This window comes from Lepus europaeus, unplaced genomic scaffold (assembly GCF_033115175.1).
Source record: "Lepus europaeus isolate LE1 unplaced genomic scaffold, mLepTim1.pri SCAFFOLD_3_1, whole genome shotgun sequence".
In the NCBI taxonomy this organism is placed as follows: domain Eukaryota; kingdom Metazoa; phylum Chordata; class Mammalia; order Lagomorpha; family Leporidae; genus Lepus; species Lepus europaeus.
In genome coordinates, this window is record NW_026909276.1 from 479,758 (window position 1) to 551,846 (window position 72,089).

At 41.8% G+C, this 72,089-nt stretch overlaps 1 protein-coding gene and 1 pseudogene across 1 annotated transcript; one reads left to right on the forward strand and one right to left on the reverse strand.

Moving 5' to 3' along the window:
• Positions 1 to 3,459: 3,459 nt before the first annotated feature.
• On the reverse strand, positions 3,460 to 55,096 carry LOC133755116 (zinc finger protein 271-like). The gene is given in 6 exon segments (XM_062185392.1): positions 3,460 to 7,488; positions 7,490 to 9,027; positions 9,030 to 9,845; positions 13,245 to 13,337; positions 13,582 to 13,708; positions 54,858 to 55,096. Coding segments are annotated over 5 exon segments (2,646 nt in total). The 5' UTR covers positions 13,706 to 13,708; positions 54,858 to 55,096; the 3' UTR covers positions 3,460 to 7,413.
• Positions 39,288 to 41,183, forward strand: LOC133755277 (vacuolar protein sorting-associated protein VTA1 homolog; annotated as a pseudogene).
• Positions 55,097 to 72,089: the final 16,993 nt, after the last annotated feature.

A 72,089-nucleotide genomic window follows, 5' to 3' on the forward strand; every position in this document is an offset into this window, starting at 1 on the left:
TAGAAACACCAGAAATCAATCCAAACACTGACAGCCAACTTATATTTGATCAAAGATCCAAAACTAATCCCTGGAATAAGGACAGCCTATTCAATAAATGGTGCTGAGAAAATTGGATTTCCACGTGCAGAAGCTTGAAGCAAGACCCATACCTTTCACTTTACACAAAAATCCACTCAACATGGATTAAAGACTTAAATCTATGACCTGAAACCATGAACTTATTAGAGAGCATTGGAGAAACCCTGCAAGATATAGCTACAGGCAAAGACTTCTTGGAAAAGACCCCAGGAATACAGGCAGTCAAAGCCAAAATTAACATCAGAGAAATGCAAATCAAAACCACAATGAGGTTTCACCTTACCCCGGTGAGAATGGCTCACATTCAGAAATCTACCAACAACAGATGGTGGAGAGGATGTGGGGGAAAAGGGACCCTAACCCACTGTGATGGGAATGCAAACTGGTTAAGCCACTATGGAATTCAGTCTGGAGATTGCTCAGAAACCTGAACATAACCCTACCATACAACCCAGCCATCCCACTCCTTGGAATTTACCCAAAGGAAATTTATTTGGCAAATAAAAAAGCCATCTGCACATTAATGTTTATTGCAGCTCAATTCGCAATAGCTAAGACCTGGAACCAACCCAAATGCCCATCAACAGTTGGCTGGATAAAGAAATTATGGGACATGTACGCCATAGAATACTATACAGCAGTAAGAAAAAATGAAACCCAGTCATTTGCAACAAGATGGAGCAATCTGGAAAACATCATGCTGAGTGAATTAAGCCAGTCCCAAAGAGACAAATATCATTTGTTTTCCCTGATCAGCGACAACTGAGCACCAAAGGGGAATCCTGTTGAAGTGAAATGGACACTATAAGAATCAATGACCTGATCAGCTCTTGTCCTGTCTCTAGGTGTACAATGTAATACTTTATCCTTTTTAGTATTTGTTGTTGTTGTTGTTCTAGTACTGGTGGTTGAACTCTGTAATTAACACACAATTGTTCTTAGGTGTTTTAATTTTAAATTTAAGAGTGGAAAAAGAGAGGGAGGAGATGTACAATTTGGGATATGTTCAATTGGACTTGCCCCAAATGGTGGAGTTAGAAATGTGCCAGGGGATTCCAATACAATCCTATCAAGGTGGCATGTACCAATGCCATCTCACTAGTCCAAGTGATCAGTTTCAGTTCACAATTGATGGCTCTGATAGGTCGAAGAGTCAAAGGGATCACACAAACAAGACAATTGTCTGCTAATACTAACTGATAGAATCAAAAAGGGAAAAAACGATCCAACATGGGAAGCAGGATACACAGCACACTCAGAATGGCAGATGTCCTAAGCAACACTCTGGCCTCAGAATCAGCCCTTAAGGCATTCAGATCTGGCTGAAGAGCCCATGAGAGTATTGTAGGCATGGAAAGCCAAGATACCATGGAAAAGAAAAAAAAAGAAGAAGAAGACCTAAATGAAAGATCTCTGTGAATAAGATCCCAGTGGAAAGAACGGGGCCATCAAAGAAGGAGGTACCTTTCTCTGAAGGGAGGAGAGAACTTCCACTTTGACTATGACCCTATCGGAATAAGGTCAAAGTCAGCCCACTCTGAAGACTTCCATAGCCCTGGCAACTCATGACTAGAGCCTAGGGAGATTACTGACGCCATGTACAGGAGTGTCAAATTGTTAAATCAGCCACAGGAGTCACTGTGTACTTACATCCCATGTGGGATCTGTCCTAAATGTGTTGTCCAATGTGAAGTGATGCTATAACTAGTACTGAAACAGTATTTTTACACTTTGTGTTTCTGCGTGGGTACAAACTGATGAGATCTTTACTAATTATATACAAAATCGATCTTCTGTATATAAAGATAATTGGAAATGAAAAAAAAAACCTGGTGTTAAATTGGAAATGGCATAGAAAATTAATTAATTTTTAAAAAAATATCATGTAGGATCTCTGTCTTTAATGTGCTGTACACTCTTATTTAATGCTATAACTAGTGCTCCAACAGTATTTTTTTTTTCACTTTGTGTTGCTATATGGGGGCAAACTGTTGAAATTGTTACCTAATATATACTAAACTGATCTTCTGTATATAAAGAGAATTGAAAATGAATCATGATGTGATTGGAAGGTGAGAGGGAATGGGAAAGGTGAGGGTTGTGGGTGGGAGGGAAGTTTTGGGAGGGGGAAGCCATTGTAACCCATGAGCCGTACTTTGGAAATTTATATTCATTAAATAAAAGTTTAATAAAAAAAGTGAAAAAAAGAAAGTGCAAATTTCTACAAAGTTAAAAATATTATTTAAACATTAAAAAAAAAAAGACCTGGTGCATTGAATCAAATCCCATAGTTTGGAACAGTTTTAAGTGTCAGAACTGGGAAGAAAGGATAGTACCCACAAGGGAGACCAGGAGGAAGCACCTGGCTCCTGGCTTTGGATCATTGCAGCACACTGGCTGCAGCCCACCAGCCATAGTGGCCATTTGGGAGATGAACCAATGGAAGGAAGACCTTTCTCTCTGTCTCTCTCACTGCCTAACTCTGCCTGTCAAAAAAAATCAACAAATGACAAAACTGATGAGGATGTGGAAAAAAGTTACCCTGGTCCACTGTTGGTGTGAATGTAAACTGGTGCAAGCCACTGTGAAAGACCGTATGGAGATATCTTACAAATCTGATTACAGACCTACCATATGATCCAGCCATCCCACTCTTTGGAATTTACCCAAACCAAAAGAAATTAGCATATGCAAGAGTTGTCTATAACCCCATGTTCACTGCAGCACAATTCACAATAGCTGAGGTCTGGGAACAATCCAGATATCAATCAATTGTTGACTGGATAAGAAAATTATGGTATATACACACTATGGCGTACTACTCAGCTATAAAAAAAAAGAAAAAGAAACCCTGTCTTTTGCAACAAGATAGATGAAACTGGAAATCATTATACTTAGTGAAATAAACTAGTCCCCAAAAGACAGATATCATATGTTTTCCCTGATCTGAGGTAGCTAATAGAGTACCTAAAATGTAATGTATTGGAGTTAGATACACTTTTTCAGATTTGTTGATTGTTTAGAGCACTTGTCTTTTCCATTGAGGAACAGTGATTTTTTTTTAATTTATTTTTTTCCTTCATACTATTTGCTGACTTGTTGAACTCTTACTTAGTGTAGGGTTAACTATACAATCATTTTGTAAAAGTTAAGTGGGAATGTGAGAGGGAAGAGGAGAAAGGGTTGGAGTGTGTGTGGGAGGGAGGGTATCGAGGGAAGTGTCACTTACATTCATTAGTCTGTATATATGAAATATATCAAACTTATATTACTTAAAATTTTAAAAGGAAGTAAATATTTAAAATTCAAAAAATTTATACCAATAACAAGGAGAATTTTAAAGGTGTTTATATATATAATATATGTGTGTGTGTGTTTATGACATTACAATGTAAATGCACATATATATAATTTGTAATATAAATGTACACAGAGCAACATTTTGAAATTTGTATAATGTATTTATCATCAGAAAAGAATACTCAGATTTCTGTAATGATCCAGTTTCTGAAAATTACAAGAATGAAGAGTAAGCCATCAAGTTGTAGCTCATAAAGTCTGTTTCTCTGTTTCTCCAAGTCTACCAGCCTCTAAAATTAAATAAACATACATAATTCTGGGATAAAAATAACATTAAGATCCCACTATTTTCCCACATAATTTTCAGGAAATATACTAGTATCTAGAAACACAGTGGCAAATTTATCTATGAATAAAATATATGTATGTTATATATGTTACATATATTCATATATATACTACATTGAGGAGAAAGAATTATTACCCTTGGCTAAAATGGCCCTGAGACACTGTGTACCTGACAGTTTCCAGAAGGCAACTTACAGAATGTTGGGGGTGATGATGATCTTACAATAAAAATTAAATCACCATGGCCACAGATTCATAGGGTTAGGATTGGTCTAGACTAAAGTATTTGTGCAAAAGAGTGACTCCAGTGAATTTAAAAATTAACAAATTTTCATAATTAAAGGTTAATTTCAAGTTCCATGAATGTCTATAAAGCTAAGAATGAAATCTCCTGCTAATGAGTGATGGAACTGGCCCTAAATTGTTCTCATATACTGTGAAAGTAAAATTTGGACATCTGCCAGAATTTGATAGCCTTACAATGATAAAATAAATCATGGTAGCCTGAAGTGCCCTGCACTAGAATTGGCACAAATTAGGTTATTATTTATTGAGGTGGTAATAATAAATTTGAATCAACATGAAAAATAGAGAAATGTATTCATTTCAATATATGTTTTATATTGATAGTTGTGTGTACAAATGGTAAATTTAGTAGAAGCAGGAATAAGGTTACAAGGAGATGTAACAGATATTAATAAAAGTAGCCCTCAATACACATTTAAATACAGAAAATCTGTGCTTTCTTAAATCAAAGAAAGTTTATGCCATTAAATTCAGTAATTTTAAAACCAAGATAAAATTGTCTTGATCTAATGAATGGAAATTTTAAAGAGAATGACAATTTTGATTCTCGAAATATAAAGAAGCTATAAAAAAGTGTCCTTGAAAGTGTAAAAGAATGTAATGTTCTAAAATTATTTGATAGGCCATAAAGATGGAGATTGCTAAGACAACTTGAACATTATTTAGTGCATTCATGACATGAAAATATAAGTGCCCAAAAGAATCATCATACATTGGCAGTGCTAAGATTGCTTTCCATGTGGATATTGACATACTCAGATGAAATTAATAAAATGAAAGACAAAATATAGAAAATTGATGCACATGGAAGTTAAAACTTTGTCTTGCCCTTAGTAACAATGTCATTTTAATGTGAGCCATAATTAAAAACAAATATGTGGATGAATATTTGGTGAAAAAACAGTCTGGAATAAACTGGAAAAATTACAGTATGATATAGACTTGTAGTTTGGAAAATTTCCACAATCAGAAAATAATTTAAAGTTCCAGGAGCATCTAGAAACATTAAGAATGTATCCTATGCTGATGACCATGATGGTGCTGGCACGGCAATGTACTCAAATCCTATACACATGACAGTTGCTGGGACAACTTCCAGCATTTAGAGTGAGTAGATGACCACACAATTATAAATCAAACCATGGGGCCCATCATTTCCCTGTGTTAGGAATGTTACAAATCAGGTTACTCATTACACATGCAGGTGACAGTAGTAAATGACAAAATAAATATGCACTCCATGGAAGGCATTTAATTTTGATTATATGGTATATAAATTAGTAATTTGGCAGAAACAGAGTCATAATCATATAGAGATGGGCTAATAATTGGATGGTGGAGTAGGGAGGGAGCTTACTGCTCTAGCCCAGGAGAAAATAGTTTTTAAAAAGTGGAAATAGAGTAGTCTCAGGGAAGAGTTAGGTAAAAAATGACAGAGGGAATTCTACTGATATTAGAGGGACGCAGTGAACCCACATGGATGGCATGGTGCCCACGGATCACGACTCCAACAGCTGAGAGCCTATGCACCAGAACTGGAAAGTGAGGTGAGACAAGACCACAGTAGCCTGAGCCACCGGCAAAAATGTGGCAGGAAACTAGAGGAAATGAGGCTTAAGTATCCAAGGGAAAGTGTGCCAGCCAAACTAGAGGAGAGAGAGAAAAAAGGGACAGTACAGACATGTTTCTCTCTCTCCAATCACCTCACAAAGACATGCAAGCTGATAGAGCAGGAGCCATTTTGGACATACATAACATCTGTGCCAGCTTGTGTCTGCATCAGGCAAGCAGCCGAGTGGAGACTCCTAACTCCTAACTCTGGATGGATGCAATGGCTGGAGCTGCCACAATCCAAAGCCAGGAGTCAGGAGCTTCTTCTGCATCTCCCACATGGGTGCAGGGTCATCTTCTACTGCTTTCCCAGGCTATAGCAGAGAGCTGGATCAGAAGAGGAGCAACCGGGACTAGAACCAGTGCCCACATGGTATGCCAGCATTTCAGGTCAGGGCTTTAACTTACTGTGCCACAGCGCTGGTCCCAACCTTTCTTCCTTATGGGAGTACCTATTGTATGGGATGCAATTTCCAGCAAATGGCTCTGTCACATGGTTATGTTGATTTTGGAAAAAGTCCTTCACATTCATTATATTCTTAAGTTCTATCCCTTGTTTGAACTACATGTGTTATGAGGTATTCCTTCTGACAAAAGGCTTTCCCACATGTATTACAAGATTTCCACCATGTGATAAATTCTCGATGTTATATTGTGTGATATTGGCATAGTTTTCCAACACTCATTCCATTCATATGGTTTCTCCCCCATGTGAATTCTGATGTTTTATGGGGTGTTACTTATGGATAAAGGCTTTTCCATATGCATTATATACAAAGTGTTTTCCCACATATGAATTAGATGATGTGCAATGAGGGCTGAAATATGGGAAAAAGCTTTCCAAGTCATTATGTCCAAAAGGTTTCTTTTCATGTGAATTTTCTGACGCATTCTGAGATGTGACTTATTGACAAGGGCTTTTCTACAGTCATTGCATTCATGAAGTTTCTCTCCGATGTGAATTCTCTGGTGTGATATGAGCTATGACTTACAACATATGATTTATAAAGGCTTTTCCACACTCATTAGATTTATACGGTTTCTGCCCTGTGTGAATTCTGTTTTGATATAACTTATAGAAAAAGGCTTTTACACAGTCATTACATTTATAAGGTTATTTCCCTGTGTGAATCCTCTGATGCATTTGGAGTTGGAAGTTAAAATCAAGTTTTTCCACAGTCATTACATTCATGAAGTTTCAACACTGTGTGCATTCTCTGGTGCATTATGAGGTTTGACTTTTGTCCAAAGGCTTTTCCAGTCATTATATTCATAAGGTTTCTGCCCTGTGTGAATTCCCTGATGCATGATGAGGGTTGACTTATGGCTAAATGCTTTCCACAGTTATTACAATCATGAGTTTTCTACCCTGTGTGAATTCTCTGCTGTGATATGAGTTTTGTCTTTTGTCAAAACGCTTTTCCAAAGTCATTACATTCATGAGGTTTCCTCCCTGTGTGAATTCTCTGATGTTTCTAAAGGATTGACTTTTATCCAGAGGCTTTCCCTTGGTCATTACTTTCATGGGTTTTCTCCCCTGTGTGAATTCTCCAGTGTGATATGAGGTGTGACTTTCATACAAAGGCTTTTCCACAGTCATTACATTCATGAGGTTTCTGCTCTGTGTGATTTCGCTGATGTATCATGAGGCCTAACTTATGGCCAAAGGCTTTTCCACAATCATTATTTATGAGGTTTCTCCCCTGTGTGAATTCTCTAGTGTAATATGAGGTATGACTTGTGTCCAAAGGCTTTTCCACAGTCATTTCATTTATGAGGTTTCTGCCCTGTGTGAATTCTCTGGTGTATGATGAGGTGTGACTTGTGTCCAAAGGCTTTGCCAGTTATTACATTCATGAGATTTCTGCCCCATGTGAATTCTCTGGTGTACGATGAGGTGTGACTTTTGTCCAAAGGCTTTTCCACAGTCATTACATTTATGAGGTTTCTCCCCTGTGTGAATTTGCTGATGGTATATGAGGTGTGACTTTTGTCCAAAGGCTTTTCCACAGTCATTACATTCATGAGGTTTCTCCCCTGTGTGAATTCGCTGGTGTATGATGAGGCCTGACTTTTGTCCAAATGCTTTTCCACAGTCATTACATTTATGAGGTTTCTGTCCTGTGTGAATTTGCTGGTGTCTGATGAGGTCTGACTTTTGTCCAAATGCTTTTCCACAGTCATTACATTCATGAGGTTTCTCCCCTGTGTGAATTCGCTGGTGTATGATGAGGCCTGACTTTTGTCCAAAGGCTTTTCCACAGTCATTACATTCATAAGGTTTCTCCCCTGTGTGAATTCGCTGGTGTATGATGAGGTCTGACTTTCGTCCAAAGGCTTTTCCACAGTCATTACATTCATGAGGTTTCTCCCCTGTGTGAATTCGTTGGTGTATGATGAGGTCTGACTTTTGTCCAAATGTTTTTCCACAGTCATTACATTTATGAGGTTTCTCCCCTGTGTGAATTCGCTGATGTTTCATGAGGTATGACTTGCATCCAAAGGCTTTTCCACAGTCATTACATTCATGAGGTTTCTCCCCTGTGTGAATTTGCTGGTGTATGATGAGGTGTGACTTGCATCCAAAGGCTTTTCCACAGTCATTACATTCATGAGGTTTCTCCCCTGTGTGAATTCTCTGGTGTATGATGAGGCGTGACTTTTGTCCAAAGGCTTTTCCACAGTCATTACATTTATGAGGTTTCTCCCCTGTGTGAATTTGCTGATGGTATATGAGGTGTGACTTTTGTCCAAAGGCTTTTCCACAGTCATTACATTCATGAGGTTTCTGCCCTGTGTGAATTCTCTGGTGTATGATGAGGTGTGACTTTTGTCCAAAGGCTTTTCCACAGTCATTACATTTATGAGGTTTCTCCCCTGTGTGAATTTGCTGATGGTATATGAGGTGTGACTTTTGTCCAAAGGCTTTTCCACAGTCATTACATTCATGAGGTTTCTCCCCTGTGTGAATTCTCTGGTGTATGATGAGGCGTGACTTTTGTCCAAAGGCTTTTCCACAGTCATTACATTTATGAGGTTTCTCCCCTGTGTGAATTCGCTGATGTTTCATGAGGTTTGACTTGCATCCCAAGGCTTTTCCACAGTCATTACATTCATGAGGTTTCTCCCCTGTGTGAATTTGCTGGTGTCTGATGAGGTGTGACTTGCATCCAAAGGCTTTTCCACAGTCATTACATTCATGAGGTTTCTCCCCTGTGTGAATTCGCTGGTGTATGATGAGGTCTGACTTTCGTCCAAAGGCTTTTCCACAGTCATTACATTCATGAGGTTTCTCCCCTGTGTGAATTCTCTGGTGTATGATGAGGGCTGACATCCACAGAAAGCCTCTTCCACAATGAAGGCATTTATAAAGTTTCTCCCTGTGTGAATTCGCTGATGGTTTATGAGGTATGACTTTTGTGTAAAGGCTTTTCCACAATCACTACATTCATGTGATTTCTCTCCTGTGTGAATTTGTTGACATTTCCTGAGGACTGACTTTTGTCCAAAGTCTTTTCCAGAGTCATTACATTCATAAGGTGAATTAATACTGAGTGATTTTCCACAAGGGTTACATGTGTAAAGTTTTTCCCTTGTATTTAGTCTGTGATTTATTGTAAGATGTGACTGGTGAATGACAGGTTCAACATACTTAATGTACTTATAAAATTTCTTTCTTGTGTGAGTTTGTTGATGCATATTGAGGCTAGAATTTTCATGGATAGCTTTTTCTATTTGAGTTGTTTTTCCAAAAGTGACAGTTGATTTATTACAGTTTTCTGCCATATGAACCCTCTCAGATTTACAGAACATCTTTCTTGTGAAGACTTTTGCTTGTCCAGTGGGTCCAAATGGCTGCTTCATGATGTGAATATTGTCATACTGACTAAGAGGCTCACAGAAGTGAAGAGATTTTCCAGGTATCTTAGTGTTATCAAATTTCTCTCCAGCCTGTAGTTGATCAGGCCCACTGTGGGGATACACAGTGTGACATTTATTGCATTCCTCAGGATTCAATCCTGAATAGATTCCCTTTTTAATAATCATTGTTGGAATATGGCTTGAATTTAAACTAAGGGTTTTTCTTAATTCAACTCTCTTGTGAGCTGATGTCTTGTTATTTTTCATAAAATCCTGATTCAGATTTTTGTCCTGACTTTCCAGGTTGATCTTAATCAGGTCATCCATTTTCATGACCACTGAAATGAGAAAAAAGCAATCATGTCACTGAATCACATGTTACTGTTTCTCCTGGCATACTCATGTAAAGAGAATGAAGTTACTTGTTATCCAAGTGGCATAAGATTTTCACAGAATCAGTATGAGGTACTTATTTGTGACCATTATATGGTTTTTCTCCTTAATACATTAATATACCATGAGGTTTCCCAATGTTCAAACCTGATCCTTTTTACTATGGGAATTTGTCAAGGATGGTAGAATGACGTTTGTGCTATGATGAGTGGGATGCCTGCCCTGGCTACTCTGCTTTCAGTACAGATCTCTGCCTATGTAAACTGGAAGGAAGCAGATAATGTTTCATGTGCCTGGGAACCTGTGAGACACCAGGGAAGACTAGAGGAATTCTAGAGCTCTGGTTTCAGACTAGTTAGACTTAAGTGTTGCAGACATCTGGGAAGTGAGCTAATAGAGGGCCTCTTTCTCTCTCTTTCTTCTCTCACTATCACTCTGCCTTTCACAAAGATGAAATAATTATAAAATATTTTAAAGAATGGACAAATATTTAATAAAAATATTCACCCACTACCTAGCAACCATTTTTCCCCTGTCCTTTTTCTCCAGTTTATTTCTATAAAAAATGTGTGCTTTTTGATTCTCCGATATTTCAACCATAAACATGAAAAAGATTTACTGATCATTTACTTGCAGGTGGAGAAGAGTGAAATGTGCCTGTACTTTAAGCAGGACAACATTTCAGGAGTATGATTTGGATCTAAGATTGTCTCATGTTCAGTCTTCCTAGGTAAACATCATTTGTGGGATTTTTCAAATGAAAAACTACTTTGTCTCTACTCTATGCCAGCTTCCCCAAATTCCTAAGGACACCCAACACCTTCAGCCTCTCAGAAATACAACAGGTAGAGAAAAGTCCCAATATACCACTTTAGTTAAACACTCCCAATCAGTTTGAAGAATTTGTTTCTGCAAACTGGGATGTGCTCATCTTCTTTGAAAAGTGTTTTCTAGCTCATTCTGAAATCATCAGTGCTGGTTACCTCCTCTCGATTCTTTCTGTAAACATTCCTGTGTGATAATTTGAATTTCTAGATGCTTTTAATCAGTTGCCTCCTATTTTCACTGAAAGCATCATTTCCTATGCTTTTCTTATCTTTTTATTTGCTTATTTTTCAATGATACTGAAAAATAAGAGAGAAATCATACTTCAAACTCCACCCTTAACAAAATCTAAGCCACTCAACATAAACCCAGGAGGCTACTTGAGCTTGGGTCTCAAAAGCGCATTACTTTCTTGGTGAGTCTAGGATCACTTATTTTCATGTTTTATATAAGTTCATGCTTAGTTTATGATTTCTTTTCTTTCAAAGATTTACTTTATTTACTTGAAAGCTAGAATTATAGAAAGAGATAGACAGAGAGAAGCCTTCCATATGCTGATTCACTCCCCATATGGGAACAACAAACCAATGCTGGGCCAAGATGAAGTTAGGAGCCAGGAGTGTCTTTCCTTTCTCCCACATGGGTACAGGGGGCCAAGGACTTGGGCCAACCTCTTCTCTTTTCTCAGGTACATTAGCAGAGAGCTGGATTAGAAGAGGACCAGCTGGGACTTGAAATGGCACCCATATGCAATGCTAGTGCTGCAGGCTGGAGCTTTAACACACTGCACCACAGTGTCATTCCTAGCTTCATAATTTATGATGTCACAACACAGAGGCTTACTCATGACCATTTTTTTTTTAAAGATTTATTTATTTAATTGAAAGTCAGAGTTACAAGAGAGAGGAGAGGCAAAGAGAGAGTAAGCTCTTCCATCCAATGGTTCACTCCTCAATTGGCCACAGAGGCCAGAACTGTGCTGATCTGAAGCCAGGAGCCAGGAACTTCTTCTGGGTCTCCCTCAGGTGCAGGGGTGCAAGGACTTAGACCATCTTCTACTGCTTTCCCAGGCCATAGCTGAGAGCTGGTTTGGAAGTGGAGCAACTGTGTCTCGAACTGGTGGCCATATGGGATGCTGGTGCTTCAGCCTAGGGTTTTAATTCACTGCACCACAGCACCGGCCACATGACCACCTTTTAGCATTTACTTATTTGCTTACTTGAGAGTCAGAGAGACAGAATGAAAGATAAAGACAGACTGAAACAGAGGTTTGCCAACTATAGGCTCACTCCTCAAATGTTTCCAACAGACTATAATTTTCTTATTTATTTGAGAGGCACAGAGGGAAAAAAAAAGAGACTAAAAAAGAGAGTTCACACTTATTGATTCAGTCCTGAGCAAGTTCTATGCCTGGGCAAAATCATGAGAGGGAACTCAATCTGAGCAATGAGTTAGAAATAAGTTTCCGGGGGCTGGCATTGTGGTAAAGCAGGTAAAGCCACCACCTGCAGTGTCAACATCACTTATGGGCACCAGTTTAAGTCCTAGCTACTCCACTTCTGATCCAGCACCCTGCTATGGCCTGGGAAAGCAGTAGAAGATGGCCCAAGTCCTTGGACCCCTGTACCCATGTGGGAGACCTGGAAGAAGCTCCTGGCTCCTGGCTTCAGATCAGTACAGCTCCAGCCATGACAGCCAATTGGGAAGTGAACCAGTGGCTGGAAGACCTCTCTCTCTCTGTCTCTCCTTCTTCTCTCTCTCTGACTTTGAAATAAATAAATAAATCTTTAAAAAAAAAAAAGAACAGAAACAGGGCAGCACCGTGGCTCAATAGGCTAACCCTCTGCCTGTGACACTGGCACACCTGGTTCTAGTCCCAGTTGGGGCACCGGATTCTGTCCCGGTTGCCCCTCTTCCAGGCCAGCTCTCTGCTGTGGTCCGGGAGTACAGTGGAGGATAGCCCAAGTCCTTGGGCCCTACACCCGCATGGGAGACCAGGAGAAGGCTCCTGGCTTCAGATCAGCATGGTATGCCAGCCACAGTGTGCTGTGGCCATTGGAGGTGAACCAATGGTAAAGGAAGACCTTTCTCTCTGTCTCTCTCTCTCACTCTCCACTCTGCCTGTCAAAAAAAGAAAAAAAGACCAGAAACATTAAGATTAAAAAAATAAGTTTCTGTATGTTGCCTAACTAACAAGCACTGAAGGAACTAATAAGTGCATGAAGGAAAAGGTATAAAAGTATAGATAAGGACAAGTTAGAATTTGGGGAATGTATCAAACCTAAATAAAAGCCTTAGTAACATCAGGAAATGACTGGATTTTTTTTTTTTTTAATCAAAGAACATCTTCACTAAGAACAAAATTTAGAAAAGATACTGGTATCTTTAAATGCCTGTGTCTGATCCACAAAACCAGCTGTCAGCAGGAGTAAGGCTTGAGAAAATTTCATGGAAAGACTACTAGTCAACATATACACACTTTCTGCTTTGGCCTCCCTGTCTCTTATGTGCAGACTGACCTGAAAGGCTCTGATGCAAGCATTTGTCCACCATCCATGGCTCTTCTCCTTGCTCCAACTTGAAGATTAAGTCAGGTTTTGTAATGCAGTGCCCTATTAATGGAAACAAAGTAAGACTTTGTAAAATCACTATCTTGGGTTATTTGAAGGACTACAGCTTGGTTAAGGAGCTATGCAACAAATGTTCCAATTTGAATCTTTTGTTAGATGGTAGATATTCAGATTATTCATGGACTCAAATTCTAATCCTGTCCAATATTAAACATTATAAAGTGTTCCCTTGCTTGTCAAATAGCAAGAAAATGTTATCACTGGGAATGTGATGGGTGTCACTCACCCAAGGAGAAGAGGCTGCTGTAGGTCTCCAGCATCACATCTCTGTACAGGATTTTCTGAGCATTGTTCATGTTCTGCCATTCCTCCCAGGTAAAGTACACAGCCAGGTCTTCAAATGCTATCATCACCTGTAACATTACACTTCCAGTCAACATGTTAACTCTGTCACAAAACAAACACTGACAGTTGTGTATGAATATGAAGGAAAAAGGAAGGATATGGTTTTACATTAGACTTGTTGAGTGTTTAGAAAGCCACACAGAGCATTCAACAGAGTCAAACCCATTATCTACTGGCTGTGCGAAATGCCCAAGCTGGAGGGAAACAGGAGGTTCAAATCACAAAGGCCACATCTGTCAAGGGGAATTGCACAGCAGGCTAAAAGAGGGGCAATACTGACTACACCGCAAGGTGGAGGCGCTGGCCTATTTTTTAAGATTATTTATTTGAAAGGCAGACTTACAGAGATTGGGAGAGACAGGGAGACAAAAGGATATATCTTCTATCTACTGTTCATTTCCCAAATGCCCACAATGGCTGGGACTGGGCCAGGTCAAAGCCAGGAGCCTGGGACTCCGTGGGTCTCCCATATTGATGGAAGGGTCCAAATACTCAAGTCATTTTCACTGCTCTTTCAATCAGATTAGCAGGGAACTAGATTGGAAGTGGAGCAGCAAGGACTCAAATCCTTTGTTTACATGGGATGTCAGCATTGATAGTGGAGGCTTAGCCTGCTGGATTACAATTCTGGTGACTATTGCAGGTTCTTAAACAAATCTCTAAGCATTTTTCTCAGTGAGTCACAAATGCAGATTGTACTGCAGACATTCCCAGGTTCTCTTTTTGGGCAAATAATTCCATTGCTTTCACTTTAATTATGTATAATGTTATTTCAAATGTTTATCATTTGAATGTTTTGGGCAGTTATTTCAATTGTTTATCAGTAGAATAATCATAGACAAGGGCAAAAGCTAATTTGTATTCTTTGTCTTACCTGTATTTTCTCTCTTACTTAAAAATATTTATTAGCTTGATAGAGCAAAATGTTGATGTACTGAGAGATAGAGAGCTTTGACACATTAATTCACTTCCTAGATAACCACACCAAACAGAGGTGGGGCAGGACTGAAGCCAGGATTGAGGAATGGAATCTAGGCCTCCTTCATTAGTGACATCACCATTGCTTCCCCAGGTCTGCATTATCTGGGAGCTAAAAACTAGAGCCGGCATTGGAAATCAAACATAGACACTCTGAGGTGGCATCATAAACACTAAGCTAAATGTCTGCCCTGTCTTTTAATATATTTTTTTCTCTGACATATTGGAAATGATATGCATGGTGTTTTCCTGGAAATTATTTTCTGTTCATTCCCATTGCAGTTTCACTGATGATTTCTTGCCTTTTATTCTCAATGCTTCTACATACTTCTCCTTAACATTGCCCATTCAAGAGTCAGTATTGCAGACCGGCACTGTGGCTAAACAGGCTAATCCTCCACCTAGCGGTGCCAGCACACCGGGTTCTAGTCTCGGTCGGGGCACTGGATTCTGTCCCAGTTGCCCCTCTTCCAGGCCAGCTCTCTGCTGTGGCCCAGGAGTGCAGTGGAGGATGGCCCAAGTCCTTGGGCCCTGCACCCGCAAGGGAGACCAGGAGAAGCATCTGGCTCCTGGCTTTGGATCAGCATGTTGCACCGGCCACAGCGCGCTGGCCGTGGTGGCCATTGAAGGGTGAACCAACAGCAAAGGAAGACCTTTCTCTCTGTCTCTCTCTCACTATCCACTCTGCCTGCCAAATAAATAAATAAATAAATAAGCCTCCAGTAGATTCTTCACACATTCCTTATTCTATTCCAGAATCCAATTCAGCTTCTCAAAGGTATTAAGGACTCCATTACTCTAACAATTCAAAAACAAACTTAACTGATTTGTGTTTTAGCACTAGGTAACTCTTCCACTTGCGGAATGCTAAGTGTTTACTTCATAGGTAGCACTAAAACACTGCTCAGTACATCATCTACATTTAGACTGTTTCAGACAACACGACCCCAAAAATGTAGCATATTGTGCTTAGTTTCAACTCAATTCATGTAACAAATATATATTTTGCTATAGCAACAGAAAGACAAGAGACCAAACTGCATTATGATAGATGACAGTAATGATGCATAATTGTGCCAAATTCATCATTCATTTCTGTATATACCATGAGAACAAATTTTATGTTTATTTTTCTATTTTAAAATTTTTAAAGATTTATTTATTTATTTGAAAGTCAGAGTTACACAGAGAGAGGAGAGGCAGAGAGAGAGAGGTCTTCCATCTGCTGGTTCAGTCCCCAATTGGCTGCAATGGCTGGAACTGCACCAATCTGAAGCCAGGAACCAGGAGCTTCTTCTGTGCCTCCCACATGGGTTCAGGGGCCCAAGGACCTGGGCCATCTTCCATTGCTTTCCCAGGCCATAGTAGAGAGTTGGAGAAGAAGTGGAACAGCAGGATCTCAAACCGGTGCCCATATGGGATGCCAATGCTTTAGACCAGGGCATTAACCCACTGAGCCACAGAGCCAGCCCCATATTTTCCATTTTAATTAACTAGTATACTGGGACCAGCACTGTGGCATAGCAGGTAAAGCCACTGCCTTCAGTGCTGGCATCCCATATTGGTGCCAGTTCAAGTCCCAGTGGCTTTCCTTCCAATCCAGCTTTCTACTATGGCCTGGGAAATCAGTAGAAGATGGCCTAAGTCCTTGGGCCCCTGGACCCATATGGGAGGTCCAGAAGAAGCTCTTCACTTCTAGCTCTGGATCAGTGCAACTCTGGCCATTGTGGCAAATTGGGGAGTGAACCAGCAGATGAAAGAGTCTCTCTCTCTCTCCCTCTGCCTCTCTGTAACTCTGGCTTTCAAATAAATTAAAAAAAAATCTAAAAAGAAAATAAATAAATAAACTAGCATTAAACACCTAAAATAAGCACTGACAAACTGGGGGATAATAATAAAAAAAAAAAAAAAAAAAAAAAAAAAAAAAACCTGTACTTTCCTTCTGCACTGAACAGTGGGAAAAAAAGAATATGATAGAATGCATAAATAACAATAAATACATTAACCAAGAAAACACCAGCTTTACTGTGGAGGAATAAACCTGTAAAAATGGAAATACATAGGAAAATGCACCCACCTATATTACGTGGCAGAGATTAAACAGAAGTTATCATTGGTTTAACGAAAGCATTATCTACAGATTTTTTAAAATAATAGTGTAAAAGTAAAAAGAAATGTTAAGAGTGTTCAAATAAATGATTATCAAAGATAAACATTATGTTGTTATTAAAGGTTATACTAAATAAAGTTAACAAATACACATAATGTATATTTAATGCAGTGCACTTTACCAGTAATGATTCTAAATAGACCTTTTCCCTTCACAAATCCCTGGATTGGGGCTGGCAATGTGGCCTAGTGGGTTAAGCTGCTGCCTGCAAACAGCATCCCATATAGGCACTAGTTTGATTGCCAGCTGCTCCACTTCTGATCCAGCTTTCTGCTATGGCCTGGGAAAGCAGTAGAAGATGGCCCAAGTCCTTTGGCCACTGTACCCATGTGGGAGCTCCTAGATCCTGGCTTTGGATTGGCACAACTCTGCCATTGCAGCAAACTGGGGAGTGAACCATTAGATGGAAGATTGATCTCTCTCTCTCTCTCTCTCTCTCTCTCTCTCTCTCTCTCTCTGCATCTCCCTCTCTCTGTGTGTAACTCTTTAAAAAAAAATAAATCTTTTAAAAAAAGACCCTGAGAAAAAATATTTCCAAACTATACTACAGATAAAGGGTTGATAACCAGAATCTACAAAGAAATCAAGAAAATCCACAACAACAAAACAAACAACCCACTGAAGAGATGGGCCAAGGACCTCAAGACACATTTTTTGAAAGAGGAAATCCAAATGGCCAACAGACACATGAAAAAATGTTCAAGATCACTAGCACTCAGAGAAATGCAAATCAAAACCACAATGAGGTTTCACCTCACCCAAGTGAAAATGGCTCACATTCAGAAATCTACCAACAACAGATGCTGGAGAGGATGTGGGGAAAAAGGGACACTAACCCACTGTTGGTGGGAATGCAAACTGGTTAAGCCACTATGGAAATCACTCTGGAGATTCCTCAGAAACCTGAACATAACCCTACCATACAACCCAGCCATCCCACTCCTTGGAATTTACCCAAAGGAACTTAATTTGGCTAATGAAAAAAGCCATCTGCACATTAATGTTTCTTGCAGCTCAATTCACAATAGCTAAGACCTGGAACCAACCCAAATGCCCATCAACAGTTGGCTGGATAAAGAAATTATGGGACATGTACGCCATAGAATACTATACAGCAGTAAGAAACAATGAAACCCGGTCATTTGCAACAAGATTAAGGAATCTGGAAAACATCATGCTGAGTGAATTAAGCCAGTCCCAAAGAGACAAATTCCATTTGTTTTCCCTGAGCACCAAAGGGGAAACCTCTTGAAGTGAAATGGACACTATAAAAAACAATGACCTGATCAGCTCTTGTCCTGACTCTAGATGTACAATGTAATACTTAATGCTTTTTAGTATTTGTTGTTCTTGTTGTTGTTGTTCTAGTACTAGTGGTTGAACTCTGTAATTAACACACAATTATTCTTAGGTGGTTAAATTTTAACTGAAAAGTGATCCCTGTTAAATTTCAGAGTGGAAAAAGAGAGGGAGGAGATGTACAATTGGGGACATACGCAATCGGACTTGCCCCAAATGGCGGAGTTAGAAATGTGCCAGGGGATTCCAATACAATCCCATCAAGGTGGCATGTACCAATGCCATCTCACTAGTCCAAGTGATCAATTTCAGTTACCAATAGATGGCTCTGATAGGTCGAAGAGTCAAAGGGATCACACAAACAAGACAAGTGTCTGCTAATACTAACTGATAGAATCCAAAAGGGAAAAAACGATCCAACATGGGAAGCGGGATACACAGCACACTCATAGAATGGCAGATGTCCTAAGCAACACTCTGGCCTCAGAATCAGCCATTAAGGCATTTGGATCTGGCTGAAGAGCCCATGAGAGTATTGTAGGCATGGAAAGCCAAGATACCATGGAAAAGAAAAAAAAAAAAAAAAGAAGAAGAAGACCTAAATCAAAGATCTCTGTGAGTATGATCCCAGTGGAAAGAACGGGGCCATCAAAGAAGGAGGTACCTTTCTCTGAAGGGAGGAGAGAACTTCCACTTTGACTGTGACCCTATCGGAACAAGATCAAAGTCAGCGAAATCTAAAGGCTTCCATAGCCCTGGCAACTCATGATTAGAGCCTAGGGAGATTACTGACACCATGAACAGGAGTGTCAAATTGTTAAATCAGCAACAGGAGTCACTGTGGACTTACATCCCATGTGGGATCTGTCCTTAATGTGTTGTCCAATGTGAAGTGATGCTATAACTAGTACTGAAACAGTATTTTTACACTTTGTGTTTCTGCGTGGGTACAAACTGATGAGATCTTTACTAATTATATACAAAATCAATCTTCTGTATATAAAGATAATTGGAAATGAAAAAAAAAAAACCTGGTGTTAAATTGGAAATGGCATAGAAAATTAATTATTTTTTTAAAAAAATATTATGTAGGATCTCTGTCTTTAATGTGCTGTACACTGTTATTTAAAGCTATAACTAGTACTCCAACACTATTTTTCTCACTTTGTGTTGCTATATGGGGGAAAACTATTGAAGTTTTTACCTAATATATACTAAACTGATCTTCTGTATATAAAGAGAATTGAAAATGAATCTTGATGTGAATGGAAGAGGAGAGGGATTGGGAAAGTGGAGGGTTGCGGGTGGGAGGGAAGTTATGGGAAGGGGGAAGCCATTGTAACACATAAGCTGTACTTTGGAAATTTATATTCATTAAATAAAAGTTTAATAAATGAAAAAAAGGTCATATATATAAATATATACAATGTAAAAAAAAAAAAAAGACCCTGAATTTCACTTGACTTACCCCATGACATACCAGTAAATGTGATAGAATTATACAATTTGTTAAAAGATTTATTTATTTGAAAGAGTTACACAAAGAGAAAAGGAGAGGCAGAGAAAAAGAGAGAGAGAGAGGAGAGAGAGGAGAGAGGAGAGAGGGGGAGAGGGAGAGAGAGAGAGAGAGAGAGAGAGAGAGAGGAGAGGAGAGAGGAGGGGGGGAGAGGAAAGGAGAAAGAGAGGTCTTTGAACTGCAGGTTCACTCTCCACATGGCTGCAATGGCTGGAGCTGTGTAGATCCAAAGATATGAGCCAGGAGCTTCTTCCAGGTCTCCCACAAGGGAGCAGGGGCCAAAGGACTTGGACCATCTTCTACTGTTTTCCCAGGCCATAGCAAAGAGCTAGATCAGAAGTGGAGCAGCCGAGTCTCGAACTGACACCCATATGAGATGCTGGCACTGTAGGTGGTGGCTTTACCTGCTATGCCACAGAACCAGCCCCAGAAATAGATAATTTGTAAAGTATTTGCCTTCTCATATTTTCTTTTTCTGACAGTTATCTTCTGAAAAACCCTGGGGCCTGCCTATTGAAGAGATAGTATGTAGGCTGGCACCACAGCTCACTAGGCTAATCCTCTACCTGCAACACTGGCACTCTGCATTCTAGTCCAGGTTGGGGCACTGGTTCTGTTCCAGTTGCTCCCCTTCCAGTCCAGCTCTCAGCTGTGGCCTGGGAAGGCAATGGAGGATGGCCCAAGTGCTTGGGCCCTGCACCCACATGGGAGACCAGGAGGAAGCACCTGGCTCCTAGCTTTGGATCGGCACAGAATGCCGGCCATAGTGGCCACTTGGGGGGTGAACCACTGGAAGGAAGACATTTCTCTCTGTCTCTCTCTCTCACTAACTCTGCCTGTCAAAAAAAATAAATAAATAAAAAAGATAATATGTAGCCAAGATTCACCACAAACCCCAGACACTTAAGTGAAGCCTCAATGAGTTCCCCAAATGACTAAACTCTCATTTCTGCTCCTGGACTGATCATAGGAACTGCCCAGCTGAGTGCAGCCCATAACTCAGAGTCAGAACTCCAAATCAAATGGCTATTTGTTAAGCCATTGTGTTTTCTGATTTGTCCTACATCAAATGCTGATATATATCAGTAAGTATGGCAGAAAGTTGAATTACATGCATACTACAATGCATACAACTTCAAAATTTCACTTAGAAGTTCCCATAAAACAGGGCCAGCATTGTCACATACATAGCAAGTAAATCTGCCATCTGCAATACAAGCACCCCATATGAGCACTGGTTCATGTTCTGACTGTTCTGCTTTTGATCCAGCTTCCTGCTGATGGCCTGAGAAAAGCAACGAAAGATGATCCAAATACTTGGGCAAATGCTACCAATGTGAGAGACCCAGATGAAGATCTTGGTTCCTTGCCTCATTCTGTCCCGGCCCTGCTCAATGCGGCCATCTGTGATGTGAACAAGCAGAAGGAAGATCTCTCTGGTTCTCTCCTCTATATACAATATTTTCAAATAAACTTTTTAAAAACTTAGAAAAAATCTGCTATAAACACAATCTTTGCCTATCAATTAGACCTTAGAAAAGCTGTTAATACTAAAAAAAAAAAAAAAAAAAAAAAAAAAAGTCCTGAGATTCACACAAATAAATTATCTGGAGACCATAAGATTGGTTTTCACATTTCAGCTTATATATGGTCATTGTGTACTTTGAGTTTATATTTTAAGAAGCTTATTATCACATGAAATCTAATTTAATATAACTTTACTATCTCAGAAACCAAGATAAAGGTTCACAGTAATTTTCTGTAGCTGCATGTATACTGCATATTGTTCAAGAAGAATGACTGAAAGGGGGAATATTTTTATGATATGCTTTTTGTTTTTCTTAAAGATTTATTTATTTGAAAGTCAAAGTTACACAGAGAGAGGAGAGGTAGAGAGAGAGAGAGAGAGAGAGGTCTTCCATCCGATGGCTCACTCTGCAAATGGCAGCAATGGCCAGAGCTGCACCAACTAACGCCAGGACCCAGGAGCTTCGTGCAGGTCTCCCACATGGGTGCAGGGACCCAGGGACTTGGACAATCTTCTACTGCTTTTCCAGGCCATAGCAGAGAGCTGGATCAAAAGTGGAGCAGCTGAGTCTTGAACCCATGCCAATATGGGATGTGGGCACTTCAGGCCAGGGCATTAACCTACTGTGCCACAGCACCAGCCTCATGATATGCTTTTTGAAGTCACACACTCCAAATATAGCATTAGTAGCAAAAGGGAAGACATGCTCATGAAAGTTTTCTAAAGCAGTACTGTTTGAACTGGTGACAATTTCTGAAATGGATCTGAAAAATAAATGTTTTTTTAATTAAGTGTGGCAAGATAGAGAACATTAGACAGAAGTTACAGTGCCAGGTATTTACAAATCATGTGACACTACACAAAGCACTTTCCGTGATCCCTGTTAAATATAACAGTGGGAAAAATAGAGGGAGGAGATGTACAATTGGGGACATGCTCAATCGGACTTGCCCCAAATGGTGGAGTTAGAAACATGCCAGGGGATTCCAATACAATCCCATCAAGGTGGCATGTACCAATGCCATCTCACTAGTCCAAGTGATCAATTTCAGTGAACAACTGATCACACTGATAGGTCAAAGAGTCAAAGGGATCACACAAACAAGACAAGTGTCTGCTAATACTGATAGAATCATAAAAGGAAAAAACGATCCAACATGGGAAGTGGGATACACAGCACACTCATAGAATGGCAGATGTCCAAAACAGAACTCTGGCCTCAGAATCAGCCCTGAAGACATTCAGATCTGGCTGAAGAGCCCATGAGATTATTCTAGGCATGGAAAGCCAAGACACACTGGCAAAAAAAAAGAAGAAGAAGAAGACCTAAATGAAAGCTCTCTGTGAGATCCCAGTGGAAAGAATGGGGCCATCAAAGAAGGAAGTACTTTTCTCTGAAGGGAGGAGAGAACTTCCACTTTGACTATGACCCTGTCGGAATAAGATCAAAGTTGGTGAACCCTAAAGGCTTCCATAGCCTTGGCAGCTCATGACTAGAGCCTAGGGAGATTACTGACACCATAAACAAGAGTGTCAAATTGTTAAGTCAACAACAGGAATCACTGTGTACTTATGTCTCATGTGGGATCTGTCCTTAATGTGTTGTCCAATGTGAAGTGATGCTGTAACTAGTACTAAAACAGTATTTTTACACTTTGTGTTTCTGTGTGGGTGCAAACTGATGAAATCTTTACTTAGCATATACTGAATCGATCTTCTGTATATAAAGATAATTGAAAATGAAAAAAAAAAAAACAACCTGGTGTTAAATTGGAAATTGCATACAAAAGTAATCAATTTTTAAAAAATATCATGTAGGATCTCTGTCTTTAATGTGCTGTACACTCTTATTTAATGCTATAACTAGTACTCCAACAGTATTTTTTCACTTTGTGTTGCTATGGGGGGGCAAACTGTTGAAATCTTTGCTTAATATATACTAAACTGATCTTCTGTATATAAAGAGAATTGAAAATGAATCTTGATGTGAATGGAAGGGGAGAGGGATTGGGAAAGGGGAGGGTTGCGGGTGGGAGGGAAGTTATTGGGGGGAGTCATTGTAATCCATAAGCTGTACTTTGGAAATTTATATTCATTAAATAAAAGTTTAAAAAAAAAAGCACTTTTCTCCTGAAAAACAATTTGTTTCATCTTTTTTACAGAGATACTGGCAAAACTTCCTTGAGCTACCAGGAAGGACTATTAGAATACAGGGGGCAGGAGTCCTCCAAGATGGTGGAATAGGAAGGGAGCACACTGATAGTCTGGGAAAAGATAGTTTAATAAAAGTGGAGATACTGTAGTTTCAGGGAAGAGTTAGGGAAAAAAACTGCAGAGGAAACTCTTCTGGAACTAGTGGGACATAGTGGATCTATGTGGAGGGCATGGGTGCCCACAGATTGGGACCCCAGCTGCCGAGTCCACACAGCAGCACTGGAAAGGGAGGTGAGGCAAAGCCTCAGTAGCCCAAGACACAGGTGGGGAAGTGGCAGTAAGAGCCTAGAGGGAACGAGGTTTGAAGCCCTGTGGGGGAAAGTCCAACAGGCTAACTAGAAGAGAGAAGAAAAAAAAATAATATAAAAAATAAAATAAAAGGGACCCGTATGGATACGATTCTCTCCACTCACCTTACGAAGGCAAGCAAGACAAAGAGCAGGCACCATTTTGGACATACATAAAAGCTGCACCACCTCAGGGCTGCACCCACCCTCAAATAAGCAGAAAAACCTGACTCTGGTGGGGAGAAATAACAGGAGGTTAGGACCTAGTGAAAAGTGGAGCTTATGAACTGTGACTGAAAAAAAAAAAAAAAAAAAACCTGAAGGTGTATGAGAGAATTCATGGAGTGCCTGAGAGTGAGTACTCTCAGGAAATGCCTCAAACTTGGTAACCTTAGCAAGCTGGTGGGAGATTGAAGGGGAAACTGAGCTTACACTGAGGACTGCACAGACCCTTTGTGTGGTCCTTGGGGTAGAGCAGACGAATATAATACCCACAGGGGGCAGAGCTCAGACACTGACTGCCTTCAATTCTGCTCAGCTGGGCAGAATTAATCCCTTCTGTATCAAAAAAAAAAAAAGAGAGAGAGAGAGAGAGAGAGAGAGAGAGAGAGAGAGAGAGAGAGAAGGAGAGAAAATTGAAAATTTACCATGCCTTACCTGGGTGTGTCACCCTTAACACTGAAGAACCAAACAGAGCTCTCTGGCCACACCCATCACAAACCTCTAAGGATCCATCAAAAGCAGACAGTCCGCTTAATCAAGTCATAGTATCACGAGAAAAATCACCACATCAAAAAAAAAAAAAAAAGAAACCAAAGAATATATCCACACTACCAAGCAACAAATGCAGAAACTGAGGAAAGAAGAACAAGAAAGACATTATGATACCCCAAATGAATAAGACACTCCAATTCAAGATTATAAAGGTGGTGAGATAGAAGAAATGCAAGAAGCAGATCTAAAAAAATTTATGATAAGAACACTTGGAAGTTCTCACAAATTCTTGAACTACAGAAATCCTTACTGGGCAGGGTAGAAAATCTCTCTCATGAAAATGAAATCTTAAGGAGAAATCAAAATGAAATGAAGCAATTAGTAGAACATCAAATTGTGATAGTGAAGAGAAATTAAAATGAATTGAAGAATTCAATAGATCAAATGACAAATGCATTTGAGAGCCTTAAAAAAAGAATCAGTGAAGCAGAAGAGAGAATACCGGAATTAGAAGACAGAGAACAGGAAAGGAAACAGTCAAACCAAAGAAATGAAGAGGAAATTAGAAATCCAAAAAATATTGTTGGGAATCTACAGGATACTATTAAAAAAAAAAAAACCAACATTCAGGTTCTAGGAGTTCCTGAAGGCATGGAGAGAGAGAAAGGATTAGAAGGCCTTTTTAGTGAGATACTAGCAAAAAACTTCCCAGGTTTGGAGAAGGACAGAGACATCCAAGTACAGGAAGCTCATAGAGCCCCTAATAAACATGACCAAAAGAGATCCTCACCACGACACATTGTAATCAAACTCACTACAGTGAAACACAAAGAAAAGATTCTAAAATGTGCAAGGGAGAAATGTCAGAATACTCTTAGAGGATCTCCAATTAGACTCACAGCAGACTTCTCATCAGGAATCCTACAGGCTAGGAAGGAATGGCAAGATATAGCCCAGGTACTAAGAGAAAAAAACTGACAGCCCAGAATATTATATCCCACAAAGCTCTCATTTGTGAATGAAGGTGAAATAGAGACCTTTCATAGCAAACAGAAATTGAAAGAATTTGTTTCCACTCCTCCAGCCCTGCAAAAGATGCTTAAAGATGTGTTACACATAGAAACACAGCCATCAATATGAAAGAAGGTAAAGGAAGAAAACCTCCCAGTAAAAGATCACATGAAGTTCAAAACACATATTAGAAATACCTTTGGGAAAATGGCAGGACAAAGTTACTACTTATCGACAGTCACATTGACTGTTAATGGCCATACCTCTCCAGTTAAAAGACACGGACTGGCTGAATGGATTAAGGAACAAAACCCATCTATTTGCTGCTCACAAGAAACACATCTTTCCAACAAAGATGCATGCACACTGAAAGTGAAAGGCTGGAAAAAGATATTCCATGACAACAGAAATGAAAAAAGAGCTGGTGTAGCCATCTTAATATCAGACAAAATAAACTTTAACACAAAAACTATTGAGACAAAGAGGGGCACTATATAATGATTAAGGGATCAATTCAACAGGAAGATGTAACTATTATAAATGTATATGCACCTAATTACAGGGCACTAGTTTATTTAAAATATATGTTAAGGGACTCAAAAGGGAGACATAGACTCCAATACAATAGTAGTGGGGGACTTCATACTCCACTCTCAGAAATAGAAAGTTCAACCAGACAGAAGATCAACAGGGAAACAGCAGATTTAATCAACACTATAGCCCAAATGGATCTAACAGATATCTACAGAACTTTCAATCCTACACTTAAAGAATTTACATTCTGCTCAGCAGTGCATGGAACCTGCTCCAGGATTGACCACATGCTAGGCCATAAAGCAAGTCTCAGCAAATTGAAAAGAATTAAAAGCATAGGATGCAGCTTCTCAGACCACAGTGAAATGAAGTGAGAAATGAGCAACTCAGGAATCCTGAAAGCATATGCAAACACATGGAGATTAAACAACATGCATCACTGAAAGAAAATTACAGACCAATATCCCTGATGAACACAGACGCAAAAATCCTCAATAAAATCCTGGCTAATAGAATGCAATAACACATCAGAAAGATCAGCCACCCAGACTAAGTGGGATTTATCCCTGGTATGCAGGGATGGTTCAATGTTTGCAAATCAATCAATGTGATACACCACATTAACAAACTGCAGAGGAAAAACCATGATTATCTCAATAGATGCAGACAAAGCATTTGATAAAATACAACACACTTTCATGATGAAAACTCTAAGAAAACTGGGTATGGAAGGAACATTCCTCAATACAATCAAAGCAATATATGAAAAATCCATGGCCAACATCCTATTGAATGGGGAAAAGTTGGAAGCATTTCCATTGAGATCAGGTACCAGACAGGGATGCCCACTCTCACCACTGCTATTCAATATAGTTCTGGAAGTTTTAGCCAGAGCCATTAGGAAAGAAAAAGAAAGTAAGGGACACAAATTGGGAAGGAAGAAGTCAAACTTTCCATCTTTGCAGACAATATGATTCTTTATTTAGGGGATCCAAAGGACTCTACTAAGAGACTATTGGAACGCATAAAGGAGTTTGGCAAAGTAGCACGATATAAAATCAATGCACAAAAATCAGCAGCCTTTGTATACACAGGCAATTCCACAGCTGAGAAAGAACTACTAAGATCAATCCCCTTCACAATAGCTACAAAAATAATCAAATACCTTGGAATAAACTTAACCACGGATGTTAAAGATCTCTATGATGAAAATTACAGAATCTTAAAGCAAGAAATAGAAGAGAATACCAAAAAATGGAAAAATCTTCCATTCTCATGGATTGGAAGAATCAATATCATCAAAATGTCCATTCTTCCAAAAGTGATTTATAGATTCATTGCAATATCAATCAAAATACCGAAGACATTCTTCTCAGATCTGTAAAAAATGATGCTGAAATTCATATGGAGACATAGAAGACCTCAAATAGCTAAAGCAATCTTGTACAACAAAAAAAAGCCAGAGGCATCACAATACCAGATATAAGGACATACTACAGGGCAATAGTCATCAAAACAGCATGGTACTGGTACAGAAACAGATGGATAGACCAATGGAACAGAATAGAAATGCTGGAAATCAATCCAAACATCTACAGCCAACTTATATTTGATCAAGGATCCAAAACCAATACCTCGAGTAAGGACAGTCTATTCAATAAATGGTGCTAGGAAAACTGGACTTCTACATGCAGAAGCATGAAGCAAGGACCCTACTTTACACCTTACACAAAAATTCACTCAACATGGATTAAAGACTTAAATCTATGACCTGACACCATCAAATTATTAGAGAACATTGGAGAAACCATGCAAGATATAAGCATAGACAAGGACTTCTTAGAAAGACCCCAGAGGCACAGGCAATCAAAGCCAAAATTAACAATTGGGAATGCATCAAATTGAGAAGTTTCTGTACTTCAAAAGAAACAGTCAGGAAAGTGAAGAGGCAACCAACAGAATGGGAAAAATATTTGCAAACTATACTACAGATAAAGGGTTGATAACCAGAATCTACAAAGAAATCAAGAAAATCCACAACAACAAAACAAACAACCCACTGAAGAGATGGGCCAAGGACCTCAAGAGACATTTTTTGAAAGAGGAAATCCAAATGGCCAACAGACACATGAAAAAATGTTCAGGATCACTAGCAATCAGGGAAATGCAAATCAAAACCACAATGAGGTTTCACCTCACCTCAGTTAGATTGGCTCACATACAGAAATATACCAACAACAGATGCTGGTGAGGATGTGGGGAAAAAGGACACTAACCCACTGTTGGTGGGAAAGCAAACTGGTAAAACCACTATGGAAGTCAGTCTGGAGACTCCTCAGAAACCTGAATATAACCCTACCATACAACCCAGCCATCCCACTCCTTGGAATTTACCCAAAGGAAATTAAATTGGCACATAACAAAGCTGTCTGAACCTTAATGTTTATTGCAGCTCAATTCTCAATAGCTATGACATGGAATGAACCTAAATGCCATCAACAGTAGACTGGATAAAGAAATTATGGGACATGTACTCTATAGAATACTATAAAGCAGTAAAAAAAAAAAAAAAACAATGAAATCCAGTCATTTGCAACAAGATAGAGGAATCTGGAAAACATCATGCAGAGTGAAATAAGCCAGTCCCAAAGAGACAAATATCATATGTTCTCCCTGATCAGTGGCAATTAACCAACCACCTAAAAGGAAGCCTGTTGAAGTGAAATGGACACTATGAGAAACAGTGACTTGCTCACCCCTTGTACTGAATGTTGATGAGCAACTTAATACTTTATCCCTTTTAGTAGTTCTTTGTTTTACTTAATACTATTGGTTGACCTCTGTAATTCACACATAATTATTCTTAGGTGTTTAAATTTAACTGAAAAGTGACCTCTGTTAAATATAAGAGGGGGAATAAGAGAGGGAGGAGAGCAACAATTTGGGACATGCTCAATCTGACTTGCATCAAATGGTAGAGTTAGAAATGTGCCAGGGGATTCCAATTCAATCCCATCAAGGTGGCATGTACCAATGCCATCTCACTAGTCCAAGTGATCAGTTTCCGTTCAGAATTGATCATAATGATAGGATAAAGAGTCAAAGGGATCACATAACCAAGACTAGTGTCTGCTAATACTAACTGAGAATTAAAAAGGAGAGAATGATCCAACATGGGATACACAGCAGACTCATAGAATGGCAGATGTCCTAAACAGCACTCTGGCCTCAGAATCAGCCCATAAGGCATTCGGATCTGGCTGAAGAGCCCATAAGAGTATTTTAGGGATGGAAAGCCAAGATAATCCAGCAAAAAAAAAAAAAAAAAAAAAAAAAAAAAAAAAAAACCTAAATGAAAAATCTCTGTGAGTGAGATCTCAGTGGAAAGAATGGGCCATCAAAGAAGGAGGTTCCTTTCTCTGAAGGGAGGAGAGAACTTCCACTTGGACTATGACTTTGTCTAAGTAAGATTATAGTTGGTGAACTCAAAAAGCTTCCATAGCCTTGGCAACACATGACAAGAGCCTAGGGTGATTACTGAGGCCATAAACAAGAGTGTCAATTGTTAAATCAATAACAGGAGTCACTGTGTACTTATTCCCCATGTAGGATTTCTGTCCTTATTGTGTTGTTCAATGTGAATTAATGCTACAACTAGTACTCAAACAGTACTTTACACTTTGTGTTTCTGTGTGGGTGCAAACTGTTGAAATCTTTACTTAATATATACTAAATTGGTCTTCTGTGCATAAAGAGAATTGAAAATGAATCTTGATGTGAATGGAATGGGAGAGGGAGTGGGACATGGGAGGGTTGTGGGTGGGAGGGAAGTTATGGGGGGGGAAGCCACTGTAATACAAAAGCTGTACTTTGAAAATTTATATTTATTAAATAAAAGATAAAGAGAAAAGGAATACAGGGGGCAGCATAGCCCAGGTACCAAGTATATGACAGAGTAGGTTTCACAGACCTCCATTTCTAGAGATCATGATAGTGGAATGAATTAATGGGCATGTGGTAGGAACCCTCCACACCAGGCTGCACCATTAAGACCACTGTCTTTCTAATCCATTCACAACTCTCTTTTGAATGCTGGTCCAGAACTTCTATTACCACCAAGCCTTGAAAACTAATGGATGAGGTAAGTTAATATCAAGTATATCTTGTTCACTCTGGTCAGTATGATCCATAACTGCTTGGACAATGCAACTAGGATCTTTACTTTTTAATGACTCTTGTCTCTGCTCTTAGTCTTAAGGTGTTATCTCAGAGAGCATTAAGTTGTATTCTGTTAGAAAAGATTCCTATTTATTGAGCTCTCTTCTTCAAATACCATAACAACTTCTCACTTCCAAAGGAAATGGGACTGTTCCCCAGTACCCAAACTTCAATGTTCCCAGAAACTATGCAATGTATAAGTTCTGTAACCTCAAATGAGTAGCTATTGACAGGCTATACAGTACAGGAAACCAGAAACTTCATTTAAAGGATATACACCAGAAACCCCATAAATGCAATTGCAATACAGTGTAAGTCAGCCGGCACACATCTCACAATAAGGACATTTCACTAATATTATTGCTATACTCATCTTAAAGATGAGTAAACAGTGACAGAGGTGCAACCTACATTCAGCTCATATACAATTCAGCTCAAATGGTCTGAATATCCATCTACATCCCACGGCCATCTTGTATGAGACCAGTTGTCTACAGAAATTTTAGAACCCCTTTCTGTATATCTGGAGACCCATTGGTCTTCTGTCAGACACCTCATATACTTTTTTTTTTAAAGATTTATTTTTATTTATTTGACAGGCAGAGTTACAGAGAGAGGTAGAGAGAGAGAGAGAGGTCCTCCATCCACTGTTTCACTTCCCAGATGGCCACAATGGAGCTGTGCTGATCTGAAGCCAGGAGCCAGGAGCTTTTTCTGGGTCTCCCACATGGGTGTAGGGGCCGAAGGACTTGGGCTATCTTTTACTCCTTTCCCTGGCCACAGCAGAGAGCTAGATCAGAAGTGGAGCAGCCAGGATTAAAACCGATGCCCATATGGGATGCTGGCATTTAAGCCCAGGGTGTTAACCCATTGAGCCACAGCGCCAGCCCCTCATCTTCTGACAAAAAAAAAATCCTTGAAAATTCAACATTATTCATTTCTTCTATGTCTTTGGAACTGAGGATCTACCATTGGTATCCCTTCCTGAACCAGCCAAGGTCTATAGGGTGTACCTGAATGAGAGATTATAATGCCTCCAATCTACATCTGCACCTATGCCAACAAGAGACAGGAACCTGTCCTGCTCTCCAAAGTTCCTTTTACCCCCACACTAACATTCACAGACATAGAAACCAATCACACAGTCCTTGAGCAATATGAGGACAGCTTCAGGACCAGAAATTCTTTAAATATGGTGGGAGTGGTTGCAATGGCATATGCTGAGGAGGAAAATAAAGGAGACTTTTCATGATCTTTCCCTGTTGACATCATGGGCTAATGAAGCAACTTTCCCTGTAAAACAGTGCACACCTCCATTAGGAATAAATTTGCTAGAAAATCAACCTCTTAGGATACAGCAGGGATACATAAAAACTTGTCTAACCACATGAAGTGCTCACATAATATTCCAATTCCTCATTAATTCCTGGCTTGGCAAATACATTTGAAAGAAACATACTATAAGTTGGTCAGCACCACAGCTCACTTGGTTAATCCTCCACCTGTGGCGCCGGCACCCCAGGTTCTAGTCCTGGTTGGGGTGCTGGATTCTGTCCCAGTTGCTCCTCTTCCAGTCCAGCTCTCTGCTGTGGCCCGGGAGTGCAGTGGAGGATGGCCCAGGTCCTTGGGCCCTGCACCCACATCAGAGACCAGGAGGAAGCACCTGGCTCCTGGCTTTGGATCAGCGCAGCGCACTGGCCATGGTGGCCACTTGGGGTGTGAACCAATGGAAAAAGGAAGACCTTTCTCTCTCTCTCTCTCTCTCTCTCTCTCTCTCTCTCTCTCTCTCATGCTCTCACTGCCTAACTCTGCCTGTCCAAAAAAAAGAAAAGAAGAAAAGAAACACACTATAAGTGGAGAAATTAAAATGTGGATAGAATTTTTGGAAATTGCCATTAAATATTTTATTACTTTTTCAATTCTCATAATTAAATTGTGGTTCTAAAACCTCAAATACTTCTTTTTTGATTTTTTATTAAACTTTTATTTAATGAATATAAATTTCCAAAGTACAGCTTATGGGTTACAATGGCTTCCCCCTCCCAAAACTTCCCTCCCACCCACAACCCTCCACTTTCCTGCTCCCTCTCCCCTTCTAATCACATCATGATTCATTTTCAATTCTCTTTATATACAGAAGATCAGTTTAGTATATATTAGGTAACAATTTCAACAGTTTGCCCCCATATAGCAACACAAAGTGAAAAAAAAAATACTGTTGGAGTACTAGTTATAGCATTAAATAACAGTGTACAGCACATTAAAGACAGAGATCCTACATAATATGTTTTTAAAAAAATAATTAATTTTCTATGCCATTTGCAATGTAACACCAGGTTTTTTTTTTCATTTCCAATTATCTTTATATACAGAAGATCGATTTTGTATATAATTAGTAAAGATCTCATCAGTTTGTACCCACACAGAAACACAAAGTGTAAAAATACTGTTTCAGTACTAGTTATAGCATCACTGCACATTAGACAACACATTAAGGACAGATCCCACATGGGATGTAAGTACACAGTGACTCCTGTTGCTGACTTAACAATTTGACACTCCTGTTCATGGTGTCAGTAATCTCTCTAGGCTCTAGTCATGAGTTGCCAGGGCTATGGAAGCCTTTGGAGTTCGCTGACTTTGGTCTTATTCCGATAGGGTCATAGTCAAAGTGGAAGTTCTCTCCTCCCTTCAGAGAAAGGTACCTCCTTCTTTGATGGCCCTGTTCTTTCCACTGGGATCTCACTCACAGAGATCTTTCATTTAGGTCTTCTTCTTCTTTCTTTTTTTTTTTTCTTCTCCATGGTATCTTGGCTTTCCATGCCTACAATACTCTCATGGGCTCTTCAGCCAGATCTGAATGCCTTAAGGGCTGATTCTGAGGCCAGAGTATTGTAAAACCTCAAATACTTCTACAGATACCTGGAAAAAAAAAAACAAAACAAAACAAAACAAAAAAAACCCAAGGACTCTTTTTAACTTTAGTGTTTAAAGAAGAAAATAATATCCCTGAATAAATCATTTTTAATCCTTTAAAATGATTCTTGATCTTACCTACTAAAACAATTTGTGGATCATATTTCACAGTAAAATAGTAATAATTTGGTGGATTAATATGGCTGGAAAACAGGGTGAATGCCTTGTAAAATCTTTGTGAATATTTAAAACTGTGCTATCTGGTAATTCTTTACCCAAAACTTCCTGAAATTCATCTGTCCATGAATCCAGTTATCTGTATATTTTTAACAAAGCTATATCAAAAAAAAAAAAAATAAAACAAAACTGCACTTAAGTTGCGGTTTCTGCCAAAAAATTAGGCAAGAGACAAATATAAAGGTATCATGGAGCTCCTGCTTTTACTCCTCTTGTCTAAATGAGAATTGGCATGAAATTATAGTCAAACACTTGAGGATTTGAGTGATGGTCTCATGGGCCATTGACTGTTGGTACACAGCTATTAGTAATTTTTTCTATGGATAGTGTATGAATTGTGCTATTCAAATGCCTATATCATCACTGATCTGGTAATTGCCTTTCAGTGACTTCATTCTTCAAATTGAGGGACATCAGTTTTGAACTTCTATCTTAAATAACTTCATCTCAGACCCAGAAGAAAATTATTACTTAGTTCCCAGCATCATACAATGTAAACAGAAAATGAAGTTTTAGGCATCAAACAAGAATAGTATCATGAAATAGTGGATTCTCTTGTCCTTTCTGAAAATTATTGCTCCCTATAGTGGTAGCCACACACTTCTGACAGCAGGAGTTGGTGATTTTGGAATTACGGTTGTAAATTCTGTGGGGATTCCTGAGAAGAAAGTGGGCAGGCAGCAGGCAACACTCAATTGTTGTTGATTGATCTTTTACAACTCATTTCCTCTCACTGGTTTTAAATACATCTTTTATTATTATTATTATTATTTGACAGGCAGAGTAATAGACAATGAGAGAGATAGAGAGAAAGGTCTTACTTCTATTGGTTCACTCCCCAAATGGTCACTATGGACGGCACTGTGCCAATCTGAAGCCAGGAGCCAGGTGCTTCTTTCTGGTCTCCCATGTGTGTGTAGGGGCCCAAGCACTTGGGCCATCCTCCACTGCCCTCCCTGGACAAGAACCTGGTGTCCATATGGGATGCCGGTGCCACAGGCGGAGGATTAACCAAGTGAGCCACGGCACCAACCCCTACTTAAACCTTCTGAGTAATGACCAGCATTTATAATTTCAAACACTTGGAAATAGGAGCTCTAACACTTGATTTTACTGAATCAATAATGAAAAATATAGTCCCTAAGATATAAAGAGAGTGATGATCACAGAGTGAAACTAATTCAGCATCCTACAAGGACTAAATTTGAGGTCAAGCTTGAGCTACTTATCACTAATAGAAATGTCACTAATAGAAACAACCAGTGTTATCTGACCAAGTTTTACTAGGTGGGAATGGCATCCCATGTTTGTGCCAGTTTGTGTCTCAATCTCTCCACTCCTGATCCAGCCCCCTGTTATTGAACCTGGGAAAATAGCAGCAAAAGATGGCCCAAATGTGTGGGCCTCTACCCACACCACAGTGCCAGCCCTAATAAATCTTATTAAAAACCTAAAGGAGGAAAATGTAAAATGTATAAATTACAGTTATATATAGGTATAAATTTCTGAAAAGTACATAATTTCATCCTTTTAGAGATCTAAAATTTATTTGTAAATTATATAATTAAAAGATAAAGAAACATTGATTCTTATGCCTCTTCAGCATAAGACATCAACTTTTCCAGGTTCTAGATGCAGTTATTCAGAGTTTCATAGATGTAATCAGTAATGTGGCTCAAATAAGTCTTACCCAGGGGATCCCAAATTTAAACAGGGTACTCAATACCATTTTAGAAAAGTTCCAAAATATGTATCAGAAGAAAAAAATAATTTATTTGGTACATCTCATTTTAATTATAGTATTACCTAAATTTCCAATAGTCAGATGTACTCAAAAAATCCCACAGGTGGGAGAGATGGCCTAATACAGCAAGTAATTATTAAAATAAAAATTTTAAGCTACAACTTAACTAGGGAAAATAACACTCCACAGGTCCCAAACTAAAATAATTAAGATGACATAATAAAAAAAAACTCAATGTCTTCATGCATTAAAATTTATTACATTAGATTTAATTAACAAAAAGATGATTATTCCAGCTCTTTACCACTTGGCAGCCCAATTTTACCTGTTGAATCTGGAAAAAAGTAAATGGCATCTCATGGTAGATTACTAAAATCTTAATGCTATATGCCATCGATTATGTCCACCATACTTTATATCTAATATTAATATATCTGATGCCTCTTAATAGATAAATGACCCATCTTAACTATTACAAAAGTGGCAAATGTGTTTTGCTCAAAGCTTTTCCAACAGCTCCTTAGTCTAGTTTGCCTTCACTTTGAAAAGACACTTCTAGGCTATACATGAGCATCTCATTGACTTTGCCATCAAACACAATTTTTGCAAAGAATTTAACTGTACTCACCTTTTATCAGGAGCACAAGAACACATCACATTGATGACTTCCTCCCTGAATGAGACTATTTGACAGACTTGTGAAGAACATACAACGCTAATACCTTTTAGTCCTTCCTGGGTTTTGGTGCAATGCATGCCTCATTTAAAAAATTAATTGTCATGGGTGCTACAAATCAGCCCAGCTTAACTGGCCCCCCTTCCAATGAAAAGTGCTAAAATTCAGTCAAATTAAATTCTGTAGGCACTATCATTAGTGCTCTCAGTGAATTCTTCACTTGTGGAGCTCATACGCCTTCTAAATTCTTTGCATCATCTATGATATCCATTACTTCTCAAGGGTGTGATGCAAGAAATAACCTCTCTTGGAACCTTGCCATGTGCCAGTAAAATTAAATTAGATGGCTATTAACTATGCTATACTGGAAAAACAGTCACCTACACACCTTGAGCCTGTGATTCTACAAACCTTGATGTCTAGTAGGACTTTGGCCATGGATATATAATAGTAAAATGTGAGAATGGCTACTAAGGCCTCCTTAATAAATGATGGACCCAAAACTTGGCATACTCCTTTTGGCAGAGGGGATGGCTTCCAATGTCTACTGTCTATGTCCAGATGCCAGGGTACTGCAGGAGGTCACTATTCTAACAATAAAAAAGAAAAACCATTTAAGTTCAGCTGGACACCATTCTGCTGACTGTTGATCTCATTACTATTAATCTGGATGCCTTCATTGATGACAATCCCGAGACCCAAAGTAGTCACAGCCATTATCTGCTAACAAAAGCTTAAACCAAGAGTTATGGATTTATACCTGTTATAACACAATTCCTCAGAACCCATCTAGTCCAAACCTTGAGAGTTGAAAGCTGTTATACTTGGCCCACCCATAAATAGGACATTAATTGTGCCAGATGGGCTCTATATCCTTGTACTGCAAGGAGGATGTCACAGATATTGATGCTCCAAACTTATCCAGCTCCCTACTTATGTGTCTGGGAAAGCAGCAAAGGATTGCCCAAATGCTTGGGCCCCTGAACCCATGTGATATCTGGAAGAAGCTCCAATCTCATGAGATCAGCCTGGTCTAGCCACAGTCATTGCAGCCATTTTGGAGGAGAACAAACCAGAAGGAAGATCAGTCTCTCCCTTTCTCACTCTAACACTGCCTTTCAAATATATAAATAAATCTTTTAAATGTAATCATTTCAATAGATTCTTCAGTGCTCAATCATGATGACCTTTACTATCTTAAGGACATTTTCATTTCTTTTTTAAAGATTTGTTTATTTGAAAGGCAGAGAGGGGGCTGGTGTGCTGCAGTATGCAAAGCTGCCATCTGTTATACTGGCATCCCATATAGGCACCAGTTCAAATCACACTTGTTCCACTTCTGATTTAGCTTCATGCTAATGGCCTGATAGAGTGGAAGATGGCCCAAGTACTTGGGCTCCTGCCACCCCTATGGGTGACTCAAAAGAAGCTCCTGGTTTCAACCTGGCCCTACACTGGCCATTGGAGACACCAGAGGCATGAAACAGATGATGGAAGATTTCTCTATGTCTTTCTCTTTCTCTCTCTCTCTCTCTCTCTAACTGTGACTTTCAAATAAAGAAGTAAATAACTTTTAAAATGATTTTAGAAAGGGCAAAGAAACACAGAAAGTGGGTGAAGAGAGAGAGGAAGAGAGGTCTTCCATATGTTGGTTCACTCTCTAAATGTCTGCAACAGCTGTGGCTGGACCAGGCTCTCACATCCCCTAATAAGTAGTAGATCTTGCACTTAGGTGAAAGGAACTAAAGAATTTAAGCCACTACCCCATGCTTCCCAGAGATATTAAGCAGGAAACTAGTTTGGAAGTGAAACACTGAAAACTTAGATTAGCACTGCAATATAGAATGTGGGCATCACATTCAATGACAAACAAATTCGAAAACCTGGAAGAAATCAAGACACATGCTAGGTACAAAAATTGAGCCATGAAGACATATAGAAAACCTAAACAAACAAAAAACCAAGACAGATATTGAATCAGTAACAAAAACCCTCCAAAGAAAAGCCCAAGACCAGAAAGCTTCACTGCTGAAGTCTACCAGACTTTTAAAAATAGAACTAATTCCAATTCTTCTTAAGCTATTCAAAGCAATTGAAAGAGAAGAGTATTCCCAAACTCCTTCTATTTGGCCAGCGTCACCTTATTTTCTAAACCAGAAAATGATACAATAGAGAAAGAGAATTAAAGAACATTAAATCTGATAACCACAGATCCCAAAATTCTCAACAAAATACTAGCTAATAAAATCCAACAACAGATCATAAAGATAATTTACCTGGACCAAGTGGAATGTACCCAGGGTATGCAGGGATAGTTCAATATATGCAAATCAATAAATGTGATATGTGACACTAGCAAACTAAAGAATAAAAACCACATGATGATCAATAAATGAAGAGAAAGTATTTGATAAAAAGCAACCTTTCATTATAAAAACCTTAAGCAAGTTGGGAATAGAAGGAACATTCCTTATCACAATCAAGGCAATATATGACAAATCTTCAACCAATATCATATTGAATGGGAAATCGTGGAAGCATTTCCACTAAGATCTGAAACCAAAGTTGCTCTCCATCACTACTGCTGTTCAATACACTACTGACAGTTTTAGCCATGGCAATAATGCAAGAAAAAGAAATCAAAGGAAAACAAATTAGAAAGGAGAAAGCCTAATAACCTGTTTGCAGATGATATGATCCTAAATATCGGGAAACCAAAAGACTCCACCAAGAGATTATTGAAACTCACAAGAAAGTTTGGTAAAGTTGTAAAATATGAAATCAACACACAAAAATCAATAACCATTATATACACAAAAATGCCATGGCTGAAAAATAACTTATCAGATCAGTGCCATTCTCAATAACCATAAAATTTTTTATTACCTTGGAATAAATTTAGTCAAGGGTGTGAAAGATCTCTATAAGAAAAATTATAAAACATTAAAGAAAAAAAAGAAAACACAAAAAAAGGAAAAATCTTTGATGTTCATAAATTAGAAGAACTAATATCATCAAAATTCCCATTCTACCAATAGAAATTATTTTTAATTTTACTTTTACAATCATTTATTTATTTGAGAGGAAATTATAGAGAGACGGAGAGACAAAAACTGATGCCTTCTACCTGTTGGTTAATTCTCCAAATAGCTGTAATGGCTGGTGCTGGGCCGATCTGAACCCATGAGCTAGGAGCTTCCTCCTCATCTCCTATGTGGATACAGGAGCCCAAGCACTTGGGCCATCTTCCACTGCCTTCCTAGGCCATAAGCAGAGAGTTGGATCAGAGGACCAGCTGGGACCCAAACTGGCATCCATGAGATGCCAATGCCACAGAGGTTCAAACTACTATTCCACAGTGCCAGCCCCTCAAAAGCAATTCACAGATTCAATGTGATCTCAATCAAAATACCAAGAACATTTGGAAAGAAGACATTTCTCTCTGTCTCTCACTGTCTATAACTCTACCTGTCAAAATAAAAAAATAAAATAAAAAAAATTTAAAAAATAAAAGAACATACAGCATCACCTGATGGTTCAGGAGCATGACAAGTAGGACCCTGTGGTGGCCTATTACTGAACAGTTGCTCAAGAAATGATCTGAGGGGTGTTTGTTGGTAGTCATTGTTTGATCATTACATATTTCACCAAGGGGGTCATTTATATGCCATGCAAATTAGAATGAAGATTGATAATAAAACTCCTGGGTGTCATAAATTTTTATCAAAATTAACAGGTCAGTTAGGAGCTCTTAATAAATAGGTGGGGGGTTGACACTGTGGTACAGCAGGTTAAAACCCTGGCCTACAGTGATGGCATCCCATATGTGCTCCAGTTCAAGTCCCAGCTGCTCCACTTCTGACTCAGCTCTCTGCTCTGGCCTGGGAAAGAAGTAGAAAGATGGCCCAAGTCCTTGGGCCCCTGCACACATGTGGGAGACCTGGAAGAATTTCCTGGCTCCTGGCTTCAGATCAGCACAGCTCTGGCCATTGCGGCCATTTGGGGAGTGGATGGCAGAGGCTGACTCTCTTTCTGTCTCTCTACCTTTCTGTAATTCTGCCATTATAATAAATAAATAAATCTTAACAACAACTATTAGACCGGACTTGGATAGGACTCAATTATCCCAATGAGAGACTTCAATGATGCAAAAGCAAAGAGGTTTATTGTTCTAGCTCAATCTAGGGTCCACTCCTCCAATCATCACAATGGTCATCTGATGAGGACCCATCCCATTTCCTTTGTGGGGTTTATATAGGGTTTTCAGAGACATTCTATACATTATAGCACCATCAGCAAATTATCTCATGCTGTGAGAATTTAAAGAACATCTCTTAAAATTGATTAGTAAATCCAGTAGTGGGAATAGACCTAGTAAAGGTGGTTACATGGCTTTGGGGTTGATGCTTTTTAAAATGATTAGCTAAAGTGTAGGGTCCAAGCCATGAGGGTGTATGTTCCAAACTGCAGGGTTTGGGGATGTTATCAATCACCTTAATGGCCTAAAAATACACCTGGAAAAGACAGCTGGATAGCAGGTATTTCCCTGCTATCTGCTGACTGGCTGTTGCTAGGGGAGTTTATCACAAGGGGAGTTTATTTTTCTTCTTTTGGGAGATTTTGCCAAAGGGTTCAGGGTCTGGTCAGGCCTGAGTTACAAGATGGAGGCCTAGTCTAAAATAGCTACGCCTTGACCCAGGCTCAGATTCTTCACAAAAACAACAAAAAGAAACAGTGGGGGTGATAATAAGCTATTACCCAAGGAGTAGTTGGTTCTGCCCATTTGGGGAATTATTCTTGGAAAATGTTTATATATGCAGACAATGAACATTGTGCTGGGTGATTTCACAAAAAACATGATCATGTTCTTCTATACTGCAAGTCTTTTAACAGATGTCATAACCGTGCTTAACATAACACTGATGAAAATGTGAAACACATGAAGTATGCAAGGTGGAAGGTAACATATATCCATAATTGCTTAAACAATGAGGAGACTCCTCAAGTAGGCCCTATTGCAATTGAGGAAGATACTGATGGTGAAGAAAATGAAGATGCTGAAGTAGCATCTCTGCCCATTCAACACACCTCAGCCATCATCATCTTCAGCATTTGACCCAGGCAGCATGCCATCAGACAGCTATAGTTGAATACAGGGTCCTCTGGGTGCACATGCCCTAGCCTACACACCAGCAAAAGTGCCTCATAGCATGGGTGTAACAAGGAATACTATCCAACCTGCTCTATAGACTATTCCAGCCATTGATCCTGCACTTTTCAGTATGGTTTCCCAAGGCTATATCCACCTCAAACCTGAGGAGTTTGTTAGAGCTCAGAAATACTGCAAATATGCTAGCAGTGCCTTACAATATGAAGATGCAAACACTGCCATTCAGAATATACAGAAAGACCTCAAGTTACTGATGACTGACAGACAATGAAGCCTTTGTACAACAGATCCATGTCTCTTTGGCATAAAGAATTAACTCCATTACTGTCTTCAGCCTATCAAGAGTACAATTTCAAGAAAGACTTCAGTTGAGTTGAATATGACAATAAAATCTGTGTGTATCAGATTCCTTTTGAAGCATTCATCAGTAGCCTCAACCAGTTTTTATTGTCCATTTAATGGCTTTGGTAATTTATGGGTACAGAGGGCAGATGTTGGCAAGATCCTAAAAACACCCTTTGAACCCTGCTCCAGCAAATGAAAACACAGAAAATATATACTGGAAATAAGCTTTATTAATTTACATACATGAAGAGAATTTTTTAAAAGGCATACTATTTGGACAAACAGATCATATTATTTTGCTGTAAAATTCTAAATCTAATGAAAGATTCCAGAATTGTCTAGATTAGAGATTATCTTTTTGTTTTCCTTAAGGCTTATAAAACAAATACAAATGTCCTAAAGTGCTAGATAAACCTGAAAAAAATTATGTTCAAAACATAGTTTTTATTCATTAGAGTTTAACATTGACAGAAAGGAAAGTCATTCAGTAAAGAGGTAGAAATGCTTTCAGACTTAATATTAATAATGTTGGTTTCCCAAATGCTTTTTCTTATCCATTAAGCTTAAGGTGAATTGGTATTTGCTGCACTAGCAGTCTGACTGCATGTCTTAGAGAATGAAAAATAGAGGCCTGTAGAGATGCCTGAAGAGTTGGTGCTTTTAAGTTAAGATTCTTCTCAGCTGCTGAGGAGTTCATTCCATTGAGTGCATAACTATGGAGGATTCAGAAGATTTATAAGACTTAAGATACTCAGTTGTTAAGTTTATGAATTTTGTGGTAAATTATGGACTTACTGTGTCACTCAAATTTGCTGTGTTAAAAAATAAATACAAAGATTATTTTTAAATAAAACTTAAAAAAAAACTATAGGCTTGTATTGAACAAGATGTATCTAAACTTCATAAAATGCTGTTATTTTAATACAAAACATACATAAGCATATGTTTTAAACATAAATAATTGATTATAAAAGCTTGTGTTTCTACTCAAATACACTTGTGAAAAGAAATTACAATTTGGCTGGCGCCATGGCTTAACAGGCTAATCCTCCGCCTTGTGGTGCCGGCACACCAAGTTCTAGTCCCAGTTGGGGTGCCGGATTCTATCCCGGTTGCCCCTCTTCCAGGCTAGCTCTCTGCTATGGCCCGGGAAGGCAGTGGAGGATGGCCCAAGTCCTTGGGCCTTGCACCCGCATGGGAGACCAGGAGAAGCACTTGGCTCCTGGCTTTGGATCACCATGATGCGCCGGCCGCAGCGGCCATTGGAGGGTGAACCAATGGCAAAAAGGAAGACCTTTCTCTCTGTCTCTCTCTCTCACTATCCACTCTGCCTGTCAAAAAAAAAAAAGAAAAAAGAAATTACAATTTATCCACAAAATAATCTAGAATTTCCTAAAGTATCTAACTTAAATAATGAAGTAAAACATCCTAAAACATCTTTTCTTTGTGTGAATTTAATTACAGTACCTTACATTAGTATTCTCCAGCCCAAAGGTTATTAAATGTTTTGAAAGGGAGATAAACTCCATGAGGTTGGTAGATTTTCTCTTCTCAATTCTTCATGTACTTCGGGCTGGTGATGTGATGCAAAGGCTAATCCTCTGCCTGTGGTGCTGGCATCCTTTATGGGTGCCAGTTCTAGTCCCAGTTGCCCCTCTTCCAGTCCAGTTCTCTGCTATGGCCTGGAAAAGCAGTGGAAGATGGCCTAAGTGCTTGGGCCCCTGCACCCACATGGGAGACCAGGAAGAAGCAGCTGGCTCCTGGCTTTAGATCTGTGCAGCTCTGGCCATTGCAGCCACCTGGGGAGTGAACCAATGGAAGGAAGACCTTTCTCTCTGTCTCTCCCTCTCTCTATCTGTAATTCTACCTCTCAAATAAATAAAATCTTAAAAAATATATTCTTTATATATTCATATTAATTACAACCTCTTATTTTAGAAAAATGAGGGTTAATGGTTTATGACTTCTACTAGTCTGTGATTGTTACAAAGTAAAACTTCTAGTCAAGGTATGATTTTGTAAATTCCTTATCAGCAATCAAATTATTATAACAAAAATTATGGTACTAAGTTAATAGTCTTTAAATAAATACAAATTAGGAGAATATTTAGCAACTTAAAAACACCTCACTATCAAAATTATTCAGATGCAGACAAGATAAGCCTCCTTGTGGGGTAACCACATGCTGAATATCTTTTTTTATTTATATGTCTCACTGTCACAGGCTGAACAGCAACAGAACACAGTATGAGAATGATGAGCACTCCTCTAATTCTAGAGACATATGTGCCCTGTCAGGACTTCATTGGCCTAACTCATCAAAAGACTCAGGAATAAATGTTTCTGTTTTCAAGAGAATTGTGGGGCTGGCACCATGGCGCAGTAAGTTAATCTTTCACCTGTGGCACTGGCATCCCATATGGGCACTGGTCCTAGTCCCAGCTACTCCTCTTTCACTACAGCTCTCTGCTATGGCCTGGGAAAGAAGTAAAATATGGCCCAAGTGCTTGGGCCCCTGCACCCATGGGCAACTGGGAAGAGGCACCTGGCTTCTGGCTTTGGATCAAGCAGCTCCAGCTGTTGTGGCCATTTGGGGAGTGAACCAATGGATGGAAGACCTTTCTCTCTGTCTCTACCTCTCACTGTCTGTAACTCTGCCTCTCAAAGAAATAAATAAAATCTTTCAAAAAGTCTGTTAAAGTGAATTACAACCACCATTGTATGTTTTCTTTCACAATTTAAAGTGGACATAGCTCATAAAATAAAATAATTCATAGGTTGATGCCATGGCTCACTTGGCTAATCCTCTGCCTGTGGCACCAGCACCCTGGGTTCTAGTCCCAGTTGGGGTGCCAGGTACTAGTCCTGTTTGTTCCTCTTCCAGTCCAGCTCTCTGCTGGGTCCAGGAGGGCAGTGGAGGATGGCCCAAGTGCTTGGGTCTCTGCACCTGCATGGGATACCTGGAGGAAGTACTCTGCTCTGGGCTTCAGATCAGCAGAGCACTGGCCATAGCAGCCATTAGGGGAGTGAACCAATGGAAGGAAGACCTTTCTCTCTGTCTCACTGTCTATAAATCTACCTGTCAAACATAAATAAACAAACAAGTAAATAAATAAATCATAGTTTCATAAATACTAAAGCTTAGACAATTGGTACCAATGAATAGCTTCTTTCATAATCTCTCTTTATAAATAATTAATAAACCAATTATTTTCTTCCTACTCTGCAAAGCCAGTCAACACAATTGATTTCAAATTTAGAATTTTCTTTTTTTTTTTTTTTTTGACAGGCAGAGTGGATAGTGAGAGAGAGAGACAGAGAGAAAGGTCTTCCTTTTTTTTGCCATTGGTTCACCCTCCAATGGCCGCTGCAGCCAGTGCATCTTGCTGATCTGAAGCCAGGAGCCAGGTACTTCTGGTCTCCCATGCGGGTGCAAGGCCCAAGGACTTGGGCCATCCTCCACTGCCTTCCCGGGCCATAGCAGAGAGCTGGCCTGGAAGAGGGGCAACCAGGACAGAATCCGGTGCCCCAACCGGGACTAGAACCCGGTGTGCCGGCGCCACAAGGCAGAGCATTAGCCTGTTAAGCCACGGTGCAGGCCCAAATTTAGAATTTTCAAATCACCCAGAAATGCACAATGTTAATGCTTTTGCAGCTTTATAAGAGCATAAAATAATAATAATTTTTAATTCTTGCACTTTTTAACAGCAGGCAATGTTCAGCCTGAAGCCAGGATCCCAGAACTCCATGCAGGCCTGGGTGAGTTCAGTTAATTATGAGGCCACACAGTATTCAGTGACACCTGTCTTTATAAAGACACATCTCAATACAAAATAAAACTCCCTACTCAGGACTTTTGAGATCCAAGAGAAAACTCAAATATTTTGCAGATGAGTGCAAAGCAGAAATCTGGAGACTTCTGTGATCCAACAAGTTCCCTGCCTACCTGAGAATCAGCTTGTCACCAGGGAGATCAAGGGAAGAGGACCAAGCAAAGCCACTTGGAACCCGTGCCCAGAGTCTTATCTCTTGAGTGAGCATAAAGGCAGCCAAGTCATTGGGCACTGGCAGTTTTGGACCACCTTAATCCTGAAGTGGGTACACAAACTAGTCCAACTCAATTTGGGCTGAGTTATCAGACTGGAAATCTGGACAAAGATTGCCACCCATTAAGGAATCTGGACACAGGGATGGCCAAAAAAGAACCATCAGGAGATGCGCACAATAGGAGTCAGAGTACTAAGTGGGTAATAAATGCACAGATCCTAGACCAAGGCAACAGGCAATGCCAACCTTCTCTTTTGTTGCAAAGTTTTCTTATTTTATCTTAAAGGCCTTGAGAAACAGATCTGTAGACATCTCATGTGTAAGACAAACATGGATCATTCATAATTGGCCTATAAATATTAGCATTCTTACCCTGATCAATAAGCCTCAGGAACTAGCTCAGGGAGGGGCAATTAAAGGGAATCACTTCAGTTTCATTTCTAGGGAAGTATACATCCTCCATGAACTGCTTCTTACAAAATATTTCTCCAATTTTCCAGGAGAAATACATCAACTCTGAAGAGGCTACTTTTTTTTTTTTTTCCATAGAGTCCAACACCTGTCTTGGGAATCACCTGTGATACCAGGTAGATGGATAAGAAAGCCAATTGGAATCATCAACTAGAAGACAATTGACCCAAATCACTATATTTCACTCTACAGAAAAACGCAAACTGAATCACAAAGAACTCCAGTCATTCAATCCCTGGTTTAATCAAAGGGCATATTTGCATTACTCCAGATATGCGGGCCTCTCTTTCTGTTGTACCTTCATGTGGACTATCTGCATAGGGATACAGAGTGAGGGGGAGGCTGCAGCAGTAAAAATGGTCAATGTTTCAATTATAAAACTGATTTTTAATTATCTCAAATTCAGTCATAAAAATTCTGCTCTAAGCAAGACACATAAAGCCAAGCTCATCCCTTTCTCAACAAAACTTTAATGCTAACTGCATATTTAGGAGTGTACTATTGCATTTAATTCCAGTACTTCTCTACATCTTATTTTTTAAGATTTTATTTATTTGAGAGGATCAATTATAGACAGTGAGAGGAAGAGACAAAGTTATACCATCTGCTGGGTCACTCCCCAAATGGCTATAACAGATGGAGCTGCACTGATCTGAAGCCAGGAGCCAGGAGTTTCTTCTCTGTCCCCTCCTTGGGTGCAGGGGCCTAAGCACTTGAGCCATCTTCTACTGATTTCCCAGGTCATAGTCATAGCTGAGAGCTGGATCAGAAGAGAAGCAGCTGGGACTAGAACCGGTGCCCATATAGGATGCCAGTGCCACAGGCAGAGGAATAAACTACAAAGCCACAGTACCAGCCCCTCTACATCTTATAAGCATATCTTATCTGTAAGAAGAAAACTGAAAAGTGAGTCAAGTATATCACAAATTATGTTAGAAATTATCTTTAATTAAAAAAAAAAAAAAAAAAGGAAAACCCTATAATAGAAATCCTCACAAATGACCTGTGCCCTATTACTTTACCCTTTGGAATACTTTTCAAGATTTCTTCTGGCCTTCTTACCTTCCATTGTTCCTCATACCCTTTCAATATCACTGCCCTCTCTGTTCCTGCAGCTCTCTCCCTTTGGAAGCAGTCTTGTAGACTGTCAATCATTATTTCAAAATGTTTTGTAGAAAGGGCCTGAATGGCCTTCTAATGTCCCTTAAATATATATTTCCATAAAATAGATGATAGAGGGGCTGGTACTGTGTCCCAGCAGGGAAGCTGCTGCCTGCACAGCCGCCAACCTATGTGGGCGCTGCTTTGAGTCTCAGCTGCTCCATTTCTGATCCAGCTCTCTTCTAAGGTCTGGGGAAGCAGCAGAAGATGGCCCAAGTCTTGGGCCCCTGCGCCCATGTGAAATAACTGGAAGAGGCTCTCAGCTCTTGGCTTCAGTTCAGGGTAGCTCCAGCCATTGCAGCCATCTGGGAGTAAACCAGAAGATGGAAGGCCTTTCTCTCTCTCTCTCTCTCTCTCTCTCTCTCTCTGCCTCTGCTTCTCTAACTCTGCCTTTCAAATAAAAATAATAATAATAAAGACAGTAGAGCATACTGGGAAAGCCATTGCCTGTGATGCTGGTATTCCATATTGTGCATGAATTTATGTCCCAACTGTCTACTACTGATCCAGCTCCTTCATGTGCCTAGGAAAGCTACAAAAGATGGTGCTTGTGCTCCTAATCCCACATGGGAAATTTGGAAGATACTGGCTCCTGACTTTAATCCAGTCCAACTGCAGCTGTTGTGGCCAATAGGGGTGTGAACCAGTGGATAAATGATTTACGTCTCTCTCTCTCTTTGTAACTCTGCCTTTCAAATAAATAAATATTTTTAATTTTTTAAAAAATTTAACAAATGGCCCTATATATTCTGACTCATCTTGACATGTAACAAGAGCCAAGAACGTTGCTGATGACTTTATGTAGTGCCTCCTCAATCCATTCTATAAGAAAAAAATATGTATTTCTTTTGCTATCCAAGCACTCGAATCTAAAAGAAACAATACTACCCAGTACAGCTCTGTTTAAGGCTGCTCCTGCACTGAAGAAAAGTAAAGGAGCAAGGGGCCCAAACTCTGTGTGGCAGGCTGGCAGTCTCCTCCTCACTCTGCATCTGAGTTTCTGGTTAGAGATGGAGACAAAGGCAACTCCAGATACTGCAGCAGTACACAAACAGCCTCAATCACAGACACGCCTTGTGTGTGTGCAGCAGAAGGAGAGCACGGAGCACTATGTAAGGGAGGAATACATTGAACGAAAAGGAAAGGATGTGAATGGACATAGCTAAGAATTTCCCCACTCTGCTGATCATGATCTCAAGGATGTCCAGGCCAGAATTCCATTTCACTTTGGAAAGCCCACTCCATAAAGTTTTCTCCACCTAGGTGTATTCTTCTGTGAGGAATTTGTCTTCCTGTGAAGGATGGTACCACCACAGACAGAAAACCAGTCAAAAAGCAGAGTGATGGCTTTAATTCTCAGAGGTGAATGGACAACCACATCTATGAATTCTGCCTTGAAAAATAAGCTTCCTTCTGCTCTATGAATCTGATATAGGTTTGGGCTAAAATGAGAAACACAGAGACCATTTTCCACTTCTATTTGAAGAAATGGAAAGGTAGAATCTGTGCCAGCCTAACACATGGCAGCTTTAGCCATTGATGACATCACAGCTTGCTACCCAAAAGTGGCAGCCAAAATGAACTCAACAAATGAGAACCAAAATAAAACAGGAGTCTAACATAATACCAGCATTTGTTCAGCAGATATTACCAAGATCTTGACACACAGCATAAAGGGTGGGGCTGGCTTTGTGGCACAGTGGATTAAGCCACCACCAAATGAAATACTGGGATCCAATATGTGTGTCCACCCTTTAAAAAAGATTTATTTGAAAGTCAGAGTTTTGGGGGCAGGTGATGTGGCACAGCTGGTTGAGACATTGGCCTGCATCCCATATGGTCACTGGTTTGGATCTTGGCTGTTCCACTTCCAATCCAGCTGCCTGCTAATGTGCTTGGGAAAGTGGCACAGTATGGCCCAAGTCCTTGGTCCCCTATATCCATGTGGGAGATCCAGAAGAAGCTACTGGCTCCTGGCTTCAAATCAGCTCAGATCTGGCCACTGTGGCCATTTGGGGAGTGAACCAGCAGACTTAAGACCTCTCTATCTGTCTCTATCTCTATCAATAACTCTGTCAAATAAATAAAATAAACCTTTTAAAAATGTCAGAATTATGGAGAGGAAGGAGAGTCAGATAGGATGGCATTGTGGACTAGCAGGTAAAGCTGCTGTCTGCAGTGCTGGCATCTGCTATAGGTACAAGTTCATGTCCTGGCTGCTCCACTTCTGATCCAGTTCTCTGCTAGTAGCCCTGGAAAAGTAGAAGATGATCCAATACCTGGGTCCTTGACACCCAAGTGGGAGACCTGGATGAAGCTCTTGGTGCCTGGCTTGGGCCTGGCCCAGTCTTGGCCATTGCAGCCATCTAGGGAGTACACCAGCAGATGGAAAATCTGTTTCTCATTCTCTCCCTTTCTCTATCTCCTCCTTGCAAATAAATAAATAAATAAATGCTAAAAAAGAGAGAGATCTTCCATCTGAGATGGCTGCAATGGCCAGGGCTGAACCACACAGAAACCAGGAGCCAGGCATTTCATCTGGGTCTCACACATGGGTTATAATGGCCCAAACAGTTGAGTCATCCGCTGCTGCTTTTCTCAGGCCATCAGCAGGGAGCTAGGTTAGAAGTGGAGCAACTGGGACATGAACTGCTGCTCATCTGGGAAGCTGGCATTGCAGATGGTGGCTTTCCCCATTGTGCCACAATGCCAGCCCCATGAGTGCCAGTTTGAGTCACAGCTGTTCCACTTATGATCCAGCTCCCTGCTAACACAACTGGGGAAGCAGAAACAGATGGCACAAGTACTTGGGTCCTTGCACCAACATGGGACACTGAGTTGGACTTCCAGGCTGGGCCAGGATTATTCATTGCAGGCTCTTGAGTGAACCAGCAGATGCAAGATCCTCATCCTTCTGTCTCTGCCTCTTTCTCTGTAACTCTGCTTTAAAATAAAATTTTTAAATCTTAATAAAATAAAGAGAAAGGGTGAGAGAGTGGCCACAGTAAAGTAACAGAGCAAAGCTACGGTTGTGCTGTCCCTCAGCAGCCTTCTGCCTCAAGTGGGAAGTCTCTGGCTTACAGACACTGACATAAGACACATTCACAACACATTTCAAAACAAGAGATGAGAGGTTTACAAGGCATATTGATTTTATGATGACTTTCATCCATTAGGTACACTGGGTTTAGGTATATGCCTTTTGTGCAGCCAAGTTAACCCAGGGTCTAATTAAAGAGATATACTGAGGAAGATGTGCTGCCAGGGGAGACAATGTCCTATTGCTCTTATAGCATCATAAAGGGCAGGAAAAGGGCTTCTCATGTCCATGGTTATAAGGAGGACAGAAGCACAAACATTTCAGAAGGGGGGAGCAAATTTCAAATATAGTTACTTTAAGAAAATAAAAGAAAATAAATTTCAGAATATAACGTGGGGTAGAAACACACCATCAGTTCATCAATTCTCACAGGGATCCAGGAAAACTGCCCTGTCTACCCATAAACCAAATGTTTCAAAACACATTTTCTGATTAAATTCAGAAGATTACAGGAATCAGCACTCTGGGTATTCAAATGCCAAATTAAGTTTTAGTTTCCACTATGGGCAGATGTAGCCGAATCACTCAGAACATGAGAAAAACTTTTCGATAAGAAACATGAAATATTCAGTCACACAGAATAACTGTGCTTAGTGCTCAAAGTGAACCCCAGGATAAGCACCCAGAAAACCTGTTAGGTCTTGGGGCCAGCTCCATGGTGTAGCATGTAAAAATTTATTTATTTATTTAAAAGGCAGAGTTACAGAGAGGCAGGGCACAAAGAGAAGTCTTCCATGCACTGATTCACTCTGAAAATGGCTGCAATGGCCAGAGCTGGATCTACCTGAAGCCAGGAGCCAGAAGCTTCTGTTAGGTCTCCCATGCAGTGCAGAACTCAAGAACTTGGGCCATCTTCCACTGCTTTCCCAGGAGACAGCAGGAAGCTGGATCTCAAACCAGCACCCATACAGGATGCCAGCACTGCAGGTGGTGGCCTCACCTGCCATGCCACAGTGCCAGCCCTCAAAATAAACCTATTTTAAAAAGCATTTTAAATGAGGGATGGGAGAGAGTTTGTTTATCCAAAGCAAGGATAACATAACATAACATAACTACTACACAGAAGAAGCTCCTGGCTCCTGGCTTTGGATCGGCACAGCTCCGACCACTGTAGCCAACTGGGGAGTGAACCAGCAAATGAAGACTTATCTCTCTCTGCCTCTCCTCTCTGTGTTCAACTCTTTCAAGTAAAATAAATAAATCTTAAAAAAAAATAAGGTAACTACTAGTACTCATTAACTTAAAAAATATAGAAATGTAATGAAACTCAAAATATAACCAAAATCATCATCTACTACAAATTATATATATATATTTTTTTTGACAGGCAGAGTGGACAGTGGGAGAGAGAGACAGAGAGAAAGGTCTTCCTTTTGCCATTGGTTCACCCTCCAATGTCCACTGCGGCCGGTGCGCTGCGCTGATCCAAAGGCAGGAGCCAGGTGCTTCTCCTGGTCTCCCATGGGGTGCAGAGCCCAAGCACTTGGGCCATCCTCCACTGCACTCCCTGGCCACAGCAGAGAGCTGGCCTGGAAGAGGGGCAACCAGGACAGAATCCGGTGCCCCGACCAGGACTAGAACACGGTGTGCTGGCACTGCAAGGCAGAGGATTAGCCTATTGAGCCATGGTGCCGGTCCAGAAATTATAATCTTTGAGAGTCATATTAGACAAAATTTAACCCCTCCCCCCCCTTGAAAAATGCACATGGGACTGGTGTAGTAGGTTAAGCAGACCCTGGCAGTGCCAGCACCCCACATGGGCACTGGTTCAAGACCTGGCTGCTTCATTTCCAATATAGCTCCCTAATTCACCTGGGAAAGCAAAGGATGATGGTCCAAGTGTTTGGGCCCCTGAAATCAAGTGTGAGAACCAGAAGAAGCTCCTAGCTTCTCATTTTAGCCTGGCCCAGCCCAAGTCATTGTGGCCATTTGAGGAGTGAACCAACGGATGGAAGACCTCTCTCTGTCTCTCCATCTCTCTGTAAATCTGCTGTTCAAGTAAATAAAATGAATAAAAAAAAAAAAACCTATACAATGTTGTATTTTGGTTATTCCCTCATACAAAGAAAGCTCAGATGAACTGTAGATGAATCCTCCTGGCTTGATGCAATTCAGAAGGAGGATTGCTTTCTGCCACCCTGTGCTAGACATCAATGAGAGTTATTAATGGGAAGATGAAAGGACACATCAGACTGCTTCCTCACATGACACCTTTTCTTAAAGACATCACTGCTACATTATCAGATTATGTCTCTCATATGAAACATGTCTCTCCTAAAAATTTTAAAGAACTTGCCAGAAACTTATAGCAGAGCAGGGAATGATGTGCCAAGAACAGTGAGTTAGCCTGAGTAGTTTAGGAATCCTGTTCTTGGCTGTTTTCAAGTTCATATTAATGTACACACAACATAGTTGCTGATAAAGTGTCTTACAGTTGTTTCCTGGGTGTGAAGCAACTGTTTTCAGCAGAAATATAACTGCTTGCCCACTTACAAGCACTGATAGGGAGTACATGTGAAAAAAGGTCAAAAACACACTGGGTTTGAGAGGAAGAATGCTGTTACCCTAGCAACCTCTATCCAGGATTCCCTTTCTATTTTTACTTCCTAGGTAACCTTACTATGCTAAATGAGTTTCACAGATTAGTAATCTGGTGACAACAGGACTCTAACAGAATCTATGAATCACTGAGTTAATCAAGTGAAAATGTCGTTATACTGAAAGTTAGTCTATAGCAATAGTTTTCAGGGCCACATTGCTCTCTTTTTAAAAGATGTTTTATTTATTTATTTGAGAGGTAGAATTACAGATAGTGAGATGGATAGACAAAGAGAAAGGTCTTCCTTCTGCTGGTTCACTCCCTAGTTGGCCAAAATGACCAGAAGAACTGCACTGATCAAAATCCAGGAGCCAGGAGCTTCTTCTGGGTCTCCAACATGGGTGCAGAGGCCCAGGCACTTAGGCCATCTTCTACTGTGTTCCCAGGCCATAGCAGAGAGCTGTATCAGAGGAGCAGCTGGGACTCAAACAGGTGCCCATATGGGATGCTGGCACCACAGGCAGAGGATTAACCTACTGAGCCACAGTGCCAGCCCAAAGCCACATCTTTTACTGTACTGTGTGGGCATCTCTGTGGGGGGAGAGGGGCACATTTTCCCTTTTCTTCCTTACCCCTCTTCACATTAACACCTTGAACAAAGGCTTCCACAGACCAGTCATTTTGAAAATCTACCACTAATATCCTCCCATGTTGAAAATGTCATGAGGTTAAACACAGAACCCAGAATAAGAAAAGTAACTTGAAGCTGGTGTTGTGTCTGAGTGGGTAAAACCATATGTGTGCCGATTCAAGATCTGGCTGCTCCACTTCTGATCCAGCTCTCTGCTATGGCCTAAGAAAGCAGTGGAAGATGGCCCAAATGCTTGGTCCCCTGTACCTGTGTGGGAGACCTGGAAGAAGGTCCTGGCTTCTGGCTTCAGATCCATGTAGTTCTGGCCATTGTGACCATCTGGGGAGTGAACCAGCAGATGGGAGATCTCTCTCTTTCTCTCTATCTTTGCCTCTCTGTAACTCTGCCTTTTAAATAAATAAATATTATTATTATTTTTTTTTTTTAAGTAACCGGCCGGCACTGTGTCTCACTTGGTTAATCCTCTGCCTGCAGCGCTGGCATCCCATATGTGCACCGGTTCTGTCCCAGCTGCTCCTCTTCCAGTCCAGCTCTCTGCTGTGGCCCAAGTGCTTGGGCCCCTGCACCCACGTGGGAGACCAGGAGGAAGCACCTGGCTCCTGGCTTCGGATCAGCACAGTGTGCCAACCATAGTGGACATTTGGGGGGTTAACCAATGGAAGGAAGACCTTCCTTTCTGTCTAACTCTGTCAAATTAAAAAAAAAAAAAAAAAGCAACTGGCCCTCTTAATTAAAACCATATAGACTGTAAGATAATCAGCTTGGTGGAGCATTGAGTGACTGTAAAGAACTAGAAAAGAAAAATTGATACTTTTCTGTATTTATGTTTTCGTAGCTCTCCACTATGAAAATCCAGATTGAAGTAGCTCATTATTAACTCACACGGTAGACTTGCATTAATTTCAGTTCACTTCTCACTTTGCAAAGGGATTGGCAGCAGGTAATAAAAGTTGACATCCCTAATAACATGAGAAGAATGGTTGAAGACAGAAATCGAAAAGCAGGAAAATAAATCAGCCTCAAGCTCCAGATTGAAAAAGAGTCTGTTAATTATACACGGAAGAGAGATCAATCCACAAAGCTACTGCACAAGCTTCACGTGCTGCTGGGAAAGTCAGCCAAACACACAGTGCCCCAGCTGTCAAGTGTGTCCACGGGATCCAGCATGGGGTCCATGAGAGCCAGATCCTACTCTGATCTTCCATCTCCACCTCTCCACTGCCTCGGGCTCCGGCTGAGGGCCACCGAGCCCCACCCAGCTGGAACTACCAGGGGATATAGCCTGAGGCCCAGCCACAAGGCATTCTCTGACCCACCCAAAGTGAGAACTGGGCTTATTTAAATGGGACTCCTTCCTTTGCCTGTTCTCAACTGCCCTGCTTGTGCCGTTCCTCGTCCAGTGTACTTTAAGGAGAATTTGAGCGAGGCGGACTGTGGGACTGGCCGAGAATTGGGAGACTGGGAAGTGGCTGTGGGAGACACAACACCTGGGCCCCAGCCTTGACTCTGCCGGAGAAGCTCCCAGGATCACTGAGAAGCAAGTGATCGAGGTCTGGGAGCCGCCACCCGCCATCCCACCCACCCCTCTCCCACACACGCATAGATGCCCCCTCCTGTTCTCCATACTTGCCGTGGAAAATCTCGGGAGCAGGTCCCCTTTCTTCAGGACACACGGGGAGCAAAGCGGGGAGTGTGGGACAGGAGTCGCTGGAACTTGGGACCCACGGTGGCAGATGCAGAGGCACAGAAGCGGCGGGCGGCAGGTCTGGGGCGTGTGCTCCCGAACTGCCTGCAACTGCACTTGCAGAGCAAGACTGCCCAGGGAATGCGGGAGAAGGAGCAGCGCGGCCTCTTGAACTTCTGTTCCCAACGCCGAGCCACTTGGAAAGGCACGCGCATGCGCACGTTCTTCCGCATGCACACGCACAGGCGTTCAGAGCAGGAAAACATTAGAGCACCGGGTGACTCTGGGAAATGGAGTCCAGGCCAGGGCATTCCTGGATAGACTTACTGGCCCTCTCCTAGGACTTCAGTGTGGGGTGGGCGGAGACAGGCTGGGAACCAGAGGGCCTTTGCTTTTGTTTACATCCCGCCTTCCCTTCCTTCCCACCCCAGATCTCAAGGGTCAGCTGCTGTTCTTCCTTTCTTGAACAAAATCTTAAGAAGTGACAGCCACTGCTGCTGAGTCCCAAATCCCGGTTCCCTCACACACGCTGTTTCCCTCAGAAAAATCCTACTGGCTGCTTTATTCCTGGACAGCTTCTCTCAAGTAATGAATGACAAGGATTTCAATGTAACTCTTAGCACAGGTGTACACAGCATAGTTTAACATCTAGATTTGAGGATACAATTTTTATTTGTGTCTTTTATTTGTGGTTCTTTTCAAAGCATTTTACACCACCCTCTAATTCACCAAGTACAAAAAAAAAAAAAAAAGAGAGAGAGAGAGAGAGAGAGAACTGGATACAGGACTAACATTGCCAAGTATCTTCTAGGGGCCAGATTACCAGAGTAAATGCCTTACTTTGTATCAATTATACCTTAGGTTAATTCTGGAGACAGTATTCTCAATTTACAAAGAGAAAGCTGAGGTGGAAAGAGATTAGAATTAAATTTGCCCATGGAAGTATGGTAAAAAAGTCTAGGTTAAAGGCCAACCAAAGTGAAATATTGGTTTAAGAAATCTTTAGGGACCAGCACTGTGGCATAGTGGGCTAAACCTCCTCCTTCAGCACCGACATTCTATATGGGGGCTGGTTCAAGTCCCTGTGCTCAACTTCCAATCCAGCTTTCTGGTCTAGCCTGGGAAAGCAGTAGAAGATGGCCCAAATGCCTGGGACCCTGCATCCACATCGGAGACCCAGAATTTCCTGGCTCCTGGCTTTGGATCAGCTTAACTATGGCTATTGCAGCCATTTGGGGAGTGAACAAGTGGATGGAAGACTTCTCTCTCTCTCTCTCTGCCTCTGCCTCTCTGTAACTCTGCCTTTCAAATAAAAAAAAATCTTCTTTAAAAAAAGAAATATTTCTTTTATCTTGGGGCCCAGTTTCTAAAATCCAGATTTCTCATCTCTAAAATAAAAAGTGAGGAAGAGGAAGAGTATCTACAATCCTAATCTTCACTGTAGAGAAACACATAGGATTATAACTTCTCTAAAAAAGAAAGGAGATTCAAAGTTGCTATTGCTATATGGTTATTTTTCTCATGTTTAATATCAAGATAGCATATAAATATTATGCATTCTTAGGTATATGTGTGGTGTTTGGTTTTTAAGATTTTAAGTAGAAATGTAAATGGAAGCAGGATGACATGGAGTTCTGTTTGTGATTACTTCTGTCAATTATAATTCATGGGATTAGAATTGCTGGATTAGGAATGCTTAAATGTATCCATTCATTTCACACTAATGTTTATTATTATTATTATTATAATTATTTGACAGGCAGAGTGGACAGTGAGAAAGAGAGAGACAGAAAGAAAGGTCTTCCTTTTGCCATTGGTTCACCCTCCAATGGCTGCCGCGGTAGGTGCGCTGTGGCTGGCGCACCACGCTGATCTGATGGCAGGAGCCAGGTGCTTCTCCTGGTCTCCCATGGGGTGCAGGGCCCAAGCACTTGGGCCATCCTCCACTGCATTCCCTGGCCACAGCAGACAGCTGGCCTTGAAGAGGGGCAACCAGGACAGGATCGGTGCCCTGACTGGGACTAGAACCCGGTGTGCCAGCGCTGCAAGGTGGAGGATTAGCCTAGTGAGCCGCGGCGCCGGCCTTCACACTAATGTTTATTATGTCAGGCAATATTCTTTGTGTAGACTGCTTTTTCTTGCCAGAATGAAAATTCAGGAGGGCAAGAAACATGTTTGCTTTGACATTAAAACTCAGCATCTTGATAGAGTCATTCTTTTAGTTGAATGAATAAATGAGGCTATAAAAATTAAACAAATACAATCTCTTATCCCCAAGAACTACCTAGTTGAAGAGACAATGAAATAGATACCTATTTGATGACTGCCACAATTAGAGGAATGTATAATTTGTTGTTCAGAGACAACTTTGATAATAAAAGAAACATATTAATAATGACACAGGGCTGAAATGTATAAACAGAAACCATCCAGGGCCAAGCAGGTTAAATGTTCACCCTAGCTTTGTAAGGCTTTCCATTCACTATTTAGTAAGCATTTACTGAGCATTCTTTTGTGTGATGTGTTGAAAGAACTACCAGCCACATGATTTTCCTAGATATTAGAGTAAGAGAACCTGAGCAATCAGAAAAAGGTTGGGATGAACTAAGAGGCTTTTGACACAAAGGTAAGAAAAAAAAAGCAGAGAGGTCAATTAAAAAGTATATCAAAGGTAATTTAGTAGGACCTGAACCAAGGTATGGTGGTAGTGGGAATGAAGAACAGGCAACAAATTACAGGGAGATCCAAAAGGCAGAAACAACAGGATTTCAGTGGTAGATGAGGCAGGAGGGAACTCATGTGTAAACCTTCATTTGGATTTTATTATTTAATGGACAAGGTGTTCTCAGTACGTTCATGTTCATCAGTAATAAAAGGCTACCTCCAACTGACTTATAAACTTCCCCTAAATCCAGGACACAATCTCATGGGTAGCTACTTATCTATAAGCCTTATGTTGATCATCAAGCCAAATATTTTTAACTGCTATAATCTACAATGGTCCTCATTATGATGCAGTTACTTAGAAACTAAAACACATAATCCATGTCTATAAGAAAGGTCTAAATAAAAAAGTAAAATTCAGGGGCTGGTGTTGTGGCACAGCAGGTTAACTCCCAGGCCTGAAGTGCCAGCATCTGATATAGGCCCCTGTTTGAGACCCTGCTGCTCCACATTCAATACAGCTCTCTGGTATGGCCTGGGAAAGCAGTAGAGGATACTTGGTCCCCTGCACCCACATGGGAGACCCAGAGGAAGCTCCTGGCTGCTGGCTTCAAATTGGCACACCTCTGGCCATTGTGGCCAATTGGGGAGTGAACCATCATATGGAAGACCTTTCTCTCTGTGTAACTCTGATTTTCAAATAAATAAATAAATAAATAAATAAATAAATAAATACACCCACAAAATCATATAATTCAAAGCTAAATTTGGAATACCTCATTAATTCACAATTTATATATTTACCAACCTTAGGTAACTAAAGCAGAATTAAGCAGAAAAGAAGTAAAAAAAAATTTCCCTGGGGAGGGGCCAGCACTATGGCATAGTGGGTAAAGCTGCCACCTGCAGTGCCAGCATCCCATATGGGCATTGGTTCAAGTCCTGGCTGCTCCACTTCTGATCCAGCTCCCTGCTACGGCCTGGGAAAGCAGTAGAAGATGACCCAAGGCCTTGGGCCCCTGTACCCATGTGGGAGACCTGGAAGAGGCTCCTGGCTCCTGGCTTCAGATTGACACAGCTCCGGCCATTGCAGCCAATTGGGAATGAACCAACAGATGGAGGACCTTTCCCTCTCTTTCTTCCTCTCCTTCTCTCTCTGTGTAACTATTTCAAATAAATAAACAAATCTTTAAAAAACAATCTCCTGGAATAACCAAGATACACATTATAAAGTCCATGTAAGGTGTCTAGTCACTGGCTCACCATCCTGACTCATAAAAACTCACTCTGTCCTGGCTACTCTGATACAAGTGGATGGACACAAAGCAGAAAAGAAAGCAATAGGTTTGATTGTAGGGAACCAGACCGGAGGAACCGTGCCCCTAAGATGGCGCCGACTCCCTGCTTCCGGGTTCTTCCTCATCTCAGGGAGTTCCCGCTCTTGCTCGCTCCTTCCCGCCTTAGATTTCCCGCTCTAGCTCGCTCCTTCCCGCCTTGCCACGAGATTGTCCTATCCCCGCGCTTCTAGCCTATCACCTGATTTGTGACGTGTATTGTGCATATAAACCCTTGCTACGCGGGTGTAAGGGAAGTTCCTGCCCAGAAGAGATCGAAGCTGGATCTCCTGCTTGCCGAGCAATAAAGGAACCCCGTGCAAAGTGTTCGGTCTCTGTCTCTTGCTGGACGAGGACGGCGCCGAGCAGCTGGTGGCCCGTACGGGGAACTTCCTCTACGTTGCCCGGTAAGTAGAAGGTAAGCGAGGTCAGTCTTACCGTCTGGGCCCCGCGAGTGAGGTATATCTCGTGGTTGGAGGGTGGACGCACCCTAAGATAGCGGACGTGTTTCCCCGCTTTAAACTGAAAGAATAGCAGACTTGTTCCCCCGCTTTAAACTGAAAATAAGATAGCGGACGTGTCTTCCCGCTTTAAACTGAAAATGGGAAATTCATCTAGCCATTCAATGTTGCTTAATCCGTTAAAAGCATTATTGCGTAGCAAAGGGATTAAGGTTTCTAAGACCACACTTGTCAGGTTCCTTGGAAGTGTTGATTTCTTTGCGCCGTGGCTCACCCACGAGGGCCAAATAACTCTTGAGTCTTGGGAGAAATTAGGAAAGGATCTCCGGCGCACAGTTAACGATCCCCAGGAACCCGATATCGACCCCGTTGTTCTCCCCTTATGGGAACTACTGCGGGCGTGCCTCCAAGAGGAGAGGTCGGTGGGAGCGGACCGCCCGACTCTTACGGCGGTTCGCGAGGCTCTCGAGGAAGTTCGTTCTCAGAGCTCGGACGGCGCCCGGGACCTCATACAATTTAAGGACACGGGATGCCAGACTTCCTCACTGGCCTCAGGCTCCGAATGTGGCTCCGCCTCCTCTGAGTCTGAGGGGGAAGGGGACGGCGATCCTAAATCCCCGCCTCCTACGTATGCGCAGCTGCGGCAAAAGTTAAAAGATGCCTGTTTACGCCCTCTAGTGCCTACGGCTCCTCCTATCGATGTCGTGCCCGCCCATCAGATTAAAGACGCAGCGCCTCCTACTGGCGGTCATGTAGGCGTGCCTCAGCCCCATCTAACACCCGTGCCGCCATGGCCATTAAACGTCCCAAATGTGCCACCTTTTTCAGGCAGACAGTTTCATCAACAAGCCTGGAAACAGTTGCGAACTGGCGCTCCCGCTGCCCCCGCTCAGGCTTACCCTGTTTTGGCTTTGGGCACGCGAGAGGCCCGGCACGAACCATTGGACATGACAGTATTAAAACAACTTAAGGCTGCGGTCCATGACTATGGACCCACAGCCCCATTCACATTGTCACTCCTTGAATCAGTCGGCCAGTCCATTTTAACACCTAGCGACTGGACCCAATTGGCTCGGGCCTGTTTAAGTCCAGGCGGCTTTCTTTTGTGGCAATCTATGAATACAGAGTGCTGTCATGACCAGGCAGATGAAAATGCTGAGGACGGCCACCCTACGTGGAATGCTGATATGCTTTTAGGGCGTGGACCTTATCAGGCTGACCAGACCCAATTCCCTAGACAAGTATACAGGCAAATTTCCAACTGTGCCCAACGTGCGTGGAGGCAGGCGTCCAATCCAAGTGACTCAGCTAGCCACCTCACCAAGATCGTTCAGGGCACGGCCGAACCCTTCGCTGATTTTGTCGCTCGCATACTTGAGGCTGCGTCGCGTATTTTCCCTTCCGAGGTTGACGTTCAGCCACTGGTCAAACAAATTATTTTTGAGCAGGCTAATAAAGAGTGCAAAAACATTCTTCGACAATATAGACATAAATCTCTGGACTCCTGGTTAAAATACTGCAGAGATACCGGTGGGCCACTTACTAATGCGGGCCTAGCTGCGATGCTGGCAAAAGTCAAAGAAAACAGTCCAAAATCTAAATCGACCCGACCCCCCATATCTTCAGGACTTTGCTTCCAATGTCATCAACCGGGTCACAGAAAACGCGATTGCCCCAATCTCAGCCATGGGTATTCCACGGCACAGCCTTCAGGCATAGAGCCTTGTCGCCGTTGCCGCAAGGGCCCTCATAGGGCAGAGGTATGCCGTTCTGCTTTCGATATCGATGGCAACCCACTTACAGGTAGCGCCCAGGGGCCAAAAAACGGCCAGAGGGGGCTCCCCAACCCAGCGAGGAGCCCCCAAAATCAAATCTACTCTCAGGTTCCACCTCCCGTGTCTGCGCTACACCCAGTGCACCCTCAGCCCGTGCCACTCACGGGTCCGCAGGCCTGGACCTCCGCGCCACCTCCCCTCTCCTCTTAACTCCGGAGATGGGGGTACAATTAGTGGAGAGCGACTGCTCCGGTCCTCTGCCCCCGGATTCGGTTGGATTAGTGTTGGGTCGGTCCTCCGCCGCCCTCCGAGGGCTAGCTGTGATCCCCGGGGTAGTTGACTCTGATTTCACTGGTAAAGTAAAGATCATGGTTCAGGCCCCTCAGGGACCTTTAGTAATCAATCCTGGAGACCATATCGCACAAATGTTATTACTGCCCAGTCTTCACTCTTTAATCCCAGCTAAAAACCACGTTCGCGGCGCTGGTAACTTTGGGTCCTCTGGCATTAATTTTACCGGCTTACATATGCTTTTAAATGAACGTCCCACTTTAGTGTTGCAGATTAATGGCAAGGACATTAAGGGACTTTTAGACACAGGAGCCGACAAATCCATTATAGCAACAAAGGACTGGCCTAGTACATGGCCTACAAATGTGGCGGAACAAACCTTGCAAGGACTTGGTTTTGCTCATTTCCCAAAAATCAGTGCAGCCTTGTTGTCATGGCAGGATAGCGAGGGTCATAGAGGACAGTTTTCTCCATTCATTTTACCTCTACCCATTTCCCTTTGGGGGAGAGACGTCCTGGCCGAAATGGATGTTGCTTTGGTCACCACTTCCCCTGCAGTACGATCTATGCTACAAAATATGGGTTACGTCCCAGGCAAGGGACTCGGTGTCCAGCTCCAGGGCCACCCTTCCCCCATTGAACCAAAACAAAGACCAAGTAAAGTTGGCCTGGGTTTTTCCTAGGGGTCACTGTTTCGCCTCCTAAACCAGTGGAGCCTTTACCCATCTCGTGGCTAACGGACGTACCCGTCTGGGTTCCACAGTGGCCCCTATCTCAGGAGAAACTGGAGGCAGTCAACACTCTGGTCTTGGAGCAGGTCAACGCTGGTCATTTGATCCCATCCACCTCTCCATGGAATACGCCTATTTTTGCCATCCGCAAAAAATTAGGTCAATGGAGACTCTTACATGATCTTAGGGCAGTCAACGCACAGATGCAGCCTATGGGCCCTGTGCAACGTGGTCTTCCTCTGCTTTCGGCACTTCCCAACCAATGGCCTGTTATTGTAATAGATCTTAAGGATTGTTTCTTTTCCATTCCATTGGACAAAAAGGATACCCCACGTTTTGCTTTTACTGTCCCCACCCAGAACCAGGAACAACCGGACAAGCGTTGGGAGTGGACAGTCTTGCCTCAGGGTATGACTAATAGCCCCACCATGTGTCAAGTCTATGTAGCCCAAGTACTAAAACCTCTTAGAGACCGATATTCCGACTGCAGGTGCCTACATTATATGGACGACCTACTGTGTGCAGCCCCCACAGCAGAGAGGCTCCTGGCCTTATACAGTACACTCCAACAAGTGCTGGAAGGGGCAGGGCTGCATATTGCACCTAATAAGGTGCAATTGTCGTCTGTAGTTTCTTATCTTGGGGCTATAGTCGCCCCTACTCAAATTAGACCTCAAAAAATTCAAATAAAAATCAATGCTATCTCCACTCTAAATGACTTACAAAAACTTTTAGGGGATATCAATTGGATTAGGCACTACCTTAACATTCCTAATGCTGCATTGCAGCCCCTCTTTAATATACTTAAAGGAGACCCGGATCTTGCTTCCCCCCGAACCTTCACCTCTGAGGCCAAACAAGCACTGTCAATTGTCAACGATGCCCTTAGTAAAGCTGCCCTAAAACGTTGGGACCCTGCGGGAGACCTTACTCTTTGGGTCCTCGACACCCTTAAACAGCCCACCGCGGTCCTATGGCAGGATGGGCCTCTCCTCTGGATCCATCCCTCAATGTCATCTACTAGATCTATTAGTTACTATCCCGTGGCAGTGGCGGAGATAACTCTCCTAGCCATTCAGAGGGCTATCCAACATTTTGGACGCGAACCATCCACCATTGTTGTCCCCTATTCCATGGAACAGGTACGTGTGCTAATCGCTTGTACTGATGCTTGGGCGGTTTTAGTCTGCTCCACTTCCGCAACTATTACAAACAGAACACCCTCTGATCCTTTGCTAACCTTTGTTCAGTCTCACCCAGTTATTTTTCCAAAGTCCACATCCCAAAAGCCCTTACAGGGAGCCCCAGTAGTGTATACCGACGGTTCTAAAACAGGAGTCGGTGCATATGTTGTTTCAGGATCTGTGCCAAAAACATTCCAATTCGCTACTAACTCCCCCCAGGTAACTGAACTTCTTATAGTTAACCAAGTCTTCTCTGATTTCCCCGGACCTGTCAATATTGTGTCTGATTCACGCTATGTGGTTAATTCTGTGTCTATCCTTGAGGCCGCAGGACTAGTCAATTCTTCATCCTCCGTAGCGACAGTTTTCCTCACCCTGCAAAAATCTATTTGGAATCGGTCTGCTCCTTTCTTTATTACTCATATTAGAGCTCATTCTTCCTTACCTGGACCCATGACCACAGGCAATGCTATAGCTGATCAAGCCACACGCCCCATTTGGATACTCCAATTTTCTTCCCCAGAAGAGCAGGCTATCCAGTTTCATTCAGAGTTCCATGTAAACGCAAAAACCCTTGCCGCCAAATTCGGTCTTTCTCGTGCTGCCGCTCGCGATATTGTTCGCCATTGTGCCGCATGCCCTACTTTAACCCCTGTGCCTTCGGTGGGGGTTAATCCCCGAGGATTACTACCAGGACATATCTGGCAGATGGATGTCACCCACATATCCGAGTTTGGGACCTTAAAGTATGTTCATGTGTCAGTTGACACCTGTTCCCAAGTAATTTTTGCTTCTCTGGAGACGGGTGAGCGTACCACCCATGTCATTAATCACTGCCTTGCTGCATGGGCAGCCTGGGGCAAACCAAAAACTTTAAAAACAGATAATGGTCCTGCATACACAAGTAAATCATTCCAAGATTTCTGCACCCGTATGCAGGTACAACATAAAACTGGAATCCCTTATAACCCTCAGGGACAGGCCATAATTGAAAGGGCTCATCGAACCCTCAAGGCTTTTCTCTTAAAACAAAAGGAGGGAATTGCCACGGGCAAAACCCCTCGAATGCGCCTCTCCCTTGCACTGTTTACTATAAACTTTTTGAATTTGACAGATCATTCTATGTCCCCCGCTGAGAGACACATGTTAAAGGAGCCATCTTCACGAGGCTATGTCCGTTGGAAAGATGTCCTCACGGGAAAGTGGTACGGCCCGGATCCGGTATTATGCTGGAACCGAGGCGCGGTCTGTGTCTTCCCACAGGAATCTGGAAGAGAACCTCTCTGGATACCGGAAAGATTGGTCAGAAAAACAGCTCCGCCACCAACAGCTAACAAAGCGATTAAAACCCTCGTCCCCCCATCCCTACTCACGCCTCACATATGGACAATGCCTCCATCAGGCACACACCTTCCTCGAGTTGTCTTGTTCCCCCTCTCATTCATTGGGCTGTATCACCCATCCCTGACGGGGAGCGAAAACTGGGTATGCGAGACCAAAGGTACTGCAGCAGGAGTCCACCCGGGGGTTCCGGGGGTCCTGGGAGAGCATATGCATATGCATGCAGGTTCAATTCCCAGCCTGCCCCAGCAAAAGGGAATAAAAACTGATCCCTAACGGAGACATCAGGGGTTGTGGCCAGGCCCTTGAAGTTCCGTAACTAACGGATCACAAGCACGCTGGGTATGCACCTCTACTCTCTGCCTAGTAAATATTCTCCCGGCCCTCATGAGCCAGGGCCGTCGGGGATGTGATTTGTGCAAAAACAAAAGGAGGGAGATGTAGGGAACCAGACCGGAGGAACCGTGCCCCTAAGATGGCGCCGACTCCCTGCTTCCGGGTTCTTCCTCATCTCAGGGAGTTCCCGCTCTTGCTCGCTCCTTCCCGCCTTAGATTTCCCGCTCTAGCTCGCTCCTTCCCGCCTTGCCACGAGATTGTCCTATCCCCGCGCTTCTAGCCTATCACCTGATTTGTGACGTGTATTGTGCATATAAACCCTTGCTACGCGGGTGTAAGGGAAGTTCCTGCCCAGAAGAGATCGAAGCTGGATCTCCTGCTTGCCGAGCAATAAAGGAACCCCGTGCAAAGTGTTCGGTCTCTGTCTCTTGCTGGACGAGGACGGCGCCGAGCATTTGATCAGTGAATAAATGGAAAGGGCTCCAACAACAATGCTGCAGAGCTCTGTGGCTCCTAACTGAATGTGATATGCAGGCAGGCATCTCCTTAATTTCTGCCATGCTCTCAGTTTTCATAGGACCATAGAACTGAGCACGACAATCAGAGCTTTCAAGGCCAAGATCCACAATTCACTTAGTGATAGTGGAGCACTGTAGCTTTGCTTCATGAGTATAACTAAACTTCCATACTTGATATGTCATCCCATTTGGATCCATTGGAACTAGAGAGCGTATGGGGTCAGAGGGAGTAGAGGAGCAGGGTGTGTGAGGGTCTCATGGTGGTGGTAGCTGTGCAGAGGGAGGGGTGGAGGAGGAGAAGAAGAGCAAGAGCCCCTAGCACTGTGGGAATGAGGAGCCGAGGATGAATGGAGACGGGGTGACTTGTCTGTATTATGCCTGGTACTCTCCTGGGTGTAATTGATACAACACAAATAATGTGAATATCATGATTACCCTAAAGGCAATTTCAGTCCTGGTGGATGGATGACAAGGACATAGATAATTAAAAACAAGGTGAGAAAAGTTGTAGGTGCACAATACAATCACCTACATCATTTGTGGATGCCATGCCCATCAGGCAGAAACCACCAGGTTAAGGTCAGATCTCAGGGCTGGCATTGTGGTGTAGAGGGTAAAGCCACCCCCAGCAGTGCCAGCATCCCATATGGGCACTGGTTCAATTCCCAGCTGCTCCACTTCTAATCCAGCTCTCTGTTGTGGACTGGGAAAGCAGATGGCACCAGTCCTTGTGCCCCTGCACCCTCATGGGATGACCTGGAGGAACCTCCTGGCTCCTGGGTTCTGAGCAGTGCAGCTCTGGCTATAGCAGCCATCAATTGTGAAGTGAACCAGTGTAAAGAAGACCCCTTCTCTCTCTGCCTCTATCTCTGACTTTCAAATAAATAAATAAATAAATATTTTTTTTAAAAAAGGGGTCAGATCTCAGAGGTAGCAGAGCCCAGAAATGACACCATTGTATGAAATGAAAATAGGCAGATGGTAGGTAGAAGCTTGGTAACTGAAGCTGGGATCAGCACATGGATCTTGACTGGCAGGCTGTCAAACCAATCATTAACCTGGACAAGGCTGGGATCTCCCAACTTCTATCCTAGTGTCCATGTCTTTGCAGAGAGGCATAACCAAGAAAGAGAAAATCATCTCTGGCTTTGGCTGAGGGGACTGTGGGAGCTCCCAACATTTGAAGCCAGAATCTTTTTAACCCTGAGATTCCCTTTTTCATAGGAAGGCTCTTTTCTGGCCTTGTCTTCTTAGCATAAACCTCTCAAGCCACCAGACCTCCCATAGCACCACATCACAGGGCACATGTGAATGTGAATGGCTGAATGAACAGAATCTTGAGGTATCATGTAAATGGAAGACTCATGAATCTATTATCACCTTATGGGTGTACTTGAAGGGGCAAAAACAGGCAGAGGACTTTGGTCATGCTCAACCATAGAGTCCTCCTTACAAAGCAAAAAAATAAATAGAAAATCCTGTTCACACTTCAGAAGTGCCCAGTCTCCCACCCCTGAGTACATGCTCTAGCAATGACAAATCCCCTAAGACCAGAGTTGGGCAGGCACTGTCTTGACAGTGTAGAAAACATTTGGGGAGGGAAAGCCCTGCCCCTCTAGAGCCCATTGGTCAAAGGATCCAGCAGAAGACTCAGAGGCTTGCCGCATCACACATCTGCCCACAGAGTAGGATGCTCACAGAAGGCCTGAAGACGTGTTGTGAGCTGTGGCCTCGTGGTACTGGCTGCCGCTGTTGACACATCAGGGATGACTGGTGGCAGTGGTTTGAGCTAATCCTGCCTCTGCCTGGCCAGCGCTGCAGTATGCATGGAGCGAGTCTGCTCCTGGACTGCCTGATGAGGCCAAGGCATGTGTGTAGACCTACAGTCAGAGGAAGTATGAAGCACTGGCCTCAAGGTTGGAAAGTTGCCATAGCAACAATATTTTCAGAAGGTGATGTGGCAGGGGTAGCCCTGCAAGGCAGTGTGGCCTCCTGACTGCATGCCCTTCCCCTTATGCTCCTCTGAACTTAGATGAGCCTGAGTTGAGTGCAGCAACCTGGGTGGGTGATGCTGAGAGACCACCAGATGAGATTCTGGTTAATGTATGCAGGTTGTGGGTCATAATGACAAACATATGTGCAATGTTGGGTGCTGTCCCATGTGTTCATGCACATGCCTAATATGAATGGGGGTCAGACAAAGGGAGAGTGGGCCATGGGATTTTCAAGAAGGACTTTGGTGATCGAAGATGAAAAGCTCATTAACAATTCTTGCTCAAAGATGCTAAAAATAATCAGATATCTAGATCATAGAACTTGGATAAATGTTCTCCCTCCAACTTGAAATTCCTTTCCTTTCCTTTCCTTTCCTTTCCTTTCCTTTCCTTTCCTTTCCTTTCCTTTCCTTTCCTTTCCTTTCCTTTCCTTTCTCTTCTTTTTTATTTGACAGGTAGAGTTATAGACAGTGAGAGAGAGAGAGAGACAGAGAGTAAGGTCATCCTTCTGTTGGTTCACTCCCTAAATGGCCACAATGGCCGGACCTGCACCAATCTGAAGCCAGGAGCCAGGTGCTTCTTCCTTGCTTCTTCTCCCATGCAGGTTCAGGGCCCCAAGCACTTGGGCCATCCTCCACTGCTTTCTTGGGCCACAGCAGAGCTGAACTGGAAGTGGAGCAGCTGGGACTAGAACCTGGTGCCCATAAGGGATGCCAGCACTGCAGACAGAGGATTAACCAAGTGAGCCATGGTACCAGCCCATCCAACTTGAAATTTCTAAAGAAGACTTCACTTAAATGTGTTTAGCATTGATGTTTTCAGAAAGGAAATACAAAGAGCTACCCTTTTTCTTTGACTTAGCTGAAATTAGTTGTGGGAAGGAAGGGGAATGTGGAACCCAGTGTCTGGTGATGTCTCGAGACCTAACCTCCTAATGGCTACTCCCATGATTTCCTACAACTTTTATATCTGGGTGAAATCAGGTGAGAAACTCTAGTGTGCAAGCAAAGCACTCTAACAATCAATACGTTGTCCACAGTAGAGACTAGGGTACCTGAGGAGTCAATATAGTCATTTTTCAGCATGGTGATTGCCTTAGAGCCATGAGCTTCAGCCCCCTGGGTGTAAGAAATTCCCAACTTTTGGTCCCCCAAATCCAGAGAGGATTCCATACAGCTCATGACAAGAAAAGCTTTGACCAAACATGTGAAGCCCTTGTTGCATTCTTGATAGGATTTCTCAGGATCAAGGTTGTAAGCATTTTGACCTTGAGATTTCTAGCTGGACCCTTGGATATGTCAAAGGATATGCATCTCATCTTATAGAGGCAATAGCTACTTAGTCTATTTGGATTTTATATAAAGTTCTATTATACAAAATCATGCTAAATGTTGTTATATTAACATGGATATGTTATTGATATAAATGTCATAGAAATTATATACAAGTGGGGCTGGCACTGTGGCATAGCAGGTGAAGCCACTGCCTGCAGTGCTGGCATCCCATATGGGCACAGCTTTGAGTTCCAGCTGCTCCACTTCTGGTCCAGCTCTCTGCTATTGCCTGGGGAAGCAGTAGAAGATAGTCCACCCATCTTGCCATGAAACCCCTCTGGAACACATATATGTGAATAATCATGACATTCAACAAGTGTGTACTAGCAGGCTGGATCTAACAAATGTCCCTTTAGCAGAAGTAGGGAACATCCATAGTGTAGGCCATAAAAAGCCCGTGAAATCACCTGGTCTGACCCCGCTATGGAAACTGAAATGGGATTTGAAATCCAATAAACTATAGCAGGCTAAATCTTTATTTATTTATTTATTTGAAAGGCAGAGGGAGGGAGAAAGAGCAAGAGAGAGAGAGAAAAAGAGAGAGAGAGAGAGAGGTCTTCCATCCACTGTTTTACTCCCCACATGGCCACAATGGTAGGAGCTGGGCCAATCCGACGTCAGAATCCAGGAGCTTCTTTTGGGTCTCCTTAGCAGGTGCAGGTGCCCAGGGATTTGGATCATCTTTTACTGCTTTTCCAGGCCATAGCAGAGAGCTGAGTCATAAGTGAAGCACCCAAGACTTGAACCAGTGACCATATGGGATGTTAGCACTTCAGGCAACGGCTTTAGCCACTACACCACAGTGATGGCCCCTGGGCTAAATATTACATTGATAATTTGGTATGGCCTGTGAATAATGGTATAGATATACAGATGGCCCTTGGAAGAAATGTCCTTTGCTTTAGAAACTACAGACTATAAACAATCATGGGCGGAAACAGTTTCACAGACAAGAATCACATGCTGAATATGCACCAGTAACTCCCCAGGAAACTTTGGAAGGAGAAGCATTGCTACAAGGTATCTTAGTGCAGAATGCTAAACTCAAAGCCCTCACCCATGCCTATGTCTAGGAGAAAGTAAGAGTCACAATTCACACTGACTTGAGTTAGGAAAGAGGGATGTTGATGGTCTGAATATTGATTAAAGACATATTTTGGGCCTTCCCTGGTTTCAACAAAGATGGAAAAGGTATACAGAAATCTGTGTTACTCAAACTTTCTTTGTAGCTAGTCCATATCTCTGTTCCATTAATATGAAAACTAGCTATTCATCTTTGTTCTATAGATAAGACTGGAGAGTGTGATTTTGCACATTAAACACTGGCAAAGTGTTTTCAACATGTCTTAAAATGCTATGTCTAGACCAACTCTAAGGTTTTTTTTTAATATAAAGATTTATTCATTTACATGCAAAACAGAGTTGTGGAGGGGGGGGCAGAAATACCTTCCACCTGCTGGTTTATTCCCCAAATGCCTGCAACAGCCAGAGCTGGGCTGACCTGAAGTCAGGAGCCTGGAGTTTCTTCCAAGTCTCCCAAGTGGGTGCAGGGGTCCAAGCACTTACGCCAACCTCTGCTGTTTTCTCAGGTATCTCAGCGTGGAGATGGATCAGATGTGGAGCAGCTGAAACTTGAACCTGTGCCCATCTAGGACACAGGCTGGTGAAGCAGACAGTGGCTTTACCCTCCACACAATAGTGCCAGCCCCATACACACTAAGCCTGAATTCATAACTCTACTCCTGGTTTGGACTGGAAGTTTTCTGGAAGAAAGATTATTAATGTCTTTGGCTTTCATTATAGGTATAGAAATAGTAGTGTGTTCTTGGTTTCATTGATATAGAATGGTGATGCAACTGCAGGATAAAGCTGTGCAGAGGGGCTGGCACTGTGGTATAGTGGGCAAAGCTGCCACCTGCAGTGCCAGCATCCCATATGGGCACTGGTTTGAGTCTTAGCTGCTCCACTTCCAATCCAGGTCTCTGCTATGGCCTGGGAGAGCAGAGGAAGATGGCCCATATACATAGGCCTCTGAACCTGTATGGGAGACCTGGAAGAATCTCCAAGGCTCTTGCTTTGAATCAGCTCAGCTTTGGCCATTGTAGCCATCTGGGGAGTGAACCAGCAGATGGAAGATCTCTCACTGCTTCTGTCTCTCTATAACTCTGCCTTTCACATAAATAAATCTTTAAAAAAAATCTGTGCAGAAACTGGCAGTGCAACACTTTGGGGTGCTCTGCTATGAGCTGCTGGTGGGAAATCCACCCTTTGAGAGCATCTCTCACAGAGACATACAGACGCCTCCTTAAGGTGGATGTGAAGTTTCCTGTAACAATTTCTTTGGGAGCCTGAGACTTGATATCCAGGCTTTTGAGATACCAGCCATCAGAGTGGCTGCCCCTGGCCCAGATCCTGAGCACCCCTGGGTCCAGGCCCACTCCCGGAGGGTGCTGCCTCCTTGTGCTCATCCAGCTTCCTGAATCCTGTCTGCCTCTGTCTGCACTTGTGCAGGGAGCTCTCCAGGCTCTGCTAACTCATCTATTTTTTGTTTGTTTCCTTTTTAAGATGCAAGATATAAATTAATAAAAGCTGAATTGTTTAGTACCAGCTGAAAAAAAATTGCAGAGGATCTCTACAGCTAAACCCAAGACTAGGAACTTTATTTAAAGAGATGCCTACAGGGTTGGTGTTGTTGTTGGTGTTGTGGTGTACCAGGTACAACTGCCATCTGACTCAGCATCCCATATGGTGCTGATTTGAGTCACAACTGTTCCACTTTGGTCCAGCTCCCTGCCAATGGCCTTGGAAAGCAATGGAAGATGGCCCAAGTTTTTAGGCCTCTGCATCCAAGTGGGAGGAAGCTTTTGGCTCCTGGATTCAGATCAGCACAGCTCTGGTCATTGTGATCAATTGGGGAGTGAACCAGCAAGTGGAAGACCTCTCTCTCTGCCTTTTCTTCTCTCTCTGTGTAACTCTTTCAAATAAGTAAATCTTAAAAAATCATCAGATAAAATAAATCTGGTTTATAACTGGTTGAATCACTCTAAGTGGATGGATGTTATTTCAAAATTAATAGGGAGTTTATTTTGACCAAATATTTTAAGCCCCTTTGGCATCCTTAACAGATTTCTCAGAATCAAGGTTCTAATTTTTTCACTTTGAGAGTTCCAACAGGAACCCTTGATGTTTCAAAGGATATATCCTATCTTGTAGAG